The sequence below is a fragment of the Populus alba genome, chromosome 2, assembly GCF_005239225.2.
Source record: "Populus alba chromosome 2, ASM523922v2, whole genome shotgun sequence".
NCBI lineage: Eukaryota > Viridiplantae > Streptophyta > Magnoliopsida > Malpighiales > Salicaceae > Populus > Populus alba.
The window spans coordinates 18673003-18741099 of NC_133285.1; the positions used below are offsets into that span (position 1 = coordinate 18673003).

Consider the following 68097-nt stretch of genomic DNA (forward strand, 5'->3'; position numbering starts at 1 on the left):
ACTATCCTTCTCAGAATCGCCACTACCTTCCTCAAGATGAGGGTCTTCATTAACTGCGTTATTTTGCCTTTGACTGCCACTATCTTCATCCGAATTCAGACCTGTGATGGAGCCCAAGCACACTGACCTGTAGTAATAGTGTTTGTAAACATGATATCATATTTACAACACAATGTTGGATCAATGCCATCATGCCTAAACTTTCTTGCCCCGCATATCTCCTACAACAAGGGACAATGAACAAAAAAATACGTAAAAAATGATTTAAAAACACGCAAGCAAACGGTTTATAACAGCTCTAAACATACTGAAAAAAGACAGACTTGGGTTTTAGCTTTCCACCATTCATCAGGAGCCGAAATTGTTCCAAGTTCAGCACTACATCCTACTCCTATTTCAAAAATCAACATTTTCTATATTCTCCAATCTTTTTTAATTTCGTCCCACTTATTCTTTAATTGTGCTTTCGTTAATGCATGGCTAGTTTGATCCTTAAAGCAATTAATAACATATTTCCACCTAGCTTTGTCGAAATGTGTGTTGGGTCGCATACCTTGCTCAATTGCTTTAATACAAATGTCACAAAAAGCGTGCAACATCTCTCTACTCCAACAAGCCTTATCTTGTGATTGAGAATCGTCCATGTTGTCGGTTAAAATGTGTTGTCTAATTAACAATTAACAGGTTACTTTCCTAGAGGCGATGTAAAGGACATGGAATGCACAATCTATCCTAATTAAATCGCAAGCTGAAATAAAAACTACAAATTGATAACATAGACTTAACATAATCAGCTTAACACTTTCATTGATATGTTTATTTCCATTAAAGTGTGTACAAGCCAATGTATTCATTGCCTAAGCGTAAAAAGGCATGCTAAAGAGACAACGTCCAGACTTGAGTGTATATAGCAATATTCAAGTACTGATTTGCATTAGAGTTTTGAAGGAATTACTAAAAACATGTTCAAATGGAATCCTCCTTCAGTTTTGAAAAATTTTCTCATGTTAAACACATCAGCTAGTTAAACTCAACCTTAGGCACTCAGAAAAAGGCACATAATTGAACTCAACCTCAGGCCATCAACAGAACCCCACATGAGCAACAACACAATACATTTTTAAAAAAATTCAAGAACCTAAACAAACAATAGATGATAGGGGGATTAGAAATTTAGAATATGTACATATGTTATACCATCAAAGACAAAAAAGACTAATTATAACACAAAAGAAGTTGTCCAAATAAAAAGGAAAAGGAACACAAAAACAATAACAGAGCATCAGAAACCGGAAGAAAAGCAGATAATGCAGCAACCACGCATAAAATGTAATATACAATTGGCATAACAAAGTAACAGAATAATTCAACCGAAACATACATAATCAAACACAACAATAACAAAAATGTTTATTCTCAGACATCACACAACAACTGAAAATTAAAGACTACATTAATTGTGCAACCGAAACAGAGCAACTGACCTTGATGTTTCCTTTGCAACCGAGACAGAGATTGGTAAGATGCTTGGCCTTCAGCTTTCCAGGAGGATGATTTCGATTCTGTATTTGGTTCTGGCAAAGAAAACACATAGCAATCAAAATTTTTGGTTAGAGAAAACAGTGTGTTTTAGCAGATAAGGCATGATCTAAACAATTTTTCAGGTGAAGTGCGAAGAACATTACCTGGGTCATTGTGTGTCTTCTTCAACCGAGAAAGGAGTTCATCATGGCAGCAGATCGGTGGCAGATGGGCGTGATCCACTCGGCTACACACACTGGTGACAGTCTATGTGAGAGAATGGAAAGAGTGTACCGTGGGTGTGTTTCCCACACTGTGAAATCGCGAGGAGAAGGACTGATTTTTTGCTTCGGGCAGCTTTGGAGGAGGAGAGCTCAGTGTGGGAGGAGAGACGACCGTGCGGATCCGTTTGGACGATAGGGCTAATTAATTTTTTTGGTAAAGTTTAATGTGTTTTCTCTGAACAGCAGCCATGGCAAAAGCAATTGCAAGTTGCTTTTGCTTATCCTGCGTTTGGAACGCAATTTGTGTGGGCTCCATGTGATTTGAAAATGCCGGTTGTTGTTAACCAAACAACTTCACACAATGAAACGCTTGAAACGTGGACGCTCCCACGTAATCAAATGGGTTCTAAGTAAGTCAAAAGCTACCACATAAGTTTTCAATAGCATTAAGTATTCCTTATGGTGAATGAAATCCATAACTCTTAAGGAAAGAATGTTTTTTATGTTTTTGTATTTTGCTAGCAGATTTCAGGCCAAACTTCAAATATGTTGTTCTTTTTCTTCTAGATGAATTAATGGACCTACCATATATCATTATAAATGTAAAGATGTCTAGTTTCTAATTTAATTGGAATCACATCCAAAATTTTACTGTAGCTTCAAATATGACCTGAAAAGTAGAAAATGTTCAAACTGACAAATTTGAATTTTTTTAACTCGAATTTCTTGACTTAGCCCTCATTTTATATCCTAAAATAGGCTCAATTGATACTTGGATCATTTGATATTGTAGCTAGGATTGAATCAATATGTTTGACATTAATAAAAGCAAAGCTACACGTGATTAACTGATTAACTACAATGTATATTCAATATCAATATATTGGTATGTGATAGATGATTTATTGATTTAGAAGTGCATGTGATTGTTCTGTTTCGAAAACATTACATTGAAACGGCTAGTTTTCTCTCTCCATCGGCCTGCAGGGCCACAAAGATCGCCACTAGAAGCTGATGATATTCTCTTGAGGGTAGATTTTGTAAGAGAGGTTGATGCTTTACTCCAAGAGGTTCGGCAAGAACATAGTGGAGAACAGAACGTAGAGGGGCTTGATCCTGAATCCGTCACAAGACAACTGAAGCAACCGGAGAAGCAACGTACAATAACACAGAGTAGAAGCTCTGCTAGACCTGGCCATTAATTTTAAAATGGTAGCCCTATATGTGGTTGCTTGTTTGTTTTCTGAAAAAGTTAAGGGAAAAGATAGACAACGATACCTGCGTGTTCGATATTGTCTACCTCTGAAAAAGTTATGTTTCTGTGATAAAGAGCTCCATAATCAAAGAATTAGAGCAGAACTTGTATTCATAGTTGTTCCGTTTGAACTACATGAAAATTTGTTGGCCTGCAAAACATCGGACATGCTCCTAGCTTCTTGGCTTCACTGCTTTTAATAAGAGAAATGGTGAGTGCTAATGGACTTGCTGGAACATGCAGTTGTAACTTGAGGGTTGTCCTGATTAGACTTATTATAGAAAATGTAAAAGGAATTACAGATGATAAATTCATTGAAAGAAACGAAAGTATGCACTCGCAGTATTGGAAAAACATCCTTATTTTCCGCATTACAATCCCATATAGAATTAATATACAACAAAAGAGTTCTGATCCTATATTTGCATAAGTGTTGAAGAAAATGAGAGTGACGGTCTCAACCATCATGGATGTTGGCTTCAAGCAGCATGCAGCTGTGAGATTTCATTTCATAAGGCTGCCGAATGACAGGCTCGCTATCATTTGAGAAGAACCCTGGAAATGGAAGAGCTGTATCAACCAAGCGATGCCATGTCATCCCTTCAGGGACTTCAGGTAGAGTGACACTCTCTGAGCGTCCCGCTGCATTGAAAGCAATGAACATGTCACCCTCTACATGGGAAGATTCAGAGCTCAATCCACTCCCTGGTTTGTCAACCTTCAGTGTCATGGCAAGGAACTTGCAGGATGGATCTTCCCATCTTGGGGGATTCTGGTCGCTTCCATGCCAGTCAATATTTTCTTCCTTCAAAAAGTTTCTCTTCTGAAGGAGGTCACTTCGCCTCATTCTCAAGGAACTCAAAAATGAGATGAACTGTGTGGTTTGGATACCAAAACCTGTTGACAGCGCATTCCAATCAAAAGGTTTTCTGCTACCATATGAAGTGGAACCCCCAGAAGATTGGCCACACTCATCTCCCATGTTAAGAACTGGAACACCAAGTGAAACAAACAAAACAAAGAGATAGTTACGGATTTGTTTCAGTCGTCTTTCAAGGATAGTGGTTTTGTTTGTGGGTCCTTCTTCTCCACAATTCCAGCTTAATTCTGAAGCTAACTCATCGCCACTGAAGCTGACTAAGTCCACAAGAGGAAGTCCAAAGTTCCTGGTGATATAATTGAAAGAGAAGGCTGGGCCTCGTCCGCTAGAAAAGATGTCCCCACTCCCACAAAGCCGTGTTGCGAGGTCACTAAGAAGACCCTCACCCCTCAAAAAATTTCTTAGATCGTAACAAAATTTTGTATTCATTTCAGCCCATTTCTTCCAATGAGGAAAGGCAGTTTCCTTTGCCTCCAGTTCTTTGGGATCCCAACAATCTGCAATGATCTTTGTCTTTGAGAACAATGGATGAAAGGCTATTGCTTCAACGACGGGAGGACGAGACAAATATTCACCACCAAACGACCTCAACAGAGATGAAGCATTTATGAAACAGAAACCATCTATGTGAAACTCAGTAACCCAGTGCTGAAGACTATCTAGAATCACCCTTTGGACGATAGGATGATTACAATTCAAAGCATTTTGTGAGTCCAAACCTGTAGGAATGCTGGTGCAATAGTAGGATGAATCATCAATTCCTTGTAATGCTCCAGCTCCAGCAGTATGGGTGAAAACAACTTCCATCAAAACTTCTATCCCATTGGCATGCAATTTCTTTACCATCTCTTTCATCGAGCTAATGGCAGCCACAGAGCCATTAGAAGGACCATAAACGTTTGATGGTGAAAAGAAATGACATGGAAAATACGGCCCCTTTTGCTCATCAAACGGAAATATTGACTCTAATAGGACTGCATTCACACCAAGATTCTTAAAATGACTTAACTTCTCAATCAAACCAGCAAAGGTCCCTGCAGCATCACTGGATATCTGGCTAGAGTTGTCTTTTGTAAAACGCATCACATTCACCCGATAAACAACTAGTTTCTCCATTGCCAAGTTAGGAGGAACATCATCGCTCCAATCAAAAACAGGTTCTTCGCATAATCGTCCCAGATACTTAGGCAGCAGGCCAGGTACATTATCTGTGACGGAATTAATGATAATTTTAGAATATGGATCCAAAAGAACACGGCCAGCATCGAATTTATCTGCGTCACTCTGAAGAGCAGCTCCTTTACATCGATAACCATAGCTCAGAAAAGTCCACGCACCTTCCAGTGAGGCATGCCAGATATCACCTGATCGATTAACATATGGATCTAGATCAAGCTCTAAGGCAGGCTTGCCTGATGTACTATCATCATACAAACATAGAACGCAACCCGCCGCACTCCTTGAAAAAAATGCAAAATTCATGGAACCATCAGTAGAAAAGGAAAGACCAAGTGGAGTTGGATAACCAGAATCAAATCCAATCGGAACACAAAAATTAGACCTGTTATGATTCTTGATCTCCACACCACTTGATGTAGGTTTGAGAAAAAATGAGAGGTAGAAGGGGGTTTGTTTAGCTTCGAACTCCAACTCAGTAGCAAACCTAGCAAAAGAATTCTGTAAGAGCGGAGTCTCTATGGTCCTGGCATGAGAGGATGAGTCAAGAGGCATGAAACATGACGAATCAGACGTGTATATGCCCCAGATAAGCATCAGACTAATATTATCACTAGCACCCAATGCCAAGGATGAAACTTCAACATAAACTGCATACTTCCCGTTTATCTTCCCAACAGAAATTTTGACATGACCACCAATTTCCGTCCGAAATCGATAAGTCGAAACTTCCTTTAGTTGGTCAACTAATGGATTGCTTGAAGTAAACATCATCTGTTCAGTTGGCTGGGCAGCAACTCTTGATCTAGCAAACAACAATCTCGAATCTTTACCAACATCCATCCTCCCAAACCGCCTTTTGGGTCTGGATTTTTTAGTTTTACAGACATAATGAATCGATTTAGATGATTCTACGGATCCACGGTTACAGAAGCATAATGGGGTTATTGCAAGTAAGGGAGAAAGAGTTGTCATATCTCCTCCAAAACCCAAAAACCCTTGCTTTCCTACAGATAGTAAACTAACCCAAATTAACAAAAAGGAAGAATAACAAAAGAGATGCATCCCATGATCAAATATCTTATTTAAGATCAGATAATAACTATGATTTGAGTGAGGGAAAAAAGAGAATGCAATGTCTGTAAAGCCGATTCAGAAACAAGTTGAAGCCCATAAATAGAAAAGGAATAAGAACTTACATTAATCTATGAATGATTATTGATTGAAATGAGATCAGGGAACAAACGAGAGAGAGAGAAAGAGAGAGCGTCCGAGTCACTTATAAGAGTGGAGTGGAGTGAAGTGAAGTGAAGGCGTGTTCAATGATGACAGAGATATCTGTCTCTGGTTTGGATGGATTTTTAATCTTATACTCTTTTTTTTTTTTTTTTGTTCTATCTGTTGCATTTGCAAATTTTAAGGACAGAAAGCTCATCGATTCAAAATGCTACCTTTATTTATTTATTATTTTTATAACTCAAAATGCTTGCTTTGTTTTTTATTTTATGAGCGACACAATGTTTTTTTTTTTTTACATAAATATTTAGATTGGAATTGAGGTTTATTGTCCTGATATTTCATTCTATTTTTTTAATATTTAATTAAATATTATGTGTGATATATGTGTGTATGTATATTATTTTTTTTGATTTGTTCAAGTCATTTTAAAATAGTTCAGCTAATTATAATTATGTTTGTATGATTTGTATTATTGATGGATTTTTGTTAAGTTCAATTTCAAGATAATATATTTTTATATTTTGTATGGACATTCATATAAAGACATTTTTGTTTTAGTTTTTTCAATAATCCTGATTGTCTAAGATGTTTACATATCTTATTATTATATTTTAACTTAGTTACAGTAATTTTATTATGATTTTCACTATTTATTTATTTGAATATCATTTATGGATTTACAATTTTTTCAACTCTTCTTTTCAAATATTACATTACAATTTCATAGGTTAAAAATGATGATAATATTATTAACATTCAAGTTATGTGTAATTTAATATGGTATATATTGTGATATAAATTAAGCTAGGTTTAAATTTTGCATTAAAATGCATATTGGTTAATTTTATGAGATTAGAAATATCTCTTAAATTGTACATCTAATTGAGGTGAAACTTTATATGGAGATATTAGATACATATAACTATATCGTGGTAGAATTTTAGGTCGATCGAAAGTCCGATAACATATTATTTAAATTAGTCAAAGTTACTATTATTGTTTTGATAGATTCATCGACAAAGTATTTTTATTTGACTATTTTCAGCCCAATAAGTATAAACCTGTAATAAGTTAATTTTAGACAAAAAAAATATGAAAATTAAATTAGGCTTATTTAGTCCCTAAACTTGTATATGGACTTGGATTACAAGAATTCTTAATGTGGCTTGAGTTCATTGAAAAATTGGAGTCTATTTTGTCATGGGATATGTGTGGAGGTTATGAGCTCTAAAATAAATGCTTTAGTTTTAGTTGTTTTTTTATTTCATTTTGTTATCTTTAAGTTTCAACAATTTAGATAGAATTTCAACACTTAGTTCTCCATTTATGTTTTTGGATTTGATTAGTTAGATAAGATCCAAGGTTTATTTGAGATTAATTATTAATTAATTTTTAGTTATGGTCGAAGGTTTTTTGAGTCCATACTTTCAAGTTTATCAGTATAGGTTTTTTATTAGTTTTATAAGTGCACCAATTTAGCTCACAATAAAAAGTCCACTAGGGTTTTTATTTTCTATAGTATAAATACTCTTTGTAAGGATAAAATATTCAAACTTAATAATATTATTGATGCTAAATTCATATAGCTTGTCTGAGAGAGATTCTCACATTATTTGGTTTTTTAATGAACTAAATTGACATATCAAAGATTAATTGATTTTATGACGTCTTTTTTATTCTTCTTGTTCATGAATTGATATTTGTAGGGTGTGGGCTTTTATTTCAATAATAAAAGTACTTTAAGATATTTTTATTGTATGACACTCTTATCAGACCTATTTTGGCTTTTCAAGATTCATTATCAATCTTATTATGAGTTGTGTAACCACAAGATTTGCATCATATTGTTAAGTAGTAAACCAACATCCAAATGAAAAAAATAGATAGAGTAATCATATATAACCAATGAAGAAAATAAACATTTATATAAAACTATTTATAAAATTAAGAAACTAGAGAAAGCCATAGAATATTTTATCAAATAATAGTGACGATAAGTGGAAGTTGGGTAAAATATACAAAAGAAAAATATTATAAATATAGATAATTTATTTTACCTACATTAGATGAAAAATATATAAGCCATGCTCATTAATAAGTTCCTTTAGCTATAATAGCTAACAGGTATATTTTTCACCCATGACATTATTGCTTCTTAAATGGCTTCATATTTAAATTTTATGAACAATACCATTATAACTGTAAGTACTATTGTAAAATTAGATAATATGAACATAATCTTGTTGTTAAAAATATTTTCTCAACATAAAACTATTCTCTAAAATTTAATAAATTTCTCTTCTAAAAATAAGAGTTATAGAAAAACAATCACAATGAAAAAAAAAAAACTAACAAACCTTGTAAACACAAAAAAAAAAAAATATTATAATTTTTCAATAAGCTTTGACTATAAAAATAATGATTTTTCATGATTGTTATTGTTGTTAACAACAAATATAATGATTCTTTATAATACCCTAAAAAAATTAAAAATAATGATTAGTTACAAATTAAATTATTTTGATAATAAATAAAGGATTGATAAATTTATGCAATAGGATCTCTATCTATATATATATATATATATATATATATATATTGATTGGTTCAACCTCTTATATCTTTTGCACATTAATGGAAAATCGATTGAAGAAATCAAAGCCCAAAATCCGAGAAAATTATTATGTGAACATAGAGTAGAAGCAGAATTCTTTAAAATGATTTTTACACCGAATAAAGTTAATAAAAAGATCACGAGTTGGGAACAGAACATAACATGCCATTTAAGCCCCTGAGGGTTTAAGTTAAAAGAAAGCCCTAGTTCGTAGTAGTAAATGACAGAGTGACAGGCAGACAGACAGGGCATCTTCTTCCTCCGTAGGTTTTGGTCGGCCGGTCAGTCACATTTGCAGGTATGCTCTTCAAAACCTACTCCATTTATACTACTAGAACTAAGCACTTGTTGCATAGAAAATCTCTCATAAACCCTGCTTTCAACCTCCACACCAGACCCATTTCAAGCCTCAAAGTTGTGTGGCGCAGGGACCCACAACTAGACCATGCCATTGAGAGAGATAAGCCATACAAAATCTGCTCAAAAGTTGTCAAAGAGGTCCTTAACGAACCGGGTCAAGTAATCCCCCTTCGTTACCTCGAAAACAGGCGCGAGAGATTGCGCCTCAATGTAAGAATTTCTACTTTTCTTAATAAAAACCCTGCCCTCTTTGACGTTTACCAGGATCGAATCAAACCCAAGTCAGAACCCGTCCGTTTTGTCCGTGTTAGCCATCGGTTAAGGAATTTTCTTGAAGAAGAGAAAAGGATTGTCTTGGAAAATGAGGGGTGGATTGTTTCGAAGTTGTGTAAGTTGCTGATGATGGCTAAGGATAAGGTCCTTAGTGTGGATAAATTGGTACATGTGAAGAGAGAATTTGGTTTTCCTAATGACTTTTTGGTTAATTTGGTACCTAATTATCCAAACTATTTTAGGTTAATTGGCCCCCCTGAGGAGGGAAAGTCATTTCTTGAGTTGGTTGAATGGAATCCTGAGTTTGCAAAATCAGTAATAGAGCAAAGAGCTGAAGATGAGTTTAGGTTGACGGGAATTCGTGTTAGGCCTAATTTTTACTACAAGCTTCCTCCGGGGTTCTTCTTGAGGAAGGAGATGAGGGAGTGGATTCGGGATTGGTTGGAACTTGATTACATATCACCATATGTTGATGTGTCACACTTGGATCAAGCTTCACAGGAAATGGAGAAGAGGAATGTTGGGGTTTTCCATGAGTTGCTATCGCTTTCGTTGTTCAAGAGGATTCCAGTGCCCATATTGGGGAAGTTTAGTGATGAGTACAGGTTTTCCAACGCATTTTCAAGTGTGTTCACTAGGCATTCAGGAATATTTTACATGTCACTGAAAGGAGGGATTAAGACTGCGATGCTAAGGGAAGCTTACAAGGACGGCGAGTTGATTCAGAGGGATCCTTTGCTTGAAATAAAGGACAAGTTTGTTCAGTTGTTGGAAGAGGGGTGGCAGCAGAGACAGGAGGAGTTGAGGTCACAAAGGGAAGAGGTTAAGAAGAACAGAGTAATGGTGGCATTGGGGGATGGGGACACCGATGGACAAGAGAGCAGCAGGGATTTGGACGGGCAAGAAGTCAATTGATAGCTGTGAATTCCCAAGTTATGCTGATATCGGGAGGAAACTAAGGCAAAGGAGCAGCTGATGCTTGATGATAAGGAACAATCTTCCCAGAGTTAGACACATACTGCATGATTTTCAGTATCTCATTAAGGTTCTGAACTTCCATGAATATATGGCAATTAAAAGGTAGGGCTTTGTCATGATGGCCAGTGGTGATGGCTTGAGATTGCATAATCAATTAACTCTACCAATTGTGAGTTACAACATGTTAAATTTCTGTTGAGTTCCTAAATGTCTTTCTTCTTTGCCTGTCCTGTGCAAGGAAGCTCAAAATGAAAAGCATTTCTAAGGAAAAAGAGACTTGATTTTGTTTTAAAACAAATTGTCGAATGGAGTTGTGAGTTGAAACATGCTAGCTAATCAACAAAATCATCTTGGGTCATTTCCATCTTCTTTTTTGGTGCGCCCAAGAGGTGATAGATTGATGAACTACGCATGCCGTCATATGTGTTAGGCATTGCGGTGAATATCCTTTGTATTTGGATCTTAAGGATTATTATGGTGATGGATAAAAAAAATATATTAATTTTTATCAATAAAAAAATAAAATTATTATTTAATATTTTAGTTATTAGAAGTTCTTTTTAACTAGTCTTAGAGTGTCTTGATAAAAAAAAATAGGGATAACATATCACTCATATTATATTTTATTTAAGGTAAGTTATATTGTTTATTCGTTGATGTAAACTAAGATATTATTATATTTTCTAACCATTAGTCTGTTTTATGGTTAAAGTCAGTCCACCCCAATAGAATAGGCTATAAGATTTATAGTCAAACCAAATTATTCTAAAATCAAAACATATAAAATATTTATTTTTAAATTTAATATTAGGAATATATCTTAAACATAAGTTAATAATATCTATATTAAAAGAAAAAAAATAATTTTTTTGGTATTTTTAAAATTTATGCTAAATTCTCATGGATTTTATAAATTGATTATTAAATAATTGTTTAGTCTCCAAGTAAATTTGATGATTAAGCAGCTTAAAATCATTTTTTTTTTGTTTTTTTTTTTTTTTATAATTTTTATCCCTTTATCCAAATATATTTCTCTATTGATAAGTAACAAGTTTTTTATGAATTTCAGTGTTTATATGAATTTCAGATCTTGCACAACTTATAAGATCACCGAGTAAATGCATGAATGCTTATATATTTTTGAAAATCTTGATAAAGTCTCATTATGCTGTAGAAGTACCCCTTTATCCACCTTATGAAAATGGTAAAGGCATTACTCTTATGTTTAGAAACGCAATGCAAATTGTATTCTAAAATAATTTTGATTTTTTTTTGCTTAAAATGATTTTTTATATATATTTTTAGATCGTTTTGATATACTGATATAAAAAATAATTTTTTTTTTAAATTTTTTTTATTTTGATGTATTTCTAAGTGAAAAACACTTTAAACCACCATCACCATTACAATCCAAAACAGGCCCTACGTGTGTCATGGTTGTGCATAATAACAAGTGTAATCAACTGAATTTTTTACTTTTAAGTTTCTGGTTCTACTCAGATCTTGGCTTTCGAGGTCCAAACTACTATGCTTGCATATCTGCTCACCTTTTCCTCTAAAATTATGAATGCATGCTGAATCTGTCTTGTCTCATTTTAAAATTCTTACTGAGAGAATGCATAACAGGTTTCAACTCCAATTATGTAGATGATTAGTTTTTTAGGTTGTGTTGCCTTTATGGAATGAAAGTAATTATGCCTATAACATTCTGGAAGACTATAAAGAATAGTTGTGGCAGACAGTTGAACACCTTTTACCTCTATGACTTGCTTTAAATTTACCCCCAACCACTTTGGTTGGAAGATAAGTTACAACACAATGACCTTGTGATTTGCGGTCATTATACTGGTGTGCATAGAGAATAGTTCGAGGTTTTTATTGGTGAAGAAAGTCTAAAAACTTAATTAAACTTTTAACAGATTTAATTCACTTATTTAAGAACTTTAATTGAAGAAAAAAAGTTTGAAAGTCAATTGGGCAAAAATTAAAGGAATTAATTAAGTTCAAGGATTTAATTAAACTTCTAATAGGTTTTATGGATTTAATCAAAGACTCAATTAAAGAAAAAAAAAGTTTGAAGGCCTAATTTGAATCAATTTGCAAAGATTGAAAGATTAGAGACACAATTAAAACTTTGGAAGGCCAAATATGTGCAATCAAGGGCTTAATTGAAAGAAATCTGAAGTATAATGTTTAATTAAGGACCATATTTAAGAAATCTTAAACAAAGAACCACTTTGTAAAAAACACTGAAATTTAAAGGTTTAATTGAAGAAGGCTAAGAGTAAAATTGCAAGGAATTTAAAAGATTAGGGTTGATTGGGGGCTCCATTGCAAAGTGTCAAAGGTTTAAGAACCAAATTAAAAGAGACCATAGTTTCACTATTCATTGTCTTCTTCCCCTAAAACAAAAGCAAATAGATGCCTAAGTGCTCACATTTCAGCCTTAATTTCTCCCCCACCCCTTTACCATACCATAAATTTTATGCTAACTTGTACCCTAATATTTGTACTTCACTCTAAGTCAAAATTCAAGCTCTTATTACATTACAAGAACTTGTAGATTATCTCCCAATAACATTACCCAACACTGCTATATTTGTAAAAATAGTCTTGTGTCCTCCTTTTCTCAATTATAGAGTAGGAAAAACTTTTATCTTTAGCTTCAATGAATGGCTGAGATCAATTTCTCAAAATCAAGGGTTGAGATCCCATCAACCCATAAACCCTAGAACCTCCTTATTTATCTTATAAAAATCCCATAAACCCTAACTCAAGCAGCTAAAAAGGGGGAGAGGAACACTGCTATTAATATCCTAGTTCTTAAAATTTAGTCCAATGGTTGATGGATTATGTTCAATACTTGTAAGAGGTCCACTCCTTAGAGTTTGGGTACTCTCTGATGATGAAGTCAATACTATATGAGAGAAAGTAGTCCATTTCTAAAAGAAAGCCCTGGAAATAGATATATATCATTCGTAATAAAGAGAAATTGAACCAGTCTCATAGAGGTTACATTGGTTCCTTTTATAACTCTTGACCTCTTTCATGGAAAGGAAAAAAGGTTAACATATTAACTAAATATCTTTATCTTGTTATAATAAAACATCTCTGACTTATCAGAGTAAAACATCTCTGACTCATTAGAGTAAAATACTCTTTGATTATAGGTCTGGCAGTTTGCCAAACCAATACATGTCTAGGCTCAATGCTTGGCTGGGCTTAGAGATTCTGGATCTTATGGTTTGCTAAACCTATAAATGTGTGGGCATAGCATTTAGATGAGACCCAGATGGTGGGTCTAACGATTTGCCAAACTCATAAAAGTTTGGGCTCTGCACTTGGTTGAGCTCGAAGATGGTGGGCCTGATAATTTGTCAAACATGCTCATATTTAGGCCAACACTTAGTTGAGCTCAAAGATGATGGGTTATCAACCTAAAATTTGTTCATTTGTTAACAAAGGACTTAGGAAAAACAAAAAATGTTAATCAATCAATAACTTTTAAATTTTTATGTATCATACACAAATATTTTAAAAATTTCTTGCCAGCAAAAGATAAAATATATTTTACCTTCTCTAAAAAATTTATTTATCCCATACAAGTTTATTAGGATCTTTAAACCTAGTTGTCTTATCTTTAATGAGAGAAGGTGTCCCATAGAAAACAAGATGACAACTTACATAAAATAAGGTGATTGAGTGAACTTCTAGAGGTATGTGATGATATGAAAAGGTATTCATTTGATGGCGAAAGTAAGAAGTTTTTTTTTCTTTATAATCCTAATCATTCTTAATTGTGACTTTTCTTTTACTTTCATTCTTTGTGCTTTTTGAAAACTAGCTCTCACAACAAAACCCAAATTATCTTTTCCATCTTTATTTTTTATCCAAAAAAAGAAAAACTATTCCAGACATTTTTTTTCTTTAGAACCTTTTTCCCAATCTTTCTTTTACTTTGTATAAAAAAGGACCCTAGGAACATTAGACCTGTTTCTAAAAAAAGAAGCGTTCCATCCATTGACAAGGAGTTTAGGTTTCAACTAGAACCTTAAAAAAGTGATAGAAGATGTGTGTCCGTCAGATTAGTACCTAGGGTGAGAGAAAGTTCCATATTAGTGACCTCCTTTAGTGGGAAGGATAATAGACTATCCCCTTATAGGAGTCCATCTTTTTCCCCTTTTAGAGACTTTCAGGAGAGAGGGAGGTTGCCTCAAAACCCAAATGATGATGTCCCCAGCAACATATATGCTACAAACATGGAATTTCTAACTCATCACCAACCTGGCAAGTATGTGGCCCAAATGCCTCACCTTAATAAACGAATTAGCTAACTAACATTGGGCACCTCCTAGGATTATTTTGAAATTACCACCTTATTTGTATGAATTTAAGAGGATACTCCTTCCTTTTCTATGGATTTGTAAAGAATTTGTTCAACTACTACCAGCTATGGCCAGACCAGCTGTATCCCAATATATGGACAATTATGTCCTTATTCGAAAAAGTATGTAGAGTGATTGGGCTCAAGCCCATGGTAAATGTTTTCAGGAGTTGCTACCAACTAGTCACCAATACTGATGGCAGCAATCACATGCAATGGTTCTTCATCTTTACTAACAGGAGAAATGGTGTTATGAAGAACATGTTGACTAGAAAATCATCGTCTATAAAAAAGTAGAGGGGGAGATGACTAATCATAAGATATGTTAGGAAGATTGATTGTCAAGATGGATTACAGTCAATTTAAGGTTGTTCCTATTATTAAAGGGTCCCCCATATGAAGTAAACAACAAGCTTCGTTTGAGATCATACTAGGAGAAGAACTATGTCATGCTGGATTGAACCCCTATCAATTATGAAGTTGATAAAATGGCTAAGGGATATTACTAGACCATTTTACAAGATATAAAGTCTTCCTGTCATTTTCCTTTATTTTCACCTCGTTTCAAAATCTAACTTTTTTTTATCCATATAGGGTAAATAGTTGAAGAAGAAGGAGATACACCATGGGATCCTTCTTTTAAGAGCTTGCCATAGAGGTCTTTATCTCACGCCATAGGTAGAGGCAAAGGTGAAGAGGAGAGGGGAGACTCCTCTATCCTCATTGGGGAACTCCTTATTCTTGAGGGTCCTACCTCAGTAGAGACAATAATGAGGGTTATAGGCCCCTCGAAGATAAGGTTGTGATCTTCCCTTATATAGTGAAAAAGTAAATCTGACTCCCCTTGTAGTGATTGCGAGTGCGACTATCCATTTTAAGAAGAGAAAAATCTTTACTATGGTAGAAACCCGTGCTCTAATCCCATTTATAGAGACTCTTATAGCGGTATTCCCATTGCCTCAACATCTTGCATTACCATATGAGAAAGTGATAATTGGGACTTTCACTAGAGTTAGCGCTAATGAGTTTAAGGACATTTTCTCTAACATGGCTCTAGGTTGTAATATGTTCAATTTTCCAACCCTAACGGATAAGGAAAGGCAACTAATTAAGGCTATATTTAGTGGGAGAAAATGCCTCGAGGTGGTGAGAACACTAAAGAGGGTACTCACAATCCTGTAAAGATATCTATGTGATGTTTGATGAAAGCTTTTATTGCCATTTATGTTTAACTAGCCAAATGACTTTTAATTTAAGGAGAAATAAGCCCATATTTCTCGAGAAGGATGACCTTGAAGTGGTGAGAACACTGAAGAGGGTACTCACCATCCCGTCATATTCTCTATAATGTTTGATGAAAGCTTCTATCGCCATTTGTGTTTAACTAGCCAAATGGCTTTTAATGTAAGGAGAAATAACCCTATATTTTTTTTTCCTTTTGGTTTGATGATTACCTCTTTTAACATCTATCCCGACAAACCTTTATAATGTACACCCATTCCTGGAGGTGTTGGGCAACTAAAAAAAGTTATTTGAAGGTGATCGTGGTTATGAATAAGAAAAATCAAGCTGCCTTCGAACAACTGTAAGGGGAAAAACTATCGTGGAGTTTAAGCTATAAAGCATTGAGGTGACCTATACCACGCTAAGTGACTAAGTACAAGGCCTTGTCCTTAAGTTGAGTTACATGTAAAAAGCGCTTGAGGCCTCCTTCAACTAAATGGTTCCGCTGAGGTAGGAGATCCTTGAACTATGAACTCCCAAGTTAGTTTATGGGATGAGCTTGCTGCCATATAAGTTGAGCTTGCTAGTGGTAAGGAAGAAACTCAGCATTCCTAGGCGAAGTTGAAGGCCTTAAGGGACTCTCCTAAAGAGTTCCATGAATTTTTCAGGGGTTTAATAGTTTTAATCGAGATGATGTGAGACAAGATTTTCTTATCCATATCCTACCTATACTTATTCATTCTCTTAAGAGGAATACAAGTGGATTACAATATGGCCTTTTATATATTCCTAGTCCTTGATTTTATAGATGTATTCCCGGTTAAGGCCACTATTGCCTAAAGAGGGGAGTATCTAGCTGAGGAGCCTGAGCTGAATTTTCATATCCTTCTATACATGTATATATGTATTCTTCTTTCATATACATCAATTTTTTTTTTTTATATAATACAACTCTTTTATCTTCATATTGCTTTCTATGAGCTTAGAGTCCTTGTGTAGAGTTCTTGTCTTGGTCTAATACTAATACTTATGAGATCATTTTTGGGTTCAATGCCTATACTTAGAAGATCATTTCTAGTCCATTTCCTAAATTTAAGAGATCATTTCTTGTGATGGTCGATGAATCATATAACCTTAGAAGAGTTTAGGATGGTTATGCCTTTCAGGAACCGATAAGGAATATGATTTGCAAATGTCTGCTTATTATTGATGTAATGATTATCTCATTCTTGAAGAAAAGTGTGATTGCACCAGGGAGAACATATCAATCCCTTCCAAGGTAAAATGTACTGTAGAATTAGAGAGACGTTCATTGCTTCCAAAGTAAATGTTTTGTCACAGTAGAAAGAATAAATGCATTCAATATTTGGAAGATGTAAGAGGCTTGCACCTTGGGGAGACTATATATATCCTCATTGCTGATGCAATGTCTATCCCATCCTTGAAGAAAAGCATGATCGCATTAGGGAGAACATGTCAATCCCTTTCAATGTAAAATGTTTTGTAGCATTATAGAGACGTTCATTAATTTCAAAGTAAAAGTGTTATACCAATAAGAAGAGTAAATCCATTCAATATTTGAAAGATTTGAGAGGCTTGCGTTCTGGGGAGACTGTATCTATCCCTATTGCTAATGCAGTTTCTATTCTATCTTTAAAGAAAACTGTGATCATATAAGGAAGAACATGTCAATCCCTTTCAAGGTAAAATTTTTTGTAGCACTATAAAGATGTTTATTAATTCCAAAGTAAATATGTTATCAAACTAGGGAGAGTAAATCCATATAATCTTTGGAAGATTTGTGAGGCTTGCGTTCTAGGGAGACCATATCCATCCCCATTTCTAATATAGTTTATATCCCATACTTAGGCTATCATTTCTAGGTCCAATTCCCAAACTTAAAAGATCATTTTTAGTGATGGACGATGAATCATCTAACCTTAGAAGAGTTTATGATGGTTATGCCTTTTAGGAATCGAGAAGGGATATGATTTGCAGACATCTACTTATTGTTGATGTAGTGTTTATCTCATTATTAGAGAAAAGTGTGATCCCATTAGGAAGAACATATCAATTCTTTTCAAGGTAAAATGTACTATAGAACTAGGATGACATCTATTACTTCCAAAGTAAATCTTTTATCACAGTTGAAAGAGTAAATCCATTCTATCTTTTAAAGATTTGATAGGCGTGCGTTCTAAGAAGATTATATCCATCCCTATTGCTGATATATTGTTTATACCATCCTTGAAGAAAAGTATGATCGTACTAAGGAGAACATGTTAATCCCTTCCAAGGTAAAATGTATTATAGCATTATAAAGACGTTTATTAATTCCAAAGTAAATATATTATTGCACTAAGGAGAGTAAATCCATCTAATCTTTGGAAGACTAGACCGTATCCATCCTCATTTCTGATTCAGTTTGTATCCATCCTTAAAGAAAAGTGCGATCGCTCCAGGAAAACATGTTAATCTTTTCCAAGGTAAAATATGTTGTAGCACTAGGGAGATGTTCATTACTTCTAAAGTAAATGTATTATCGCATTAGAGAGAGTAAATCCATTATATCTTTAGAAGATTTTAGAGGCTTGTACCTTGGAGAGACCGTATCCATCCCCATTATTGATGCAGTGTCTATTGCATCCCTAAAAAAAAGAGCAATCGCATCAAGAAGAATTTGTCAATCCCTTCCATAATAAAATGAGTCGTGGCAGTAGGGAATTGTTCTTACTTCTAAAGTTAATGTGTTATCGTAATATAGAGAGTAAGATTGAGAGGTTTGAATTATAAGGAGGTTGTATCCATCCTTGTTGCTGATGCAATGTATATCCCATCCTTGAAGAAAAGTGTGATCGCACTAAGAAAAACATATCAATCTTTTCCAAGGTAAAATATGTTGTAGCATTATGGAGACATTCATTACTTTCAAAGTAAATTTCATATCGCACTAGGGAGAGTAAATCCATCACATCTTTGGAAGATTTGAGAGGTTTGCGCCTTGGGAGATTGTATCCATCCTCATTGTTGATGCAGTGTCTATCACATCCTTGAAGAAAAGTGTGATCGTACCAGTCATAATATTTCAATCCTTTCCAAGTTAAATGTGTTGTAGCACTAAGAAGATGTTCATTACTTCTAAAGTAAATGTGTTATCTCACTAGAAATAGTAAATCCATCCCATATTTGGTAGATTTGAGACTTAAAAAGCAGAAAGCATTTGTTATTTTGAACAATATAATTTATATACAAGAAACTTATAATTATAAGTCATTGACTATAATAAATTTCTATCCTGTTTTGGGGCCCCAAAAAAGATATGGAATTGCGTTTCTTCAATGAAGGTTTTCTAGGTAGTCATGCTAGATAAACATAGTTTCTTAAGTTATTGTGAAAATATGACTAGTAAAAGAGAAGTTAACCTCCATATTTAGGGATCATCTATCCTATCAGGTTCACAAGCTTGGTAAGAGTCCTCAATTTGCAATAAATCCTAAAGTTTCATGGATTGAACCGATACTCTATTGGTAGCCATTGAAGGCTTTCTAAAACCTTGAAGTTCCAATTTTAATAGTAATTAAGGATGATAATGGCCTGGCTCCTGGAGAAGTGATCCATGACTCTTTTTTTTAATCATTTTTCCACATATGACACCACTAATGATGTCTAATTTTATCTCATGCACTTGAAAGCCAAGCTGAGGCTTGGGATAAGATTATTAATCTCCTGATCCTAACAATCTGGTTCGTCTTTTCTTGGCAAAATAGATGATGGATTGTGCTCAATACTTGTAAAAGGTCCTTTCCTTAGAGTTTGAGGACTCTCCAATGATTAAGTCAATACCATATGAGAGAAAAAAAAAAGTCATCTTTTAGAAAAAGGCCCTATAAATAAATAATTATCATTTGTAGTAGAGAAAAATCAAACTTGTCTTATGAAGGTTACATTGGTTTCTTTTATAGCTCTTGGGGTCTCCCCTTTCATGGAAGGGGAAAAGATTCATATATCAACCAATACCTCTATCTTGTTATGATAAAATATCTCAGACCCATCAGAGTAAAATATCTCTAATTGTGGGTCTAACTTTTTGCCAGATCCATACAAGCCTGGGATGAATGCTTGGTTAGGCTCAAAGATAATCCAAACCAACATGTACCTTGACTCAATGTTTGGTTAAGCCTAAAAACAGTGAGTCTGACAACTTGCTAGATCCATACAAGTCTAGGCTTAACGCTTAGTTGAATCTGGAGAAGGTTAGTTTGGCAGTTCACCAAACCCACACATTTTTGAGTTCAACAATTGACTAAGCTCATTAACCAGTAGATCTACACAAGTCTGAGTTGAGCACTTGGTTGAGCTTGAAGATAATGAATCTAACAGTTCACTAGACACATATATATATTTGGGTTTAGTACCTGGTTGGGCTAATAGATGATGGGTTATAACCCTTTGAAAAACAAAAAAATGTTATTATTATACTATTTCTGCTAAATTAGAAAAAAAAAAACTAGCATAATAATTAACCAAAACTCTTTCTCTCGAATACGACAAAGTGGGTTCCTTGCCAATAGCATGTATGGGAAAGAACCATGGAATTGTCGAAGATATGATACAACGACTCTCCTTGTGCATTTCTCAACCTATTTTAACTCCTTTATATAATGATTTCTTTATGTTTTTGTTTATAAAAAAGCTGACTGGGTAATATCAAATAATTAGATTTTGTTGGTCGACAAGGTAGCAATTAGTATGTTGATGTTCGTTTTCAATCTAATACTCCAATATATATATATATATATATATATATATATATATATATATATATATATATATATATATATATCACTACAAGATTTTATAAATTTACTGATGAAAATATTCCGTCGGTGGGTGATAGAGAGCACGTCGATAAATTATTTACCGACTAAAATACCGACAGAATACGTCTGTCGGCTTACCTTTCGTCGGTAATTCCACATTCCGTCGCTATATCGGTCGGAAAAATAAAAAAATCATTTGCCGATGGTTTTACAGACGGAATTTGCGTGCCAAAAAAAAAAGAAGTTACCGTCAGTAAATTTGTCAGTGAATTGTTGAAATACCGACCGAATATATCCGTCTGTAAATTCGTTGGTAAGTTAAAATACTGATGGAATTATTCCGTCGGTAAATCTATTGGTGAGTCATGAAAATAGAGACCGAATTTATCCATTTGAAAATTTATCGGTGATGGTCGCGGCTACTGTCTAATACTGACGGATTAATTCCGTCGGTAAATCCCTTTGTATTTTTTTAAAATTATTTACAATACATAATATAAAATGATATAAATTAATGGTAATAAAAACCAAATATGCAAATAAAATTTATATTAAGCATAAAAAAACAAAAAACAAAAAACAAAAAATAAGTAATATTCATTACAAAATGAATGTGTTTCAAAAAAAAATTAAACGAAATTTTAAAGGGAAATAATGTGTATTAAAAATTAATATAAAGGTGGAGGAGGAGGAGGAGGAGGCTGCTGGTTATACGGCCAAAAAGGATTAGGCGCACATGTTCCACCTTGTGACATGTTTATGACCATTTTGCGAAACTGTTCGTAGGCCACTCTTTGTTGTTGAGACTCTGCTCTTTGTTGTTCTTTGAGTTGTGCGTACACCTCTGATAGGTGGTCGTACTTTTTGGTGAGCTGAGTCGTGTGTTGCTGCAAGGCCACAAACTCTTTAGATTGGGAGCTCCCGACGGTTGAAGCACTACGAGCCGACCGCAAGTTGTCGGCCGTAGTGTTGGAGAGCCCGCAAACCTGATTTTTATTGGGTCCACCTAATGATCCAACCTCCATCCACAAATCCGAATCGAATTCCGGATAGGTCATTGGATCGCCTCGTATCTCTCCTTCAACCGATTATTATAAGTCTCCTGAAAAAAAAAAAAAGTAACTATCATATTCAATTCAATAAACATAATAATAACTTACAAAATAAAATGGTTGAACAAACATACCACAAAATGTTAAGCACGACTATCAACGAACTGTTGCGCCCACTTTTGGCGGTCTTGACTCTACACGTGCGTCTCCACAAAGAGCTCCATTAGGCTTGGCTCACGTCCAAGAGATGTAGCCTAAAATAATAAAAAATTATTAACAACAAACATTTCACAATTTATTAACAAATTAATTCAACAAAATATTTCATTTAAATTAATCTTACCATCTGTTTCGCATGTGCAGCAAACGAAACGAAGTCGCCAGTGTGCGTTGTCACCGAGCCATGAATTGGTCGATTCCGATTGCCAGAACCGGATTGTGAGCGTCGTGTGAACCGCTCAGACGTCAAGTGCTGAAGATAGTGCGGCCATATATCTTCCGGGATGTATATCGGTTTGAAACCCCTCCAAATCGCAACATCGTTCCAGCTTTGGAACCCCCTATCCATCGCTGTTTCCCCCCCCTTTTTGGGCTTCGTACCAAAAATCACGCAACCTACTTCACGCAAGAAAAAATTACATTTCGAAACATAAATTTTTTTCTAAAAAAAAAATTGTATTGTTTTCGATATTACCTCATTGCCACATGATTTTCCCAGACCCTCCTCACAATAGTGTTATGTTCACTGTCCCAGCAGAATCGATCCTGTGTATAAAAATTTAAATTTTTTTAAAAATAATAATTTATTTACAATTATATTAATAATTTATTAAAAATAAGCTGAAAATTATATATTAACACTAACATCAAATCTGGAAAACCATGCATTAATTTGAGGCATCCATTCAGGATGCCTTGATATTTGACTTCATTGAAATAATGGAATCTCCATCGACGATTTAAACGCCGATGATATTACTCGGGCGACCTCAATGTTTATGAACATGAAAATAAATGAAATTAATGAAATAGTGATTACTTCATAAATTATGTTTTAATTTTTTTTTTAAAAAAAAACTAAAACCTTAACAAACTTACATTGAATGGTCGTCCTTCCACTGTGCCTCGTACTAGGGGTGTGCAAAAAAACCGAAAAACCGAGTAAACCGATAAAACCGATAAAAAATTAACCGAAAAAACCGAACCGAAAAATAAAACCAATTAAACCGATTAGATTATGTAGGAAAAACCCCGGTTCGGTTCGGTTTTCGGTTTTGCAGTGCAAAAACCGGATGAACCGGACCGGCTAAAAAAAAAAGAGTCCCTGCGCCCTAGTATAAAAGCAAATGTTGCTGCCCACGCCGCGCCCGTCTTTTCTCTTCTCTTCAGTCTTCAGTCTCCACTAAGGTGCTAACCCTAAACAGTAAAGCAAACACTTTAACTCCTCTCACTCTCAGGCTCTCGGTGAATCACAGACACAGATCGACGTTTCCTCTCCTCAGTCTCGGTGAATCACAGACTGCTAAGGTCTTCAAAGTAGGTGGTTTGAAGGAGGAACGCATCGAGGCTGCTAAAGTCTTCAAAGCAGGTGGTTTTGGGGATATTTTAACTGGCCAAGTGGTGGATAAGAAGCATCTGATTTATGATGTCAGACAAGCTCTTTATGCATCCAAGATTTGTAGTTATGCATAGGGGATGAATCTGATCCGTGAAATGAGTATTGAGAAGGGATGGGACTTGAAATTGGGAGAATTGGCTAGGATTTGGAAGGGTGGTTGTATTATCCGAGCTGTATTTCTGGACTGGATCAAGAAGGCATATGATAGAAATCCTGATCTTGCTAACCTTCTAGTGGATCCAGAGTTTGCAAAGGAAATTATTGAGCGCCAGTCTGATCAGCAGTTTAGTTTACTGTTTTGTAAATGTAATTTCAATATTTGCTACTGTGTTGTGTTGATTTTGCTGCTGTTGCTATGTTGATTTTGTTGTTGTTGTTGTGTCTTGGGTTAACTATTTGCAAAAAAAAGCTTAAAAAAAGCCCAGAAAATGTATATAGGTTTGTCCGGTTTTTTATCCAAAAAACCAGACCGGAACCGAACCGGAACCGACCGGTTTGGGCCGGTTCCGGTTCGGTTTCGGGTCTCTTTTTTTTTTTTCCGGTTTGGTTGTTGTTTTTGGGTAAAAACCGAACCGAACCGAAAATGATCACCCCTACCTCGTACTTGCGGGTAAATTGATTCCGCTGCGAAGGCACGCTGCATCTGCGTTGTGAACCAGTGCTGGAAGAGACAGTATCGGTTGACGGCGCAGGTGGTGTAGGTGCCTCTTCTTGAGAGGCACCTAAGGAAATATCGTCCTCACTGCTAGACGAACTTGTTGCGACCAGACGTGAACGACCAGCTCTGGTTTTCATTCTCTGCATCTATCCAATTTTATATAAACAATTATATAATAAAATGCAAATGTTAAAAAAAAATTCGACACCACCTCCCCTATACTTATACTACTCAAATTCACAAACCTGCAAAAATTCATAATAGCCACAACCAATTGAGCCAATCTATATTAATCATGTCAATAATAAAGTAAAATTACTAATTATTCAAACATATTTAATTACTAATTCTAAGGTAAATTCAACATTAACAATATTAATTCAAAAAATTAATCAATAATTATGTCAATACAACAATAAAATATATTCAATAAACTAAAAAAGAATTATAGACTAACAATTAAAATCAATGGAAAAAATTACACAAATCATGCAATAATAGAGTAAAATTACTAATTATTCCAACATATTTAATTACTAATTCTAAGGTAAATTCAATATTAACAATATTAATTCAACAAATTAATCAATAATTATGGCAACACAACAATAAAATATATTCAATAAATTAAAAAAAAATTATAGACTAACAATTAAAATAAATGGAAATAATTAAACACAAATCACGCAAGAATAGAGTAAAATTACTAAATATTCTAACATATTCAATTACTAATTCTAAGTTAAATTCAACATTAACAACAAATATTCAACAAATTAACTAATAACAATTATGCCAACACAACAATAAAAATATTAAAAAAATTCAAAAAACAAATTATAGACTTTAGAAAAGAAATGTACATACCTTAATAATGTGTTGAATTCAAAACTTTATCTACATTACAAAAATATACATCAAAACAATAAAATAACAAAAATAAAATCAAATAAAATAGATGAAAATACATACCTTTTAATGTGATGAAGATTCACAACAACAAATGTTGCTAGATATTCTAGGTGAAAGGCTTGAAGGATTGAGGAGAGGAAAAAAATCAAAATTTTGAGGAAAAAATGAACCGAAGGGGCGGGTGCTGGGATATATAAGGAAGTTTTACCGACGGATTCATCGACGAAAATAAAAAATTATTATTATTTTACTTAAATCCGTCAGTAACGGGTCAAAAATCCGTCGGTGATTTTTGAATTTTGCACCAAATTTTTTAATCACGCTCCATATTTTCGCGGTTCGTCGGTAATAGCACCCAGTCGGAGATGCATTTAATGCACACCCTTTGGAATTCGCACATTTCATCGGTATTTGTGTCGGTATTTATGTCCCACCGACAAATTACCGACGGAATAATTCTGTTGGTAGAGACGTCGGTAATTGTGAGATGCCGACGGACAGTGGTTTGTCGGTATGGAAGTCGGTGATTGTGGCATTTTGCTGTAATTATTTTCGAACTCTCTGTGAGATACCGATGGATAGTGGTCCGTCGGTATGGACGTCGGTGATTGTGGTATTTTGTTGTAATTATTTTCGAACTCTTTATGATTGTTCAATGTACAAGAAATGTTGTGTTTGTATTTCCTATTTACCTTCCTGCAAAAACTTCAATGATAAACTGTCAATCGCACAAAACAATAGCAACAGTGCTTAAACAATAAGCTGTAAAATATTTCGTGTTACAAAATATATCATCCATAATGTAAATTACATGAAGAAAAGGGTTTTACACAGGGCTTCGTTTTGATAGTTAGTCAGAATTTTCTTCTTCTTCGTCATTAATTGAATAGTCATCATCTTCATCGCAATCTTCAATATGGATATCATCTTCTTCATCGACATTTGCTTGTCCGCTAGATCTCAAAACAACGTTCAACTCCTCTACGTCAACATCAACAAGACTATCATCGGAAACATGAAAATTTGAATTTTCTTCCAATTCAATCGAAGGAGCAACTCTATATGGTTCAACCAACTCACTAACTTGAAAGACTTCATCTCGCACACTTGTGTCTTCGTTCTCATCCTGAACAACCTCGATACGACCCCGATTTCATTTTTACAACGGACAACCAATCAACTCTTGATTGATCCCTTCTAAATGAAGGGGTGTATGTGCAATAAACTTGTTGACATTGCTTTGCGAAAACAAAGACATCGTTTATGTTGCGGTGTCTAGCTTTTGAGTTGATTTCAACCAGACCATAGTACGGATCAACTCTAATTCCTCTATCAGTCGTGTCATACCAATAGCATTTGAATTAAAACACTTTATTCTACTCGCTATGATATTGTAGTTCAACGACCTCTTCTAATCTATCATAGTAGTCAACTTCTAACTCACTACTAATGGATCCTTTAACACAAACACCACAGTTGTATGTCTTTCTTCCTTGCCTGTATTCTTCAATATGGAATACATATCCATTGATAAAATACCCGTTGTAGCACTTAACTTTTCTTGCAGGCCCGAGGCTTAGTGAAGACAATGACTTAGGCGCACTCCTTCCCATTTGATAAACCTTGTGTATATATAATGTACATCAATAAACAGTAAATGAACTTGAATCTTGTTATGACATGCATACGTATAATAATTTTGCAGTTAGAATGAGTTTGTGATAGTGCTTACATGTGTTCTAAACCACGTGGCGAATTGTTCATCTTGTAATTGAAAAATCTAAGATTCGGTCAGCTGTGAGTTATTGGAGAGCAAATATTGTTGATGCTGCCTGCAAGTGATAATGAGTGTATGATATTACAATATATAATTAACAGTATATTACTGACAAATTTTAATTAGTATTACACATATATAAACTTACTGAATAAACGGTCTCAGCTCATCACAGTTAAATATAATCTAGTTGTGTGCTTATTTGAATTCTATTTTTGACAGATATCTTCCTCTTACGGCATTTTTAGGTGTGGGTCATCCAGTATTGGAGAATATTGACAAGTTCCCACTGGAAGGCACTTCACCGCCATCATCATGCCGTGGAACGCGATTGATTCTTGTTCTCAGATGAGGTTCGAAATAGTACAAGATAAATGTTGAGATCTCCTCAACAATATAGGCCTCACATATCGAAGCCTCAACATGCGCCTTGTTCTTAACATTTTTCTTGAGATTAAGCAAGTACCTGCATTGAATTACAATTCAAGTATTTTCAATTAAGAAAAACATAGAAAATACTTTTATATATGAATTACATTGCAACTATAATATCTAACCGTTCGAATAGGTACATCCATCTATACTGGACCGGTTCTCCAGCTTTTGCCTCAAACGGTAGATGTATAGGGAGATGCTCCATTGAGTCAAAAAATGATGGAGGGAATATCATCTTAAGTTTGCATAGTGTCTCAATGATATTCGTTTGAAGCCTCACAATGTGCTCAACATTCAACTTGCTGGAGCATATATCTCTGAAGAAATGATTGATCTCCGTCAATGCATCCTATATTCCCTTTGGTAACAAATCACGAAAAGCTAATGGGATGAGTGTTTGCATAAACACGTGGCAGTCATGACTCTTCATTCCATACAATCTGCAGTCCTCTATATTAACCAGCCTTGATATGTTTGATGCATGTCCATCCGAAAAACGCAGACTCTTAAGCCATTTGTAGACTAGTAGTTGTGCGTTTTTCTCTAACACGAAGTTTGCCCTTGGTTTTGCGACCCGTGACTCATCATAAACCAACTCCATATTTTTACGATTACAGTATAAAGCTATATCCAATCTAGCCTTGATGTTGTTCTTTGTCTTCCCCTCCACATTCATGACGGCGTTGAAAATGTTCTCAAACACGTTCTTTTCGATGTGCATGATGTTAAGGTTATGACGGAGTAGATTGGTCTTCCAATAAGGAAGCTCCCAAAAGATACTTCGCTTTACCCAATTATGGGTTAAGCCAAAATCAGGAAACTTTTGCTTACCTGATTGAAGGCCAAACACAATGTTACTGTACTCTGATACAACATCATCCAATTCTTCACCAGAAAGACGCGGGATGCAACATCTTTTTCAACTCTCCCAACAAAGAAATCTTTTCTATTCTTTTTGTACCTGTGATTGAGTGGCAAGAAGCGACGGTGACAGTAAAAAAAAAAAAAATTACCTCCGTTTGCTAGCGTGAATGCCTTGTTGTTTTCCATGCAGTATGGACATGCGAGTTTCTCATGCGTGCTCCAACCAGAAAGCATTCCATAAGCTGGAAAATCATTGATAGTTCACATCAAAGCCGCCTTCATAAGGAAATTTTGTTTCCTCAATATATCATAAGTCAGAGCTCCAGAGGACCACAATTACGCCAACTCATCAATTAACGGCCGAAGACAAACATCTATATTCCGCCCAGGGCTGCTTGGGCAGGGTATGACAATAGATAAAAACATGAACTCCGGCCTCATACACATTCCCGGTGGAAAGTTATAAATTGTGAGTATGACCGGCCAACAAGAATAGGGAGCAGCAAATGACCCAAATGGGTTTAATCCGTCTGTACACAACCCAAGATGCACATTCCTTGATTCAGCTGAAAAGTCATGATGCATACTGTTAAAGCGTTTCCACGCTTCGCCGTCAGAAGGATGTACCATCACACCATCAACCGCATTATGTGCTTGGTGCCATGTCATGTGCTCAGCAGTCCTTAGTGACATGAATAACCTCTACAGTCTAGGTGTGATCGGAAAGTATCTAAGTTTTTTATAGGCCACTAGAGTCTTTTCCATGCTAGTTCTGGGTTTGTAACGGGAATGCCCGCATGTCATGCATTCGGTCATCTCAGCATTTTCAAGGTAGTGTAACATGCAGAAGTTAGGGCACATGTCAATTTTCCGGTATCCTAAACCAAGGGGTTTCATCATTGACTTCACAGCATAGAAGTTCTCTTTCAGCTTGTTCCCTTCAGGTAAAATGCTTTTCACCCATTCAATAATTTTATCATACCCGGCCTCACTCAGCCCGTGATATGACTTGATGGTGAACACCTGTGCCACGGCCGATAATTTATTGTGGTTTGTGTAGCCATCCCATAATGGTTCGTCAGAATCTTTTAACAAATCAAAAAACCTAGCTGCATCTGCATTAGGTTCTTCTTCTATGATTGGACATTGACTGACATTACCTTGATTCATTCTCATTGCATCCATAACCATATTTCTGTAAGGATTAGTGTTGTTATTTGTCGTTTCATGCACGTTGCTAGCACTCGAAGTTGACCCAACCATCGTTTCTCCCATTCTCCTCTTACTAACAAATACTTCTCCATGTGCATACCAACACTGGTAATTCTCTATAAACTCTTTGTGTAGAAGATGCATCATTACAACATCTAGATGCAGATACTTTTTATTTTGACACTTCCTGCATGGACACCTTATACCATCTCCAGTAAAATTTTTAGGAATAGATGTTGCGAAATTAATAAAACCCTGAACCTCGTTACAATAATCCATTCTCCGCAATCCTTAAGGTGAATCTCGATACATCCATGAACGATCATCCATGACTTATATATATCGAACCTCTATAAAATTATGATAACATCATGTATTAATTAACCAAGTTAGGTAAATAAACTTGCAAAAATATTACTTTACCTCGAGATTATCCAACAAACAATCACAACTTCTCATAAATATTAAATATTCCTTATGATCATTTATTTAATGTCCATACGTACAAATTAATATATATATAAATTTACAAAAATTACTACACCGCAATACCATTGATAAAATTTAAAACGGACCCATTAAGCAAGCTATTCATTATTTCAAAACAGCACATGTAATTCGGTAATTTCATAAATTTTTAACGATTTACAAATAAATACAATCTTACAAAAACTAAAACAAACCATAATAGGTATAAAATTATACATTCATATACTACAAGTTTGTTTCAGAAATAACAATAAAACATGTACATCTACTAAAAAAATACATATAGTAAAAAAAACAACAAATTAAATTGACATTTAAATGTTAAAATTTAAAAAGATAGAATTACTTACAAAAATTGATAAAATCCGTCGGAAAATCATAACACAGATGTTGTGACCACAGAACTTCAAGAAATATAACTTGTTGTGCTGAGATGAGGGAGATTTTTGCTTGGGTGTTGGCTGTTTGTAGATGGGGAGAGTTAGGATTAGGAAGAAGAAGGAGAAATAGGGGAGGAGAGGGTCAGCAGCAGGGAATTATATTAACTTTTTCCGACGGTTTCACTGACAGATATTTCTGTCGATGTATCCGTCGGTCTTTTTGTCGGTAAAATAAACACGTCACCATACGGATCAACCATTTCAAATCCGTCGGTGATTCCGTCGGTAAGTTTAACGGTGAACCGGTCACGTCACTGTACGGGCCCGTTGTTTTGAGTCCGTCGGAAAAAACCTCCCCGCCAAAACTTCCACGTCAACCAACCGCCTTTTTTTTAAAATTCTATACTTTCTGTCCGTAATTCGGTTGGTACTTACCAACGGACTATGTCTATTGGTATGTACCGACCGAATTATGAACGGAAACTGTCCGTCGGTAATTTCGACCTTAAATTGTCGATAGAAATATTCTGTCGGTAAATTCATTGCTATTAAGCGAATCTCTAGTAGTGTTACCTGATGAACCAATTCTCTCCTTCAACTACCCACATTTGAGACAATTCATGGTATTTTAACACTTCAATCCACTTATTTCATTTTTAATCCTCGATTCCAATATTATAGAAAGAGGGACGAAGTGGTGACAGAGAAAGTCGTCAAGCTTCACATTTTTTAATGTAGTTTATTTTATATATATATATATATATATATATATAATGAGTGATGAAAATAATTGGATTGGGATACATTAATTAAATCCATATATATTAATATTATTTATATCAATAAAATAGGATATATAAAGAAAAAAGATGAAGAGTTATATCCTATAATAATTATCAGATATTAATAACTCTTCACACTTATAAATATATTAGATTAAAACTAACAAACAACATAATAACATAAGAAAAAAAAAACAGTCATCTTGTGCAAATAAAATAGTCTAAAAATTATTTCTGCAAATAAAATAGATTAGACAATAAATAATAAGTATAATTCATTAATTATTATTTAATATAATTATATTTAAACTAATACAAGTTTTCTAAAACATGTTTATATTATTTCTTTCTATTATTTTTTTCATTCTTTTTTCCATGAACAAAAAATTTCATTTTGTGTCGTCGGCTTTTTAAAGAAGCAGCGGCCCCTATCATTAAAAAAAAATCTCAACAGCAGGTGAAAAGCATTGGACTGTGTCACGGGCATTTTTAGAAAACGTATGGGCGTCCTTATTGGCACTAATTAATGTTTTTTTAACTTGACAATATCTAGCTACCTCTAGCTTAACACTACAAGATTTCACAGTTTTACCGACGGAAATATTCCGTCGGTGTGTGACAGAACGTTCGTCGGTAAATTATTTACCAACTATATTACCGACGGAATACTCCCGTCGGAATACCTTTTGTCGGTGATTCCACATTCCGTCGCTATATCCGTCGGTAATAAAAAAAACACATTTACCGACGGTTTTACCGACGGCCTGTGCGCGCCAAAAAAAAAAAAGTTTCCCGCTTGGAATATACCGACGGAATACATTCCGTCGGTGTTATGTAAATACCGACGGACTAACTCCGTCGGCAAAAGTGTCGGTGATATTTCATACCGACCGAATAAATCCGTCTGTAAATTCGTCGGTATTTTTATACCGACGGATTATTTCCGTCGGTGAGTATGTCGGTGATGGGATGGCATACCTCAGACACTGTCCAATGCCGACGGATTTATTCCGTCGGTAAATCCCTGTGTATTTTTTTTTTTTTAATTATTTAGAAAAAAATAATATAAATTAATAGTAATACAAACCAATTATGCAAATAAAATTTATATTAAGCAACAAAAACTCAAAGTTAAATAATATTCATTACAAAATGAATGTGTTTAAAAAAAAAAACAATTAATATAAAGATGGAGGAGGAGGAGGAGGAGGAGGGTGGGGGTTAGGCGGCCAAAAAGGATTAGGCGCACATGTTCCGCCTTGTGTCATGTTCATGACCATTTGACGAAGCTCTTCATAGGCCGCTCTTTGTTGTTCAGACTCTGCTCTGCGTTGTTCGTCCGCCAATCTGTGTTGTTCGTTCGCCAATCTTTGCTCTTCTTTGAGTTGTGTGTACGCCTCTGATAGGTGGTCGCACCTTTGCTGCAAGGCCACAAACTCCTTAGATTGGGAGCTCGATACAGATTGGGAGCTCCCACCGGTTGAAGCAGTACCGGTCGACCGCAACTTGGCAGCGGTAGTGTTGGAGAGCCCGTAAACCTGATTTTTATCGGGTCCACCTGACGATCCAGCCTCCATCCACAAATCCGAATCGAATTCCGGATGGGTCGAAGGATCATCCCCGTATCTCTCCCTCAACCGATTATTATAGGTCTCCTGAAAAAAAAAAATCATATTCAATTCAATAAACATAATAATAACTTACAAAATAAAATGGTTAAACAAACACACCACAAACTGTTGAGCACGGTTGTCAACGAACTGTTGCGTCCCCTTTTGGCGGTCATGACTTCGCACGTGCGTCTCCACAAACAGCTCCATAGGGCTCGGCTCACGTCCAAGAGACGTAGCCTATATATAATGAAAAAAATGTATTAACAACAAATTAATTGAACGATATATTTCATTTAAATTAATCTTACCATCCGTTTCGCATGTGCAGCAAACGGAACGGAGCCGCCGGTGTGCGTTGTAACCGAGCCATGAATTTGCCAATTCCGGTTGCCGGCACCGGACTGTGAGCGTCGAGTGAACCGCTCAGACGTCACGTGCTGAAGATAGTGCGGCCATATATCTTCCGGGATGTATATTGGTTTGAAATCCCTCCAAACCGCAACATCGTTCCAGCCTTGTAACCCCTTATCCCTCGCTGTTTTTTTTGCTTTTTTCTGGGCGTCATACCAAAAATCACGCAACCTAATTCACGCACGAAAAAATTACATTTCAAAACATAAATAATTATGTAAAAAAAAGTCGTATTGTTTTCGATGTTACCTAATTGCCGCGTGATTTTCTCACACCCTCCTCACAACACTGTCATGTTCATCGTCCCAGCAGAATCGATGCTGTATATAAAAAAATAATTTTTTAAAATGTTAATAATTTATTTACAATTATAACATGAATTTATAATTAGAAATAAGCTGAAAATTATATATTAACACGAACCTCAAATCTACGAAACCATGCATTGATTTGAGGCATCCATTCAGGATGTCTGGATATCTGACTCCATTGAAACAATGGAATCTCCATCGACGCTTTAAACGCCGATGATATTAATCGGGCGGCCTCAATGTTTGTGAACCTGAAAAGAAATGAAATTAATTTGTGATTACTTCATAAATTATGTTTTAAATTTGTTTTTTTTATATAAAAAAAACTAAAACATTAACAAACTTACATTGAAAGATCGTCCTTCCACTGTGCCTCGAACTGGCGGGTAAATTGATTCCGTTTCGAAGGCATGCCGCGTCTGCGATGTGAAACATCGCTGGAAGAGGCAGCATCGGTTGACGGCGCAGGTGGTGTAGGTGCCTCTTCTTGAGAGGCACCTAAGGAAACATCATCATCGCTGCTAGACGAACTTGATTTTGCGCATCTAAACAATTTTATATTAATAATTGTAAAATAAAATTCAAAAGTTAAAAAAGATACTACCCAAATCCACAATTCTGTAAATATTAACAATAGCCACAACCAATCGAACCAATCTATACTAATTATTCCAACATATTCAACTATTAATCCTAAGATAAATTCAACGTTAACAATTACAATTCACAAATTAATCAATAATTATATTCAAAACAATAAAAAATATAACAAAAAATAAATTCAATAAATTCAACAAATTATACTTCAACAAATTATCAATTACAATTCAACAAATTCAAAAAAATTCAAAAAAATTCAAAAAATTCAACTTTAACTAATTCTAAGTTAAATTAACTAATAACAATTCTAACAACACAACAACAAAAAATATTCAATAAATCCAACAATTAAATTCAATTATTCAACAATTAAATTAACAAATATTCAACAAATTCAAAAAATATTCAAAAAAATTCAACTTTAACTAATTCTAAGTTAAATTACCTAATAACAATTCTAACAACACAACAACAAAAAATATTCAATAAATCCAACAATTAAATTCAATTATTCAACAATTAAATTAACAAATATTCAACAAATTCAAAAAATTCAAAAAATATTCAAAAAATTCAACTTTAACTAATTCTAAGTTAAATTACCTAATAAAAATTCTAACAACACAACAACAAAAAATATTCAATAAATCCAACAATTAAATTCAATTATTCAACAATTAAATTAACAAATATTCAACAAATTCAAAAAATATTCAAAAAAATTCAACTTTAACTAATTCTAAGTTAAATTAACTAATAAAAATTCTAACAACACAACAACAAAAAATATTCAATAAATCCAACAATTAAATTCAATTATTCAACAATTAAATTAACAAATATTCAACAAATTCAAAAAATTCAAAAAAATATTCAAAAAATTCAACTTTAACTAATTCTAAGTTAAATTACCTAATAAAAATTCTAACAACACAACAACAAAAAATATTCAATAAATCCAACAATTAAATTCAATTATTCAACAATTAAATTAACAAATATTCAACAAATTCAAAAAATTCAAAAAATATTCAAAAAATTCAACTTTAACTAATTCTAAGTTAAATTACCTAATAAAAATTCTAACAACACAACAACAAAAAATATTCAATAAATCCAACAATTAAATTCAATTATTCAACAATTAAATTAACAAATATTCAAAAAATTCAAAAAATTCAAAAAATATTCAAAAAATTCAACTTTAACTAATTCTAAGTTAAATTACCTAATAAAAATTCTAACAACACAACAACAAAAAATATTCAATAAATCCAACAATTAAATTCAATTATTCAACAATTAAATTAACAAATATTCAACAAATTCAAAAATATTCAAAAAATTCAACTTTAACTAATTCTAAGTTAAATTAACTAATAACAATTCTAACAACACAACAACAAAAAATATTCAATAAATCCAACAATTAAATTCAATTATTCAACAATTAAATTAACAAATATTCAACAAATTCAAAAAATTCAAAAAATATTCAAAAAATTCAACTTTAACTAATTCTAAGTTAAATTACCTAATAAAAATTCTAACAACACAACAACAAAAAATATTCAATAAATCCAACAATTAAATTCAATTATTCAACAATTAAATTAACAAATATTCAACAAATTCAAAAAATTCAAAAAATTCAACTTTAACTAATTCTAAGTTAAATTACCTAATAAAAATTCTAAACAACACAACAACAAAAAATATTCAATAAATTCAACAATTAAATTCAATTATTCAACAATTAAATTAACAAATATTCAACAAATTCAAAAAATATTCAAAAAAAAAAAGGAATGAAATATACATACCTTAATAATGTGTCAAATTCAAAACTTTATCTACATTGCAACAAAAAACACCAACACAACAAAAATAAAAACAACTAAAAATAAAATAAAATAAAATAAATTAGAAAAAAAACACATACCTTTTAATATAATGAAGATTTACAACACCAAATCTTGCTAGAGATTAAAGGTGAAAGTGTTTAAGGATTGAGGGGGGGAAAATGAAAAATCTAGGCTGAAAAACGCAGGAGAAGAGAAGAAGCGGCGGGGAGAAGAAGAAAAAATGAGGCGAAGCGGCGGGGGTGGAACTTATAGGTCAATTTTACCGACGGACTCCCCGACGGAATTAACATCCGTCGGTAACAGGTTACAAATCCGTCAGTAAAAGGTCAAAATTCCGTCGGTATTTTTCGAATTTCGCCCCGAATTTTTAAAAGCCCTCCAAAATTTTCGAAGTCCGTCGGTGATTCCGTCGGTAATATGACAAGTTCAGGGGCGCATTAATTAACGCACTTTGGGAAACGCGCGGTCCGTCGGTAATTCTGTCGGTAAAATGGGTAACCGACAAATTACCGACGGAGCTACGCCGTCGGTAATACCGTCGATGGTGGTTTTATGTTTTCGAGCTTACTGTGAGATGCCGACGGATGTTATTCCGTCGGCATGGCCGTCGATGATTGTGGCGTTTTGTTGTAAATATTTTCGCACTCTCTGTGAGATACCGACGGACGGTGAGTCCGTCGGCATGGCCGTCGGTGATTGTTGCATTTTGTTGTAAATATTTTCGAACTCTTTGTGAGATACCGACGGATGGTGAGTCCGTCGGCATGGCCGTCGGTGATTGTGGCATTTTGTTGTAAATATTTTCGAACTCTCTGTGAGATACCGACGGACGGTGAGTCCGTCGGCATGGACGTCGGTGATTGTGGCATTTTGTTGTAAATATTTTCGAACTCTCTGTGAGATACCGACGGACGGTGAGTCCGTCGGCATGGACGTCGGTGATTGTGGCATTATGCAGGAAAGTTTGTCTTTGTATTGCCTGTTTACCTTCCTGCAGAAACTTAACTGATAAACTGTCCATCACATAAACACAATAACCACATTGCTTAAACAGTAAATATTTTGTTTTACAAAATACATCATCAATAATCTAAATTACATGAGACAAATGTTTTTACATAGGGCTTCATGTTCATAATTAGTCGGAATTTTCTTCTTCTTCCTCGTCAATTGAATTGTCATCATCTTCATCGCAATCTTCAATATGGATAACACCTGTGCCACAGCCGATAATTTACTGTGGTTTGTGCAGCCATCCCATAATGGTTCGTCAGAATCTTTCAACAAATCAAAAAACCTAGCTGCCTCTGCATTAGGTTCTTCTTCTACGATTGGACATTGATTGACATTATCTTGATTCATTCTCATTGCATCCATAACCATGTTTCTGTAAGGATTAATGTTGTCATTTGCCGCTTCATGCACGTTGCTAGCACTAGAAGTTGACCCAACCACCGTTTCTCCCATTCTCCTATTACTAACAAATACCTCTCCATGTGCATACCAACACTCGTAATCCTCCACAAACCCTTTGTGTAGAAGATGCATCATTACAACATCTGGATGCAGATATTTTTTATTTTGACACTTCCTGCATGGACACCTAATACCGCCTCCAGTAAAATTTCTGGGAATAGATGTTGCGAAATTAATAAAACCCTGAACCCCGTTACAATAATCCATCCTCCGCAATCCTTGGGGTGAATCTACATACATCCATGAACGATCATCCATGACTTCTATCGAACCTCTATAAAAAGGACCCATTAATTAAGCAAGCTCTTAATTATTTCAAAACACAACATGTAATTCGGTAATTCTACAAATTAAACTTTAAGAATTTTCAAACAAATACAATCTTACAAAATCTAAAACAAACCATAACAAGTATAAAATTATACATTCATATACTACAAGTTTGTTTGAGAAATAACAATAAAACATGTACATCTACTAAAAAAAAAATAATACATATACTAAAAAAAACAATAAAATTAACATTTAAATGTTAAAATTTTAAAAGATAGAATTACTTACAAAAAATGATAAAATCCGTCGGTAAATCAGAACACGGATGCTGTGACCACAAAACAAATACAACTTGTTGTGCTGAGATGAGAAAAATTCTTGTTTTGGGGTGAGGGGGGGCTGGTTATTTTGCAGATGGGGAGGGTTAGGATTAGGAAGAAGAAGGAGAAATGGGGGAGAGAGTGTCGGCAGAGGAGCCATATATTAACTTTTGCCGACGGACTTACCGACGGACATTAATACCGTTGGTGAATCCGTCGGCAAAACCGTCGGTAATTCTGACGGGCACTCGACACGTCACCGCACGGACCTGCTGTTCAAATCCATCGGTGATTCCGTCGGTATTTTTAACGGTGCACCCGTCACGTCACTGGTACGGATCTGGCATTTCAAATTCGTCGGTGATTCCGTCGGTATTTTTTGACGGTGAATAGGTCCCATCACGCGTACGGGCCCCAGTTTTTAATTCTGTCGGTGATTCCGTCGGAAAAATCACCCGCCAAAACCTCCGCGCTACTGCCCGCCCTTTTTTCATTAATTCTGAATTTTCGGTCGGTAATTACCGACGGAAATAGTCCGTCGGTAATTACCGACCGAATTACCGACGAATATTTTCCGTCGGTGATTTCGGCCGAAAAATACCGACAGAAAAAATTCCGTCGGTATGTCCGTTGGTATTTAGCGATTTTCTGGTAGTGTAAAAAATAAATTAAATTTTATTAACTCTATTTTTATACAAACTCTACAAATAAAAAGAATTATGCAAATGATTTTAAATTAAGTGTTTTATAAGAATAAAAATACTTGATCTTGTAATGTAGAGTTTTTATAAGAATAGAGCACTTATTCTACATTTCTTTTGAGAGCCTCACAATGTATATTTTATATGTGACTTCCCATGTGTTGTTTTTCTAAATAAGTTTTGAACTGTATTGTTATTGTTATTATTATTATTATTATTATACTGTAAAAAAAAAAAACTAAACAATCAGAACCTTGAAAATGGAATCAATGACAGATGAACCTCTTAATTATAAGCCACCAGGGAAATTGTGAACAGCAAAGATCAAACTTCCCACCGACTTCCTTGTAGAATAAAATCGTTTCCATTGGCTGGAATAAAATTGCAACAATAAAAAATATAACTCAATTAATTAAATTTTAAATTTAATTTTTAAACATTATCAATATTAAAAAGTCATCTTAACTTAATAGTTAAGCTATTAAATAAAATTTAAAATATAATTTATATTATTCTTTAACACATCTCCTCAAGTGAAATTATTTTGGATTTGAAATTTATACAAGTTCACATTATCTTGGACTTAATTTTTATCAAATAAATAAGAATAGTAAGATTTGAACTCATGATCACTTGATCATCAAGACTCTAATATAGTGTCAAAAAGTCATCTTAATTCAATAGCTTAAATTGTTAAGTAATATTCTAGATATGATTTATATTATTTTCTAATAACTAGTTTAAATTTAATAAATATTAGAATTATTAAAGATTTATAATTAAAAGTCTCATACCATAATAATAATAATAATAATAATAATAATAATAATAATAATAATAATAATTGCTAGTCAAATAGCCCGGATGAACATCCATGCATGCTTGTACAATATGCGACCTAACTTTTTAGCACGCAAAACGAATGCCCTTTCTGTAACTATTCAGAAACTGTTCTCTTCTCTAATGTATACCTAAACATATCAGCCTCGCTCCTGATCACCCCTTGAATCATCTTCCAAAGCATCAAAACTTCAACTACTAGAAACAAAAAGGTTAATGACTGCAGATCATCGGTATATATATAAGGAAGGCAAGGCTAGCTAGGATTTATATCAGATTCAGAAACATTCAATTTGTACTGTTGCGTGTATACTTGCAGATAGAGAGATATATACATATACTGTAGTTACATATGGAGAATCTCAAGGTTCTTGTGCTTGCATTCTTCGCTGTCTTCTTATTACTTGTGTTGGGCGCTAATGGCCAGCTGATTCCTATGCCTCCACGCCCACTATGTGTCTCCCAACTTGCACTGGTGAACTATGCGTGTGGAAGTTTACTTCTAGCGCCACCAGCCACCACCTCCCTTCCTCCCTCCACCGTTGTCTTCCCTGCAGATGATGATAACAACCACGGGCAGAGGAACGGACACAGGCATGGCCATGGAGGAACGCAAGAAGATACCTGTTGCCGGTGGCTTAATGATGTGGATGACGAATGTGTCTGTCAATTACTGGTCCGCTTGCCACCCTTCCTTTCAAGGCCTCGCCATGAATACACTATCAAGATTGATGACTATTGCACTGTTTCCTACACTTGTGGATTTTAAGTGATTGTTGCTTGTCTCATACTACATACATATTGCGGGTAGATTTTCTTTGGAATTCGGTGATATAAGCTTCGACTATGAATCTTTAAGAGGTTATATAGCAAATATTCAGCTAAGATGTTTTCCTTTACAGCAAGTTCTACGTTTTCGTACTTCCATGTATTTTGCATTAATCTCTCTTAAAAATAAAATGTAATTGATGGGTTGAAGATTTAAACCTCTAATCACCAGGCGTATGATGAAGAGGTGAGAAGCGTACTCGGAAGATCAAAGCCCAAGTGTAAATTACACCTCCTTGGATGGATCTCCAGTCAAGACATTAAACTCAGTTAACCCAGCTTGACTTATAACGAATGGGAAAACACCACGTGCTAATTTAGGTTGTCATCATCTTATCATCGATCTTTATTATAGATATAGCCTTGTGGTTATGGAATGGGCAATTGGATAGCATCTCCAATAGAAAATGCTATTTTAAAGAGGTAAATTGATAAAATAATATTTTAAATAATATAAATATAGCTTTTTTTATCATGTATATTTTAATGGAAAAAAGCTATTTGAAAAGCCAATTCTATTAGAGTAGAATAAAGAAGTGTTTTTATTTTTTTTAATGATTTTGATGTTATTTTTTTTTCACATGGCTAGATTTAATTGATTTATTCTTTTGTTGGCCTCACTTGATTAATTTTGACTCTTTTGAGAGATATGTAGGAATAGCATTTGTGGGAGAGAAAAGGCATTTTAGCATTTTGTTTGGCTTTTCCTTTGGAGTGTGCAAAATAAATAAAGAAAAGCCAAAATATTAATTTTTTTTATTTTTAGCTATCCATTTAGCTTCTTCATTGGAGATTATATTTCAATTTTATGGCAATTCAATAATACTCTCACCAATTGAAGTTGACTTTGAACAAATAGTATAAGAAAATTAATAAAATGTCAAAGATTCAATTTTCCATTATAGAACCATAATAGTTTTGAAACAAAGATAGTTGTTGTAATATCATCAAATTCTTTTAGATCATAATTAATTGGTCAGATTTAATAGTAATAATTTACGTAAAATCAAAGTAAAAAAAAATATCTAATGTAGCTAGAGACAAGAGTATTGTTGTTATACATGACTGACTATAGAATCTATAGAATTAAATCACAATCTTAATTGAATTAAATTGATAATTTTTTAATTTAGAAATCATTTTTTACAAAGACTTTTATATTCATTCAAAATAACTTAGAATTTAGATATTTTAAAGAATTTATAAATAAACATATCTCATATTAATCACTTATTATATATTTACAAGATATTAGTTGTAAATAAATAAATATATTTGTTTATGTAGGATGTTTCTCCATGTCGACTAGTTTGATTTTAAAACATGCAATTTTGTAGATACTAAGTAAAGGAAGAGGTTTTTTTAATTCTAGACTCAGCTATATTTCTTTGTTAATTATTTTGGGTGAGAAGACTTTAAAAACTATGAAATTAGAAGTGACTATAGAGGAAGTTTTTCAATTGAAGAATTTTGTATTTGTATTTTAAAAGTATTTTTAAAATAATTTTTATATTTTTTATATTTTCAGATCATTTTGATACACTAATGTTAAAATTAATTTTTTAAAATTAAAAAAAATATTATTTTAATATATTTTTAAATAAAAATTATTTTAAAAAAAAACAACACGTATACTTTCAATCATCTTGGTATGAAAAAAAAGAATTTTAAAAAAAGTCTAATTAGAATTAAATTACTTTATCAAATTAAATATCTCACATCTAAATAAATGATAATCGTGTTCAGAGAGAGAGAGAGAGAGAGAGCGCAAAATCAAAGAACGGGAAGAAAGAAAAGAATTATCTGGGATTCAGCCGCGAGAAAAGCGCCACGTAAGCCATTCCTCATCCACATCCAAACTTTATTTTTGTTTGTGAACTAAAGAGTGTGAAAAATCCACGACAACAGGTAACGACTCCGCCTCCCCTCCCCTCCCCTCCAAGTAGACATCAATGTATATATATATAAAGGAACCCTGACAGCCATTAGTAAGTTTCATTCACCAGTAATCCTCTCCTCTCCTCTTGTTTGTTTCTTTCAAGGTATGCTATGCTACGCTATTCCTGCTTCTTCTCCAATTCCTTCCTTTTCTTGAAACGTTTGCTCTTAAATTAATTTCGGTATTTTATTTGTTACTTTATTATTCGATCGAATTATGATATAAATCTTATTCTAATGGTTTGAATAAATCCTGCCTGACATGGGATGTTTTATTTATATAAAAAAAAGTGTATAAATTAGTGTTTTTCAATTGTTTTTATTTTTATGATTTTAATATTAAAAGTAAAGATTTTTAAAAGAATTATTTTGAAGTTGAAGAAACAATATCCACGTCAAAGCATGGATAAAGCAGAACTGACTGGTGTTTATCTAATATTACTACTGTTATTGAACTAAATGTTTGCTTTTGCATGCTACCAGATGGCAGCGTCCTCGGCAGCGTGTCTTGTTGGAAACAGTTTGTCAGCCACCAGTAATGCCAAGCAGAATTCGACCAAGGATTTCTTCAATGGCGGTCACCTTTTCGTTTCTACCAATCTCCTTGCTTCATCTAAGACCTCAAGAAATGTGATTGCAAAGGAAGCATTGGACAAGAGACGGCATGATGCAAGAAGGGGTTTTCTGAAGGTTTTGCTTGGGAATGTTGGAATGGGTGGATCCGCTTTGCTGGGAGCTGGGAAAGCATATGCTGATGAGCAAGGTGTTTCTTCCTCCAGGATGTCTTATTCTAGATTCTTGGAGTATTTGGATAAGGGTAGGGTGAATAAGGTTGACTTGTTTGAGAATGGAACCATTGCTATTGTAGAGGCTGTTTCCCCTGAGTTGGGTAACCGGGTCCAGCGAGTTCGTGTGCAACTTCCAGGACTCAGCCAAGAGCTGCTTCAGAAGTTTAGAGAGAAGAACATTGACTTTGCAGCACATAATGCTCAAGAGGACTCTGGTTCTCTGCTATTCAACTTGATTGGAAACCTGGCTTTTCCTTTAATCTTAATTGGAGGTCTGTTCCTCCTTTCTCGACGCTCATCAGGAGGAATGGGTGGGCCTGGTGGTCCTGGTTTCCCCTTAGCTTTCGGCCAATCTAAGGCAAAGTTCCAAATGGAACCAAACACTGGGGTGACATTTGATGATGTTGCTGGAGTGGATGAAGCAAAGCAGGATTTCATGGAGGTAGTGGAGTTTCTCAAGAAGCCAGAGAGATTCACTGCAGTAGGGGCTCGCATTCCGAAAGGTGTTCTTCTTGTTGGACCTCCAGGTACTGGGAAGACTCTTCTGGCCAAGGCAATTGCTGGTGAAGCGGGTGTTCCGTTTTTCTCCATTTCAGGTTCGGAGTTTGTTGAGATGTTTGTTGGTGTTGGTGCCTCTCGAGTCCGGGATCTCTTCAAGAAGGCCAAAGAGAATGCTCCTTGCATTGTGTTTGTGGATGAAATTGATGCCGTGGGAAGGCAAAGAGGAACTGGAATTGGCGGAGGAAATGATGAAAGAGAGCAGACCCTTAACCAGCTTCTGACAGAAATGGATGGTTTTGAGGGTAATACTGGCATCATTGTCGTTGCAGCAACTAACAGGGCAGACATTCTTGACTCTGCCTTGTTGAGGCCAGGACGGTTTGATAGACAGGTAAGAATATGTTATCATGTTCATATTGGTTCCATATTGTTCTTCGGGGCAGTCCTCATTATGAACCTTTAATGCAGGTGACTGTTGATGTCCCGGATGTACGGGGAAGAACAGAGATACTGAAAGTTCATGCTAGCAACAAGAAGTTTGATGCTGATGTGTCTCTTGATGTGGTAGCCATGAGAACACCTGGTTTCAGTGGGGCTGATCTTGCAAACCTCTTGAATGAGGCAGCTATCCTAGCTGGGCGGCGTGGAAAGACAGCAATTTCATCTAAAGAGATTGATGATTCAATTGATAGGATTGTTGCTGGAATGGAAGGAACCGTTATGACAGATGGAAAGAGTAAAAGTCTTGTTGCATACCATGAAGTTGGCCATGCCATTTGCGGGTAAGTGAGATAATAGCCCGTTTCTGTCTCATGGAAATTCTCCTCATTAAATTTCAAACTTATTTTATAAAATATGCCATTGAGTAAATCTGATTAGAACTGAGTAGCAATGCTAGGAACTCAATTTGATGGTTATCTCATGTTGAGAAGCGGAATTGTAGCCGGAAAATCAGTCTGAGTTTATTGTAACTTGATCTTAGAGAACTGAAACCAGCAAAATAAATGACCCCGAGATCTGAGAAAATCTCTATAGCAGTAGAAAATGATGTATGAAAAAAACTTCATCTAGAATATGAATAGACAGGCCATATTTGTTTTCCAGACTTTTGACTGGCATCTCCTCTGAAACTAGAGAGATAGTGGCCTTGTTACTGGTGACTTCAGATGCTCCATCTCCATGTTGCATGCAATCCTAGTTTACTTGGCAGTGATGAAATGCATCACTAAAAACTTGTCTGTATTGTCGCTTGAATGAAGACACCTGATTGGCCTGCAGAGCCCCTACAAAACATTTGAAATCAGAAAAAAAAAAAAAAAAAGGAAGGAAAAATCTGAAAACTAACAAGAAGCTTATCTTTTTTCCTTGTTATCACTTGCCTCATTTGGTCACCTGTATGTTGGGGAGTCCAAAATTATCTCTCTACATAGGTTATCATCACTTGTTCTTGTGGAGATATCTTCTTTGTTGTTAAAAGAACATCCTTAACGCTCCTTACTGTTCTATTCAGAACTTTGACTCCAGGGCATGATGCAGTTCAGAAAGTCACCCTCGTTCCCCGAGGCCAGGCACGGGGTCTCACCTGGTTTATTCCTGCTGATGATCCCACATTGATCTCCAAGCAGCAACTTTTTGCAAGAATAGTTGGTGGCTTAGGTGGCAGAGCTGCTGAAGAAGTGATCTTTGGTGAGTCCGAGGTGACTACTGGGGCAGCTGGTGATTTGCAGCAGGTCACCGGTTTGGCTAAACAGGTAACTAAACATTTGAAGTGACATTTGCTGTCTTTTCCTTGCTCCTTGAGTGATGTGTGTGGTATCTCTATCTTTCGTTTTTTTGTATGTGGTTCTACACTTCCTTTTGTATATTTTATCGGAGCAATTTAATTGAAATTAGGAGTATGATTAATCTGGTCTGTTACAGATGGTAACCACGTTTGGAATGTCTGAAATTGGCCCATGGTCACTCATGGAGGCATCAGCTCAAAGTGGTGACGTCATCATGAGAATGATGGCAAGGAACTCAATGTCAGAAAAGCTAGCGGAAGACATTGATTCTGCTGTGAAGAGGATATCAGACAGTGCATATGAAATTGCATTGAACCACATAAGGTACAACCGTGAGGCCATTGATAAGATTGTGGAAGTCCTCCTCGAGAAGGAAACTATGACTGGTGATGAGTTCCGAGCAATCCTCTCTGAATTTGTTGAGATTCCTGCTGAAAATCGGGTCCCTGCCTCAGTATCCTCCCCGGTGGCTGTGTAATTATTGTATGCTATTACTCTGAGTTATCCCTAGGATATCTCCATTCTAATTAACATAGAATTCCTTGGAACCAGCTTGTTTACTTGTACTTATCAAATCCTATTATATAGGATTCTTGAGCTGTAATGTTAGTATATAATGCCAAGGCTTCTCCTTATATCATCAAGGAGATTTTACAGCCGTATTAAACAATATGTCAAACTCTTTTATGGTACGAGAGCCAAGTTGGAGATTGTAATCATGGTAGATTCATCTTCTTCATGCTTTACTCTTTTGCTCAACACGATGGTGAACATGCCCACAATTAAATTGACCTCTTTCAATTACCTGTTATGGAGAAATTAGGTTATTCCTCTATTAACTAGTTCAAAACTCTTCAGTTTCTTGGATGGGAGCATCGTTGCTCCATGTGCTATGATCACTTATTTTGGTGGAGTCACAAAGCCAAATCCCGAGCACAATTCTTGGTTGCATACAGGCCAAATGCTTATGAGTTTGTTGTTTTCTTCTCTTACAAAGGAGTTCATGAGTGAGGTACTAGGTTTATGACACTCACTTGAGGCTTGGCAAGCTCTTGAAGTTTCCTTCTCACACCGATTAAATACTCATGAATTGCATCTCAAGGATGAACTCCAACTGATGCAACACGAGGATCTCAATCCATTGTTGAGTTCTCTCAAGTTTTCAAGGGACTTTGTGATCAACTGGCTGCAATTGGTCATCATGTTGATGACACAAATAAAGTCCATTGGTATTTACAAGCATTAGGACCAGACTACAATATTTTCTCTACCACAATGATCTCATAGCTTCCATTGCCCTCATTCTTAGAGATTGTTCCAAAAGCTTTGAATCATGAGGTATTTGCCAAGTTTGTTTCCCACTCACCATCCATTTTTGTTTATTATGCACAATAGACATCATGCAAGTCAAAACCAAAAAGAGGAAAGCCACAGTTCTCCACGACTTTTGCATACTCTGACAATGTTAAAACACTATCCAATACTACTGTTTATTGTCAATTGTGTGACAAAAAGGGCAACTTGGCCAAACATTGATGAAGTTTCTTAAAACTTAAAAAGAAACAGTTTGTTAACATAGCGGAAGCCTTTTTTGCATGCATTGTCCAAAACTTCAATAATCATGATTGGTTTCCTGATTCTAGTGCCACCTCTCACATAATAAACAACTCGGACAATTTGGATGTGTCCCTTGTATACGCCGGCAATGAACGTGTCTTAGTTGGTAATGGACAATCTCTTCCTATTTCTCACAAAGGTTATGTTTCTAATATTGTTCCCCAAAGCTCCATTGTTTTATCTAATATTCTTGTTATTCCTAACATTATGAAAAACTTTATTTCTATTAGTCAACTCACAAAACAACTTAATTATCGAGTTATCTTTGACTATTTTAGCTTTTTATACTTGATCAAGCTACCATAACGATACTGGGAGTTAGTCGATATGGGAATGGTCTATATGTTCTTGATAAGCATCATTGTGCTATTGCTTTAGTTGTCTTTTCCAATAAGCCATGAGCCACAGTTTGTCTATGGCATGCATGACTAGGTCATCCACATTTGTATCTTATTGCTTCTCTCTTTAGAATATGATTTATTTCTTGTAGTGATAAATTGATACAAATAGATTATTCTCTTTGCAATGGTTGTCAGCTTGGTAAAAGCCATCATTTACCCTTTTCTCTTAATGATAAATGTTGTGACATTCATTTCGATCATTTACATTGTGATTTATGGGTCCATCACCAATTTCTTCTGTTAATGGTTATCATTACTATGTTGTTTTTATCGATGATTATACTCGATTTAGTTAGATGTTTCTTTTGAAACATAAATATGTTTTTTATATATACATTTATCAATTTCCAAAATTACATTACAACGCAATTTTCAGCAAGAATAAAATCATTTTCAATGTGATGGTGGGACTAAATATACAAATACTAAATTTTGAAATCATTTACAATCTCATGGTATTGTTCTTCATCTAGCATGTGTATACACTCCTAGATAAAATGGCATTGCCGAACGCAAACATCATCATATTAAGGAAACAAGTCTTACTCTTATGTTTCATGCTTGTTTACCAGTATCCTTTTGGGTTAAGGCATTCTTCTTTGCAGTATTTCTCATAAACCTACTCCCTTCACCGTCTCTTAGTGGTAAGACTCCTTATGCTTTATTATTTGGTCATAAACCTAATTATTCCATGCTTTGTACCTTTAGGTGTCTTTGTTTTTCTTATTTACGTGATTCTTCATCCCATAAATTATCTCTAGAATTCGTTCCATATGTCTTTTTAGGTTATAGTACTCTTCATAAAGGATTTCGATGTTTTGATTGACAGACACATCATGTCTATGTTTCTTATCACATAAAATTTTTTGAAACTGTTTTTCCTTATGTTGATGGTTCAGTCCCTAACATGTCGTCCACCAATGATTATAATATTTTCTCTAAATATACAGAATGTGTCTCTAATCGTTCTGTTTCCATTCCTTTTGACTCTGTCATCTCACCATCATTGTCCAATTCTCCATGTTTACCCTGTAGTGACAATCTAACCCAAATACTTTTTATATCTGCAGACTCCTTCACTCAATAGCCATCTATGTTTGTTCCCTCCTCTTCCATTATAGCCTCAACATCTTTTGAGTCTTCCCAATCTTCTTTGCTCACTAACAAACATCCCATGGTTACTAGAGGGAAGGCTGATGTTTTTAAACCATGGACACAACATGTTATGACTATTTGCTCTTCTTCATAACCTCTTCAGGCTCTTCTTGCTTTCAAAGAGCCACGGGGTTTTAAATTAGTTGTCAAACACCCTGAATGGTTGTCCACTATGGACTCTTAAATTTAAGCCTTGTAAAAGAATGACACTTGGACTTTAGTCCCTCGTCTTGCATCTCATAATGCGGCTGGCTGCTGATGGATTTTAAGATCAAACTTTGATCTAATGGATCCATTGAACGACATAGAGCACGCCTTATGGCTTAAGGGTTCTCTAAGATTTAGGGTCTTGATTTTGATGACACATTTAGTCATATTGCTCGCCTAACTACTGTTTGACTGATTCTCTTATTGGCACTTACATTAGCTTGATGTCAATAATGCCTTTTCGCCATAGCCTCTTTTATGATGAAGTCTACATGGAACAACCTTTAGGCTATACTGATCCTTTATTTCCCCAGTATGTATGTCGCCTCAAATAAGCATTGTATAGCTTAAAACAAGCACCAAAGTTGATTCATCATTGTTTGTCCATCACTCTGCTCTAGGGACAGTCTATCTACCTGGCAATATCACAACTTTAGTTCATCAATTTATTGCTTTACTTTCTAAAGAGTTCTCACTGAAAGACTTAGGTGTTCTTCATTATTTTCTTAGTGTTAAAGTTTAGCCTAATGATCAAGGTCTATTCCTCAGTCAAACAAAGTATACCCTTGATCTCTTGTAGCAAGCTTCCATGGTTGATGCTAAGCCAATCTCTACACCCTTTGTTGTGGGACAACATTTGACAGCTGAAGGGCTTTTATATACCGATTCTACCTTGTTTCGTTCATTGGCTAGTGCGCTATAATACTTAACAATCACAAGGCCTGATTTGTCATTCAATGTTAATTTCATTTTCCAATTTATGCATGCTCCAACAGAGGATCACTTTCGTGCAATTAAACACATTTTATGATACATTAAAGGCACAATTCAATATGGTCTTCAGCAGCAACAATAGTCCACTCATGAACTTCTTGCTTGTTCTGATACTAATTAGACTGGTTGTCCTGACACTTATCGATCTACTACTAGTTATGCAATCTTTCTTGGTTCCAAATTAATTTTATGGTCCTCTAAGAAACAAAGTATTATCTCATGATTGAGTGCAGAAGCTGAATATCACTCCTTAACGGTTGCTACTGCTAACAGTGCTTGACTTGTTCAATTACTTAGAGACCTTCATGTTACATTATCAACTTCACCTACTCTGTGATGTAACAATAAAAGTGTCATTTTCATGGTTGTTAATCCTATTACTCAACCACGGTCTAAGCACATTGCCATTGACTACCACTTTGTACGCGAGCTTGTTACTAATGGCTTCTTGAAGTTACGATGTATTCCCTCTTCCTTGCAGCTTGATGACTCCCTTACCAGAGGTGTATCTGAACCATAATTCTTTCTTTTTCAAAGCAAGCTTCGCATCCTCCCTTCTCCCACGTTTATCTTACAGGGGGTGATAATCGTTATCCCTAAGATATCTCCATTCTAATTAACATAAAATTCCTTGTAACTATCAACTTGTTAACTTGTACTTATCCAATCCTATTATATAGGATACTTTAGCTATAATGATAGTATATAATACCAAGGCTTCTCCTCGTATCATTAAGGAGATTTTACAACCATATTAAACAATATGTCAAACTCTTTTAACTTCCTATATGTTCACTACAACTTTGACCATATATCTTAAAGCTAGTTAAATACATAGTTTGCATCTTTGATTTTGTGGAAGAAGGAATAAAAACTACTTCAAAACCTAGTAATGACCATCTTGTTGTGACTTCAGCGGTTAATTCAATAACTTCGTCACTCAATAGAAAATGCAATAAAGTCCTTGATAAATGTTTGGTATCAATTACACTCTCATACACTGGAAACACATGAATTGTCACCTTGACATGCATAAAAGTCGTAATCAGTTTAAAAAAACCAAAAGTGTGTGTGTATATATACATGGAAATTTCTTATCCAGGTGCAATCATCATGTCTACTTAATGATTTCTCTAAAAGGAGAGGGTTCTAAAGATGGGAGTTTTGAAAGGAGAATGGCCTACAAGGATAGAAAGAAAGAGTGAAGCATTGGAATAGTAAACCGCTAGAGAAATCATCCAACCTCCCACCATGTAAGTGTGACTTTACACACTACCAGAAAATTGATAAATATAAATGATATACCAATAAAATATTTCTGTCAATAAAGTACAGTGAATTTACCGACAAAAATATTCCTACCGAGGGAATTATAGTGGAAAAAAAATAATTAAAACAAACCCAAAAAAAATGATGACGTATCATTTATATTAACGGAATTAATTTCATCGGTAAAACTATTGATATATTATTAACTTCTCCCTAACATTATTCATCATGTTAATTACAAAGAAAATCACCAACGAAAAATTCCTTCAATATTTTCTAGAGAGCTCTGGAACTATTCACTTTTCAATTGCTTTGTTAATTACTATTCTTTACAGTTAAAATCACTAACAGATTGAAAAGTCATCGGTGTTATTTGACAGGTTTTTGAAAAAATTTTATTAAATTAAAATTTTAAATTAAATATTACAAAACGGAATCACTGATGGATTGAAAATTCATTGATGATATTTGACGGTTTCTGAAAATAATTATTAAATTGAAATTTTAAATTAAATATCACCGACGAAATGATTAAAATTATTAATATTTAATTATCCATTGGTAAAACCCCCAAATAAAAAGCATGGAATCCCTTATTTCACAACAAACAGGCCTCCTTTCTTCTTCTTCCCTTTATGTAAAAAATATCAACATCCAGTTATTTTTCTTCTCTTCTCTTGTAAGGGCTATCGACATGAATACTGCTAGGGAGGGAATTGTTTTGCTAAAATTATGACAATGTCATAATGAGTCCATATGTTAGTTTTTGTATTTTTTTTCCAACCATCTACACTCTCGCAAGACCTTCCTGAATTCAAATTGCCCTAAATATTTAACCCAATATAGAACAATATGTGAGAAGAAACCTTGTAAAATTTTAGCTTGATTCAACAATCAGATTAAGAGTTATGCTTGATATTGTAAATTTGGAAAATATGTATTTTTTACGTGAAAAATTGAGTTTCCATATTGTTTCATTTACTTAAATCATCAATATTCACAAATTAATTCATTGAATAATTTCATCCCTTATCATAATAAAAATGTTTCCCTCGGATTTCCTTCATTTTTTGTTAAAAACTATATGATCGTACTTGAGGCTTATATGAGCAGTTAGCGACATTTACATGTAAAATCAAACATTAATTTATTTAGCATTACCTTTCATTTTTATAAATCATCTCACCCTATATTCATAAAAATTATTCATTTAAAATAATTATTTTATCTTATCGGGATGTTTACGCAATTTATCACTAGTTAACATTTCATGTACTGATTTTATTATTTTATTTCATTTTAAATTTAAGTTAATTTAATGGATATGCTCATCCCAAATCGCAATAATTTGTTATGCAATCTAAGTAACATAAAGAGATTCATTAGAGGTTCTAATTGGTCTAGTGACAAGACTTATGACTAAAAGATTTGAAGATGTTTTCAATTAACATATATATGATAAATGGGCTACGACGAGCTTTAAGAAGATGTTAAATAATATAATATAAACCTTGATTATTTTAATTCATGTTTAAGAAGCGTTTATAGCTGGGCATTCAGACATTACAAAAATATTGGAATAAAAAGATTCAAAATTGTTATTTTTTGACCTTTTCACTACTGTTTTGGTCTTAAATGGAGTTACAAAAGGAATGTTAATACACTTTTAGTTGAATTGGAAAGTAAACATTTATAGCTTTCCAATAATACATGACATGCCTTTTAATTCATTAAGATGAGAGAGAATCATGCATTTGAAATTGGGCTTCAATTCTGCTAGCAAATTATGAAAATAACTTAGGTCTTTTAGATGTAGTAGGATTTTTATTTAAATTTGGGTTAATTTTATTAATATTTATTATGTTTATCCATATTCATTAGGAATATCCTATTAGATTTAAGATTATTTTAATATAAATACTTTTTTATAGAGACTTTATGAAAACAAAAGGAGACTAATTTTAATAAATAAATGGGCATTATTGCTATCTTTTTGTGGTTGTGTGGTTCTTTGAGAAGAAAGGAATTCATAAAGACATTATACACAAAACTCTTATATTTATCTTTTATTTCTGTGTCAATTATTTATGCTTACTCACTTGTGTTACTAGCTAGGTCAATTAACTTGTATATTTCTTAAATTTATTCAATGTTCTCTATATTTGCTTAATTCTATTAAGTTCAACATAAACTATCTATACAATGCAATATAATATAATTAAATACTTTATGATATATGTCGCATGTGTGCGGCATCGCAGCAAAAACATCCACCCTCAAATTTGGTATTATCTAAAAATGTGGCATGTGGGGAGACAAGGAATTCTTATCTTTTATTAATGGAAAAATGGAATGGAAGTCGCTACCTAGTATTTTGATAACTAGAAATCCTAACTGGTCTCAGAAATCGGGTACGGGGACTGGTTGCGTAATGGGAAGGTATTAGCACCCCCAATACGTCATATCTAAGGTAAGCTGCATTGATTTATTGTCTAATAAAATTTAAAGTTTTGTTGTGTTCTCTAGTTGTTGGTCCGTCTATGGTTTAAGAAAAAATTCTTTTCAATAAAGAAATCTTTATCTCATTGGGTAAAACTTAAGCATTCTAACATTAACAAATAATTTAATATCCGGAATACGTCTTACATATAAGGTCGTAATCCTAGATATTAAAGAAAACAAAATAATTTTTTTGGAATTTTTGAAATATTGATCAGTTCTCGTGACTTTAATAAATTGGTTATTAAAGTCAAAATGCATGCTAAAACTTTTATATATATATATATATATATTAGAGAGACTTGGCCGTATGTATAAAAACAAAACATTTTATTTTATTTTTTAATTTTTTTCCATTTTGATTTTTTTTTTTTTATGTTTTGAAAAAAACCAAGTATTTCAATATTGGATTTATATATTTACAGTATAAAAATACAAATCAATATTAATCAAAGTACAATAAAATATTTGTGAAAAATCACAGATTTTTTAAAATAATTTTTAATTTACTTTTTTCGGGCTGGGTCTAGTTGGTTTAGATCCACAAGTGTGCGTGAAGCCTGCTGCAGTGCAGATGTAATTAATCTTCAAGTGCACAGTGTTTGTGCATTATCTGCAAAGTTGAAGACATTTACCTGGAAGCAAGATGAAAGCAATGATATGCTTTGGACCTCTTTCCTCTCCTTTCGTTTGTTTTTCTTTTGGTTCCTCTGATTCTTTCTTTTTTCTGTTTCTATTTGCAGTTCTTCTTGCAGTCTCTTCCCTTTCGTCTTTGTCTTCTCCCTCCCCCACTGTTCTTTTTCCTTCTTTCTCCCAGCTACTCTCTGTTTTTTTACGTTCTCTCCTCCTCTGTTCTCCCCGTGTTCTTTCTACCCCTGCTCTCCCTTACTCTTCTTCTCTATCCTCTCTCGATCTCCTCACTGTCTCGTTATTTTCTTTCTTTTTTTTCTTCTCCCGCTGTCTTTTTTTTCTTTCCTTTGTCATTCCCCCTCTGGTTTCCCCCCTTCTCAGTGCAGTACATTCTCTGGCTTTTATAGCCAGATGATGCAAGCGTTTTATTTGTAGGGATGGAGTAACGGCCGGAGAGATATCAGCCGTGGAACATGGCCCCTTTATCACCGCCTTCGTTGCTGCAAACGTTTCTCCGCCAGCTGCAATGTAACGTATTCTGAAGAAGACAGTGACCAGTGTTGAGCGAAACGGCGCCGTTTTGCAGTTTTAAATAATATTTCCGATTTGATCCTTGAATGTTTATGTAATTTTGTAATCAAGTCCCCCGGAAAATTGTAATTAGACCCCTTGCGTTTAGCATCTTTTCTGATTTGGTCCTTGGTTTCGGATTGTTTCAATTAAATCCCTAATTGGCTATCAAACTTCAATACTTATACAATTAAGCCCCAGATTTGAACAAATCAACTCTTTAAAATTATAATTGCACCCCATAACTTTAATTACTTCCAATAAAAACATAAATTGACTTAAAAAATCAATTTTCTTGCAATTAAACCCTTTATAAATTCAATTAAACCTTTGATAAAATTTAATTGAGATTATAAACATCTTATTTTGGACTTTTTTTTTTCAATTTGAATTTTTTTTGTCAACAGGGCTCTCATTAGTAGAAAATATAACGTCAAATTTCAATTCTTATATTTCTGAACCTCCTCAACCAATTCCTAGCTTTTATTGGCGTTCCAACATCTTTTTCTCACTCATGTTATTATTATTATTTTTTATTATTCCTTCCGATTATTTTTTTTTTTTGTATAAGAACCCAAAAATGAATAACAACAAAATATATATATATATATATATATATATATATATATATATATTACTAAAAACCTTGAAACATTTGGAGTGAAAATATTATCATTATAATAGTGAATCATATCAAATTTATTTTTTCTACTCGTATTATTTTTTATTATATTATTTTTGCTCGGTAAGCCATGAAATAGTATTTGAAATCATAAACAAACAAGACAATGAAAAATAAAGAAATATATGAATAGTGAACTGCCTTCAATTTTTATTCATTCACATCTTTTTTTATAAGATACTTTTGCTTTTTATTTAACAACTGTAATTGAATTTTGTAAAATTAATGCTCACTCGATGCAATGCAAGATGGAAGAAATATTAACAAAAAAGAACGATTGAAATGCAACATAAGAAAAACACAATCTTTTGTAAGTTGCAATTCCAATAATGTTTTTCCTTTATTGTTTTTTGTAATATAACTTTTTTTTATTCTCAAATTAATCATCACATATTAAATTAATTGTGATTGGATTTGATGTTTTATTTTAGTTGGCTTTATATTATATTTTCGTGATGTTAAAAATAAGTTTTAATGTTAAGTTAATGCTTGATTTGAAAAAAAATATATATTTTATTGACTCAAATCAATTAAAATTTTAACAACTCAATTTCAAACTAAAACAAATATTCAATATTTTTTCCCAACTCAATCATCGATTGAAATCAACATATTTATTATTATTTATTAAAATATATAATTTTTAATTTATTTTATTAAATAAATAAATAAACTTTTCAGTTTTTCTTTATTGGTAAAATCAATGTTAACCATGCTTGCACTTTTTTGTGTTAAAGAGTAAAAACATTCTCCATCCTATGGTGATGCAGTTGTTACATATACATCTTAAAAGCTAAAAAAAACTTAAGAGTAATAAATATTTTTAATGAAAATCCAAGGAAATAAATATTGAAACAAAACTAACTCAAGTTGAAAAGAAAAGGTAATTGTTTAATCTCAGTAGTGAGAAATATTTAAATACTATATAATTAGCACACAAGGTCAACATTAAGACTTGATATAGATTAATTATTGCCTTATTGGTTTAATTAAATAAATTCATAAAACACATGGGTTAATTGAATGAATTCAAATAATATAAAGGTTAATCAACCTAATAAAAAACACAAGATGCATGGAAATATAATTGACCCAAACCTATAATTACATTACAAGAGAAACTATAATTAACATTTGATGTTTTTACTGTTGATCAACTATTTTTCCTCTCATATTTTTCTCTTCACATTACTATTTATAGTCAATTTTTTTTCTTGATCCTTGAAATTTCTTCCCTTTACACTTTGGTCACTAAATTTTTTTTTTTTAATCTCATCCCTATAAATTATGTTGGCATGGTTTTATATGTTGAGATATATTTTTTATTTATATACACTCTCACATGCTGGATATACCATTGGATGTTCCCAATATTAAATTTAAGATTTATAAAATTAAGTTTTAGTTTTTTTTTTAAATAAAAATTTAAAGATCAAAGATCAAAAATAATATTTTTTTAAAAAATCAGAACTTCTCCCAACTTGCACTGTTTAAAAGGCACAAAAAACTCAATTTGATCCCTCAAGCTACATATTTTGCTATTTGATATCAATTTGGTCCTATATTGTATATTTTAGTCATGGAATTTCATTTGTTTCACATTTTAATCTCTAGTTAGTTATTGTTAAGGAAAAGAGAAAGTCACTAGAAAAAAAAAAACTCTTAAGTTGCCACATTTTAACCAATTACTATGATTTTGGTGTTTATAAATTTTTTTTAAAAAAACAGAATTTAATGGAGGATTTTATTTACCTTTAATTATACTCAACCTAAAAAAAAAGATCAAGTCTCACAAATATTTTTGATTTGATTTGAACTTTTTTAAATTATATTAAAATGTGTTTTATGGTTAGAAATGAAATTTTATAAATGCCATATAATAATTTTTTATATATGTTTTTGGATTAAAAAAGGGTTAAGTTTTGGGTTTTCAAGTTACCTCGAGTAACTAAAAAAAATTGTAGATTAATGATGGGTTATCCGTTCAATTATATTTTAATAATTATCCAAATATCTCATAGTTTTTAAATAATATTAGAGTTTTTTTATGGTAATATTAAATTAATTTATAAATAATTATATATGCTCCTTGTGTGTAGAATTGTTTTTATAAAATTTGCACATGAATATTCAATGCAAATGAAATACCTATTTTTATATTTTATTTATTGTAAATTTCCTATTTAATATTTTTAATATATTGATGTTAAAATTATCAATTCATGTTTTTTTTTATCAAGTTTTTATTTAAAAACCAATATTGTTGATAAAAAAAAAGTCATGTTTTTGTAAGAAAAAAAAGCTCATGAATTTTTTTTTATTAAAGACATGTATTTTTTTCTCTCCTTTTTTCAAATCATTAGATTTTTTTGAAAATTTCTTTTAATTGTTTTTAGTTTTTATTCAATAAACCATACTACTAATAAAACATATATATTTCTTAAAAAAAATACATTAATAAAAAAGATAATTTATACTAAAAATTATATTGTTTTTTTATAGAATTTAAATCAATATTTTTTTTTATAAATATCTATTGTGATTTTCATATAATTAAATATATAAAATATTCAAAAGAGTACTTGATGGTAAGAAAAGAGTTATTTACATTTGTATCTATTTTTTATCTATTATAAGAAAGATTAAATTTTAATATAGTTTTTAATTAGTGTTAATAATTCTTTTTTATAATTTAATGATATATATAAAATCTTTATGAGACTAGAGAAAGCATTTAGCAAAAGCTCTCTTCTCTCGCATTAAAATTTAATTTTAAGTGGTACCTCTAGTGTTGCGCCGGTACCCTCACTAATTTTAGGCTTTTTGCCCAAGATCAAGGCAGAAAATGGCCAACCGAGCGGAGGATGATGATCCATCCACCATACAGGTTTATAAGTGAAGAAGATTTACCTCCATGTTTGTTTAATATGAATAAGGTAAACCATTGGTTTCGTCGCGGTTTCTGCTGTGTCTGTACAGAAGCAAAAACACGAACATCAGGACCAATAGAAGCAGACACATGCACATCACTCATCAAGCAATGCGGCACGTCCCTCCATTCCCTCAAAACTTTCCATGCCTCCATGCTCAAATCCCACCTCCACCGCAACCTCCACTTCCTCACCAACCTCATTGCCCAATACGCCTCTTTGGGCTCCGTTTCTTACGCCTACTCCCTCTTCTCTTCTACCCCATCCGCCGATCTCTTCCTCTGGAATGTCATGATTCGTGGCCTTGTAGATAATTCACATTACGATCATGCCATTCTTCTGTACAAACAAATGCTGAGATTGGGCATTCAGCCCGACAATTTTACCTTCCCTTTTATTATCAAGGCCTGCAGCTGTCTCCGCCACTTTGAATTTGGTATTCGGGTTCATCAAGATGTTGTTAAATTTGGGTACCAGTCTCAAGTTTTTATTTCCAATTCTCTCATTACCATGTATGGTAAATGTGACAAGTATGAGCTTTCTCGCCAAGTGTTTGATGAAATGCCTGACAAAAATGCTGTTTCGTGGAGTGCTATAATCGGTGCTTGCTTGCAGGATGACCGTTGTAAAGAAGGTTTTTCATTGTTTCGGCAGATGCTAAGTGAGGGATCTAGACCCAGCAGGGGTGCTATTTTGAATGCGATGGCCTGTGTTCGTAGTCACGAGGAAGCTGATGATGTTTATAGAGTAGTTGTAGAAAATGGACTTGATTTTGATCAGTCTGTCCAGAGTGCAGCCGCGGGAATGTTCGTTCGATGTGGAAGAGTGGAAGTTGCAAGAAAGTTGTTTGATGGCATTATGAGTAAGGATTTGGTGACATGGGCAACAACGATCGAGGCTTATGTCAAGGCTGATTTGCCTCTTGAAGCTTTAGGCCTTTTAAAACAAATGATGTTGCAAGGGATATTCCCTGATGCTATCACCCTTCTTGGTGTGATCCGAGCTTGTTCTACTCTAGCATCTTTCCAGCTCGCTCATATAGTTCATGGGATCATAACTACTGGGTTCTTCTACAATCAATTACTAGCGGTAGAAACTGCCCTGATTGATCTTTATGTGAAATGTGGAAGCTTAACTTATGCTAGAAAAGTTTTTGATGGGATGCAGGAGAGAAATATCATCACATGGAGTGCCATGATTTCAGGCTATGGGATGCATGGCTGGGGAAGAGAAGCTCTCAATCTCTTTGATCAGATGAAGGCTTCTGTAAAGCCAGATCATATAACATTTGTATCAATATTGTCAGCATGTAGTCATTCAGGTTTAGTTGCTGAAGGATGGGAGTGCTTCAATTCCATGGCTACAGATTTTGGAGTCACACCAAGACCCGAACACTATGCATGTATGGTTGATATTCTAGGGCGAGCTGGAAAGCTAGATGAAGCTTGCGATTTTATTGAGAGAATGCCAGTAAGGCCTAATGCAGCTGTCTGGGGGGCACTTCTTGGGGCATGTAGAATACATTTAAATGTAGACCTTGCTGAAATGGTAGCAAGAGCATTATTTGATTTGGATCCTTATAACGCTGGGAGATATGTCATCTTGTACAACATTTACACCTTGACTGGCAAAAGAAAAGAAGCTGATTCAATTAGAACACTTATGAAGAACAGAGGGGTGAAAAAAATTGCTGGGTACTCAGTTATAGAGATTAAAAACAAGCTCTATGCATTCGTAGCTGGGGATAGGTCACACCCACAAACAGATCTAATTTATTCAGAGTTGGAAAGATTGATGGACAGGATTCGTCAAGAAGGGTACACACCAGATATTAACTTTGTATTGCATGATGTGGATGAAGAGACAAAGGAGAGCATGCTTTCCTTGCACAGTGAGAAGTTGGCCATTGTGTTTGGCCTCTTAAATTTGGGGCCCGAGAGTGTAATCAGGATTAGGAAAAATCTTAGGGTATGTGGGGATTGCCATACTGCTACCAAGTTCATCTCTAAGGTTACTGGAAGGGAGATTGTTGTGAGAGATGCTCATAGATTCCACCATTTCAAGAATGGAGCATGCTCTTGCAGGGATTATTGGTGAAATGTGTGTATGATATCAGTGCCGGTAGATGATAAATATATGACTGGTTGCTAGTCACTATTTGCATCAAATTAAAAGGGCTTTTGAGCTTAAGATCTGGTCAGTGTGGGGTGGCCAGCTCAAAGGAATTTGTTAGTGGCATCCATTCTCCTAAGCTGCAAAATAACATGTGAAGTCCACCTTAAATTTTGTTTTGTGTCTAACTACACAGGCCTCTAGTGCCATTACTCGATAGCTTTTGCGAGGTTAGTATATGATACAATGCAGGTGACAATTCACACTTCACTTCACAAGATCAGTTTGTCAGCTCTGTCAATTTGTATATCTAGAACAGGGAACTAGGGAGTTAACCAAAATCACAGGCTGATTTTCACTGAACTAAACATTCCACATTAGACATTAATTTGGAATATTCTCCTTGTGGATTTGTCCCTGAAATTAATTGGATAATTTAATTAATTGATTATGTACTAATTCATATTATTTCTCTTCATGTGACATGAATTCATTAATATTATTTCTCTCTAGCCTTTTACAATAAGTTGAAGCAATTTATCTTAAAAAGGGATGATGTGGCCCGATTCCAGTGATTAAGGAGGTACTCTTTTCACTATAAATATCAATCTCTCCGAACCCCCCCCCCCCCCCCCCCCATTCTCACATAAGACAACCATTAAAGCTCAACCATCTATTTGGTTTGTTCACTGCACGCTTGTTTGCTCTTACATTTTGCTAGAAGTGCTTGCTCTTCCTTCCTTCTATGTCTCTCTCTGCTAATATTCTTCATTGCTGGTATATCACCGATCTGCTAACCATTCGTTTGATCTGTGGTCAAGAACTCTCACACACTTGTAAATCCTCGAACTAACATTTTTATTCACTAATTGAAATAGTTAAAATCTTTACGCATTACATTTGCTAAGTAAAATGGATTCAATTATAAAATGCTAAAACAATGAGTAAAATATTCTTTAAACTTAAACCCACATAAGCTCGTTCTAATAATTGTGTACTTAGTAAATAGCCTTTTTATTGAAATAATTTTAAGTTTTACCAATTACTAGAATATGCAAGCAGCAATCACTGCTAACATGTTCTTGGCAGCAAGAAAACTTTATGGTATATATCCTATGCAGTGTCGTGGCAATTATTTTTCTATATCGGAATTTTGGTATGAGAGAAAATAACAAGGAAATGTTGTCCTTTTTAAGTTAAAAAGATTTAAAATTATCACTTAGTATCTTAATTACTAAAAGAACTAGTTATGTATAGGGATGACAATATCATCTTTACTATTTCCTGTCTAAGATAAGTTATATTTTTTTTATTTGTTTGATTAGTACTGCAATATTATTATATTTTTCTAACCATTGGTCAATCTATTGGTTAAAATAGATCTACTTGATTAAAGTGAACCATGAGTTTACGAGTTAAGCTTAGACATTCTAGAGCTGAAATATATTTTTTGCATTTTATTTCTTTCAACACCTGAAATACATCTTACTTATAAGTTCATACTTCTTGATATTGAAAATAAACAAATAAATTTTGTGATGTTTTTGAAATTTAGGTTAAGTCTCCATTAGCTTTAATAAACTTGTTATTAAACCCATGATGCATGCAAAATATCATTTTTTTTTTAATTTTTTTGGAATTTTCAAGAAATATTAAATCATGCAATGTATTTTTTTTTTTCTTTTGTGCTCTTTTTTTATTATTATTATAAATGAGAACAAGATTATTTTTTTCTAGAAACTTGGCCATATGTAATTCAAAACATAAAATATATTTTGTTAAAAGAAAGATTTTTGTTGTTGTTGTTTTTATATTTTTTTTTAAAACAAAAACTAGTTTATTTAATACAGGAAAACACCTTACAAATAAATTCAAAAGCCCAAATATTACATATGAAAGGGTAAAAAGATGTAAGAAATCAAAAATTAATTGCAAAATAGTATCATTAGAATTTGAAATTTAATTGGGAATTGATTAAGGCAGCATCTAGCAAAAAAATATATATAGAAATACAAGGCCTTTAAAAAATGTTAAGACGTGTTTGGTAAACACACCCTTGACTAAAAATCACAGCCTTTAAAATTTCTTTAAAGGCATGGTTACCAAATACACCTTAATAACAAAAAAAAACATTTTTCTTTTAGAAAATTCATGGCACACCAAACATGCCCTTATGTTCTAGCACTCTCAACCAAGCCATATGGACTAGACTTCCTGGCCAAAAAATACAGCCCAACCCCACAAACAAAAAAAATGAAGATTAAAAGGGGGGTTTTCATTTAAATCTTTTTCAAGAACATAATAACACTTACATGAACTCAAAAACCAAATCGAATTTTCAAACCAAATTGCATCAATTCAAAGGCAAAGATAGATAGAACAACAAAAATCAAAGAATAATGATGCATAAAATAGGAAAAGCAGGTTATAAAATGAATGAATTGATCTTGATAACCTTTAACCTAAACCTAGGCATTCAAAATTGATTCGGATCGAGCTCATAAAAAAAGCTAGGAAACCAATTAATGAGAAATAAAATCAAATCTTAGGAACATTCAAAGAAAAACCCAGAAACTCAATAAAAAAACTTAGAAAACAACATAAACCCAAAAATGACAAAAAATTCTAGAATGGTGATCTAAACCTTGCATCCATAGCTTAAACATGCTTATTACAACTTGCTTGAAGCATAAAAAACCCAAAAAAAAAAATGAAAGGAAACAATGCAACAAGTTAAATCGACTTTAACATATAACTTCAAATGTATATTCTTGAACTCTAACACTGTTACATTGTACTAAAATTGTTTCCAATTAAATCAAACATGAACATTGCTCATTGAAGAACCAACAATTTACCTAGAAAATCAATTGATAGTCATAATTTTAATAAATATCATACAATCAAAATCAAATCCAAATGACCAAATTGAACTTCCAAACATTATTGTTAATATCACAACAATCAATTAACATAATAAACAACAATTATAATAACATCAAATTTGCATTCAAGACACCTCAAACTTACTTTCCATTTAACCCCACTTTAAAGTTTTATTCAATTAACTCATAAAACTAACATTCCTCTTCTTTATTTATTTATTCCTCTTTTTTTTATTATTACCGTGGAACATTTTCATTATTATTATCATTGTTATCATTATTATTATTTTATAGGGATTACACAACTTTAGGCAAGAAAATAGGATTCTTATTGATGATGGTTTGTGTAGCTTATGCTATAATTTGAAAATGGAAAGAAAAAGATTCTACTTTGAAAAGAGGAGAGCAATTTTCATTTAGTAATAGCAATAACTACCGTTATGGCTTTGGCAGAACTATCTTAATTTAAGATCTACTTGAACAATGACCCAAGGCTCTCTCACTTAACAAAAAAACTTTAAATTATATTTTATAAAATAAAAAATTATCTCCACTTCACAAAAAGATTTCGAGTACAAAATGAAGATTGCACAAGGCTTTACTTGTTAAATATACATAAAAAGTAATAAAAAATATATTTGTTAAATATTTTAAAATTTTCTATTTATAATTTTACCAAGACCATATTTACTTTAAATCAGCTCTAGGCTTTGAGGGGGTTCGCCTTCTTTCCTTTGTTGGGTACAACATGTCTTTTTACTGTTTATGATCTTTTGAATTTGGGGTAAAACAAGCAATAGAAACACAAGTGACAGATTCTAAACCACATTTTAGGTTAAAAAACCTAGCCTTCCTACCTAATCAATTTCATTATATTGCTAGATTGAACTTAGTTCAATGCCAAATCATGTACCATACTCACTTCAATCAGGCTAAATCTGAGGATTACATTTGTTCAGCTCGTCATATAATCTTACAACCATCACTTCCTAAATATATGAGAATGGTATGAAAGGATACATGCTTTTGATATTGTTTAAGAAAGGAATATAATCTCAATACACACCTTTACTTTTAGTTTCTAACTAAATCATTGACATGAGCTACACTGCGGGTTGGGTCAGAGTTTTCTTAAACGTAAAAAAAAAAATGTTCAAATGTTGCTAATGTTTTTTTAAATGAAAAAAAATGAAACCGTGTGGATTAACTCAATGTGACTTGGTTGACTTTGTTAGTCCAAAAACAATTTGGATGACACGTAAAGATATAGTTTGACTCAAAATAATTTTCAAGATGGCATCTTTTTTTTTTCATATTAGGACAACAACATATTGAATTGATTTGAGTTAATCTAGGTTAACATGTTAAATTTGTGACCCGAGTTATAAAACTATAATAACCGTATAGAAAAAAAATTAAAATAAATTATAAAGTCTAATTTTTAATTAACCCAATATTAAAGGAATAAATTAAGAAAATAAATTAAAAAAAGCAATATTCTTGAGTCATTAAACTATAATAACCTCATGAAAAGCAAATCAAAATAAATTATAAAGTCTAATTTTCAATCAAACACAATATTAAATGATGAAATAAAAAAATCAATTAAAAAAAACCGAGTCAAATGGGTTGACCTGTCAAACTCGCGATTCGAGTCATAAGACGAGGACAATGCGATAAAAAAATCAAAATAAATTATGATATTGAAGGACCCGTAACCCTAGTTATAAGACTGAAATAACCTCTTAGAAAGAAATTTTTTTTTTTTAAAAATGACATGATTTAACCGGAGTTAAAATGTCAAAACTCACGACCCTAATCATGAGACAATATTCCCCCATATAAAGCAAATCAAAATCAATTATGATGTTCAATTTTCAACCGATTCAATATTAAATGATGATATTGAAAAAAAAATCAATTAAAAAAAGACACAAAAACTAGCCAAGTCAACTTGGGTTAACTTGTTAAATATTATTCTCAAGTCATGAAATCAAATAACCTACTAGAAAACAAATAAAATAATAACACAATCTAATTCTTAATTAATCCAATTTTAAATGATGAAATTAAAAAAAAAAAAGTAATTAAGAAAAAAAAACGTTGGTCAACTAAGTTAATTCATCAAACTCATGATTTATGTTATAAGAATGGGATAACCCAATAAAAAATAAATGTAATATTAAATAAATAAATAAAACATTGTTTGAAACAAAAAAAAAATCAAACAAAAAAAGCATTGTTCTATAAATAATGCTTTGTGAGAAGGAGTAGAATAAAAACTCATTTTTTTTTAGTTTTTTTTTTTTTTTTGTAATAAAACAACTTTAAGAATTTTCCACCAAAGAGTAAAAGGGTTAATTAAAGCTATATATTTAGGAGGGAATTCTTCAACAACAACAAAAACCTTCTGCATCATTTTAACGGTTGAAAAATTCTTTAAAATTTGTGTACTTATAATTACAGATACATTGATTGAATTTGAGGGACTTCTAGCTGCTGGTTATTATTGTTTTTTGTTTTCCTCTTCTGTATGTTCAACACGTATAAATGGAGGGATTTCATCCCTTCACAAGACATGAGGATTTCTCATTGTCAAACCTCAAATTCCTTTAAAACTTGCATGAGCGTGGTGAAATGTTTTTATTTTCTTATCTGCTAGAAAATTGAGAGTTCGGGTGCAATATTGTCTAGCTACTGCTACAAACAGTAATAACTACGAGCATCAACAAGAAAGATGAACATTATTAATCCACTATAAATAATAGTGGGAATGAGGAATCCAGGATGCATATGGCTTCCATGTTCAAAATGAGATTCTTATTGATGCTTAACCGCAAGGAGAAAATGGTTCCACAATTATATATTATATATATAGTAGTAATTAATTATACAAAAATCAGAAATCACATTACATCTACTTCCATTGATCGGCAACAATGTGAGCCAAATCCACGACCCTTTGGGAGTAACCCCACTCGTTATCATACCAAGCAATCACCTTAACCATGTCGTCTCCCATCACCATTGTTAGTGATGAATCGACTGTTGAGGACACATCGCTGCACCTGAAGTCAACTGAAACAAGTGGCTCATCACAGACTGATAGGATACCCTTGAGCTCCTTCTCAGCACTCTCTCTAAAACCTTCATTCACCTCTTCAGCGAAGGTCTTCTTGGAGACCTGGACAACAAGGTCGACCACCGAGACGTTTGGGGTGGGAACACGCAGGGCAATGCCGTTGAGTTTACCCTTAAGAGTGGGAAGGACGAGGGCCACTGCCTTTGCTGCACCGGTTGATGTTGGAACAATGTTAAGAGCTGCAGCTCTTGCACGTCTGAGATCACGGTGGCTAGCATCAAGCAGTCTCTGATCTCCAGTGTATGAGTGAGTGGTAGTCATGGTGCCCTTGATGATGCCTGTCACAGGTTGTCATTCAATTTCCATGTTATTAAGGCATTTTAGTTTCGTTAATTACTAGAAATGCGCAACCAAATTTATTCCAAGGTTTGCTGTGTCTGTGACTGTTCTTCTTTTCAGCCACTACATATTGCCTACTAGCTCTCAATCACAACTGCGAAGTTGTGTTTGCTCAAAAGCTCAGGATTTAAAGTTTGCAGCTCTTAAAATACATGGAACGCTAGAGCTTTTCGATTGACAGGAAAGTGGCAAAGAGACAGAGAATTAATGAGGAAAGGGAAAGTGTCAATAGATTTAATTACCAAACTTCTGGTCTAGGACCTTGACGAAGGGAGCAAGGCAGTTAGTGGTGCAAGAAGCATTGCTGATGATAGGTTCATCAGGGCTGTAGGCGTCAGCATTGACTCCAACAACGTAGGTTGGTATATCACCCTTTCCAGGGGCTGTTATGAGCACCTTCTTGGCCCCTGCCGTAATGTGCTTCCCTGCACCTTCCCTGTCGACGAAAACCCCCGTACCTTCTATCACCAGGTCGACCTCCAAGTCCCTGTAACATCAAACGAATTGGCCAGCCCATCATTAGCACACATATTTCATACGATCAACTATCTAACATGTGAACATTATGTGTAATTCAAGTCTTCATCGGAGAAGACAACAAAAGCGAAAGAGACTCTTACTTCCAGGGAAGGTCGAGAGGGTTGCGGCTAGAAACGACCTTGATGACCTTGCCGTCAACAGAGATGGCATTATCACCAACAGGCTTGACGTCAGCATCGAAGATGCCAAGGGTGGAGTCATACTTGAGAAGGTGGGAGGCCTGCTTAACACCACCAGTGTCGTTGATGGCAATGACGTCAAGAGGGGAATCCTTGCGTCCATGCCAGCACCTCAAGAAGTTCCTGCCGATCCTGCCGAACCCGTTTATGGCCACTTTTATCTTTGCCTCTGCGGCACTTTTTCTGTATCCTCCACTGCTGTTTCCCATCTTCACAGTCACATCAGAATAAGGGGAAAAAAAAAACAAAATCAATGAATAGCAGTCAACTGGAATGTGTAGCATATGTTTGTTTCCTACCACATTTAGAACACTAGACAAAAGAAAAATATAATTAATTGTGAGCAAATTATTGCTAAAGATATACTATCTACATTTTGGCTGAAAATTAAAATTCTAAAATCTGAACTTGCATAACAAACTTCAGTCTGCATGTCAGACTATTGAATTACCAGATCCAAGAACCTGAGCTACTGACCTCTGCTTTTTTTGTTTTTTTGTTTAACATTAAACTTCAAAGTGACCCTTCTCTTCTTTCTTACACGTTTAAAGATTTCCATTCTTCCACTACTTTGTCAGAAAGGATCCGTCATATATATTAGGCCTATTTCATGTAGTTTCTCCTCTGATAGTTCATGTCTATTACAATATTTCCTACAGTATGAATAAACTGTTGTGATTAAACTACAATGCTTGGTTGATGATTGATAGCCTGTCATTTGTTTGTTTGTCTACGTCCGCTACTACTACTACTACGACTACAAATGGGAAATTAATGTAACGAAGCTTAC

General features: G+C 33.8%; 6 protein-coding genes across 7 annotated transcripts in view; 4 read left to right on the forward strand and 2 right to left on the reverse strand.

The window, feature by feature from the left end:
- Positions 1–3287: 3287 nt before the first annotated feature.
- On the reverse strand, positions 3288–6409 carry LOC118044126 (isoamylase 2, chloroplastic). Its single transcript, XM_035052282.2, has 2 exons — positions 6256–6409; positions 3288–6063 (listed from the first exon to the last, which is right to left on the reverse strand). Exon 2 carries the CDS (start codon positions 6029–6031, stop codon positions 3458–3460), a length of 2574 nt encoding a protein of 857 aa, XP_034908173.1. The 5' UTR covers positions 6032–6063; positions 6256–6409; the 3' UTR covers positions 3288–3457.
- A 2661-nt stretch (positions 6410–9070) lies between these two features.
- On the forward strand, positions 9071–10719 carry LOC118044125 (protein WHAT'S THIS FACTOR 1 homolog, chloroplastic). Its single transcript, XM_035052281.2, has one exon. The coding sequence runs from the start codon at positions 9210–9212 to the stop codon at positions 10455–10457; it is 1248 nt and encodes a 415-aa protein (XP_034908172.1). The 5' UTR covers positions 9071–9209; the 3' UTR covers positions 10458–10719.
- A 29170-nt stretch (positions 10720–39889) lies between these two features.
- Positions 39890–40306, forward strand: LOC118044187 (uncharacterized). Its single transcript, XM_035052394.1, has one exon. The coding sequence runs from the start codon at positions 39890–39892 to the stop codon at positions 40304–40306; it is 417 nt and encodes a 138-aa protein (XP_034908285.1).
- Positions 40307–42264: 1958 nt separating this feature from the next.
- Positions 42265–46095, forward strand: LOC118044124 (ATP-dependent zinc metalloprotease FTSH 2, chloroplastic). 2 transcript variants are annotated; one of them, XM_035052279.2, is made up of 5 exons: positions 42265–42407; positions 42787–43983; positions 44061–44374; positions 45103–45343; positions 45513–46095. In XM_035052279.2, the coding sequence occupies exons 2-5, from the start codon at positions 42787–42789 to the stop codon at positions 45852–45854; spliced, it is 2094 nt and encodes a 697-aa protein (XP_034908170.1). In that variant the 5' UTR covers positions 42265–42407; the 3' UTR covers positions 45855–46095. The 2 variants fall into 2 exon arrangements, with proteins under 2 accessions (XP_034908170.1, XP_034908169.1); XM_035052278.2 differs by lacking the exon at positions 42265–42407 and having other exon boundaries at positions 42748–43983.
- Positions 46096–57959: 11864 nt separating this feature from the next.
- On the forward strand, positions 57960–60681 carry LOC118044123 (pentatricopeptide repeat-containing protein At3g26782, mitochondrial). The gene has a single exon (XM_035052277.2). It carries the CDS (start codon positions 58045–58047, stop codon positions 60205–60207), a length of 2163 nt encoding a protein of 720 aa, XP_034908168.1. The 5' UTR covers positions 57960–58044; the 3' UTR covers positions 60208–60681.
- Positions 60682–65905: 5224 nt separating this feature from the next.
- LOC118044122 (glyceraldehyde-3-phosphate dehydrogenase A, chloroplastic) overlaps positions 65906–68097 on the reverse strand; it is a 2646-nt gene continuing 454 nt past the window's right edge. Inside the window, exons 3-5 of the mRNA XM_035052275.2 lie at positions 67209–67516; positions 66831–67075; positions 65906–66527 (exon numbers count right to left, since the gene is read on the reverse strand). Of these exons, the coding sequence (XP_034908166.1) occupies positions 66025–66527; positions 66831–67075; positions 67209–67516 (1056 nt within the window). The 3' untranslated portion in view covers positions 65906–66024. The remainder of the gene's footprint in view (positions 66528–66830; positions 67076–67208; positions 67517–68097) is intronic.

Bases quoted from the DNA above. Each gene is read 5' to 3' on its own strand.
- LOC118044187 (XM_035052394.1), top strand. From the start codon at position 39,890: ATGGAGAATCTCAAGGTTCTTGTGCTTGCATTCTTCGCTGTCTTCTTA.
- LOC118044125 (XM_035052281.2), top strand. From the start codon at position 9,210: ATGCTCTTCAAAACCTACTCCATTTATACTACTAGAACTAAGCACTTG.
- LOC118044124 (XM_035052278.2), top strand. From the start codon at position 42,763: ATGTTTGCTTTTGCATGCTACCAGATGGCAGCGTCCTCGGCAGCGTGT. The intron at 44,375-45,102 runs GTAAGTGAGATA...TGTTCTATTCAG, and splicing joins GTTGGCCATGCCATTTGCGG to AACTTTGACTCCAGGGCATG. The intron at 45,344-45,512 runs GTAACTAAACAT...GGTCTGTTACAG, and splicing joins TCACCGGTTTGGCTAAACAG to ATGGTAACCACGTTTGGAAT.
- LOC118044126 (XM_035052282.2), bottom strand. From the start codon at position 6,031: ATGACAACTCTTTCTCCCTTACTTGCAATAACCCCATTATGCTTCTGT.
- LOC118044123 (XM_035052277.2), top strand. From the start codon at position 58,045: ATGATGATCCATCCACCATACAGGTTTATAAGTGAAGAAGATTTACCT.